The sequence below is a fragment of the Diospyros lotus genome, chromosome 6 (assembly GCF_014633365.1).
Source record: "Diospyros lotus cultivar Yz01 chromosome 6, ASM1463336v1, whole genome shotgun sequence".
Lineage (NCBI taxonomy): Eukaryota > Viridiplantae > Streptophyta > Magnoliopsida > Ericales > Ebenaceae > Diospyros > Diospyros lotus.
The window spans coordinates 19,780,419-19,852,507 of NC_068343.1; the positions used below are offsets into that span (position 1 = coordinate 19,780,419).

Sequence of the window (72,089 nt, forward strand, 5' to 3'; positions counted from 1 at the left end):
TATTTTTTAATACTTATTTAAATAAATATGGTAATTAAGATACTTTGAGGCTAAAGTTGAAGTGACTTATGCAAATTTTGAGGTTGGCACGCAAATCGAGACGATGCACGAATATCGAGGTAGTCCGATAAGCTTGAGAAGATAAGTGGTATTTCCCAACTGAATTTAGCTTTATGAAAAATGCTTGGTTTATAGGTGATTTATGTTCAAATCCCGATTCTCGAGAATGTTTTCATCATATTAACATGCTTTGATATGTATCCATCACGTAGACTACATACATGACATGACTATGAAATGCATATGTACACGTTGATATCATTGATCACGCGCATTGGATCCATTGGGAGTACGAACTGGCACTGCTCTTTACCAAGGGTGCCCCCATACACCCTGCCTTTGAAAGAAGTGGCCGTAAAAATGGTAGGTAGCCTGAAAAATGCAATTGACCCCTACGATGAGTAAGACATTGCATACATGCATGATAAAATATTTTGTACCGTTACTTAGATGATTCATCATTTAATTTGGGCTTTATCTCTAGAATATTCAAACGTTACAGATGGAGATTGTAGCAGATATGAGGATGAATGAGGCATGAAATGACATTTAACAAAGTGCATGATGAATTGAATGATGAATGAAATGTATATAATGTAGTCCATGTATTTAAGTTCTACTACTTTGAATTCTGAACGTTTTGAGGAACAATGATGTATAACCTTATTTAGGGTTAATGTTAGTTTGAGAACTTATGCTTTGTATTAAGTTATATTAAGGAACGATAATGTAAGATCTGAATTTCGATTTATGTTAAGATATCAGGTTCGATCTTTGCTTCCGCAATTTGATGGATATAATAATTCTTTTTCGAGAAAATTGATTGGGAATTCTGGGACGGATTCGAGAAATGATGTGGTTTAGCATTAGTTTGAAAGAAAAAAAAAATTTATTGTCCTAGAATTGTCCCAAGTTATAACGCGCCCGAAAAAGCAGGGCGTTACAATATATCACATTTTTTTTTTTAGGGAAAGGAGTTTGGGAAAGAGCCCACGCTGATTGAACTTTTTGAACGAACTCATTCCAAAAAACTTGAAAGATGAGAGAAGATGTATGTCGATAAACGTTCTACAAACGTCGTTGTAAGTCATTTTTAATTGTAAATAATATTATTTTTATAATTAACATAAATTTTAATATTCGTAATTAACTTATTTTATTTTATTTTTTATTAAATTGTCTTAGGAAACGTCGATGTAGCGACTGTTGGCGAGGGTGAGGCGAGGCGAGGCGAGACGGCCATGGCAGAGAGGCGACAAAGGCGAGGCGAGGAGATGGCAGCAAGGCGCGGCGGCGAGGCGAGATGGCGACTATGGCAGGGGAGACGCACTAGAGCGGGGGGGGGGGAATCCATGGGAGGGGGAGGGAGAAAACAGGGCGTGGGGACAAAATTAATTTTTTGCCACCTTTCGGTAAATCCATCGATAAGCTCGTCGGGCATTTTAGCATTTTTCATTTGATAAACCCCTTACAAGTCTAATGGCTCGAGAATCCATAATTGTTTAAACTATGATATCAATTGCTTGCTATTGTGACCTCTTCGTTTAGGTGGACCATATCTTTCATTTCCATCTATGCGCTCTCTCTCTCTCTCTCTCTCTCTCTCAACCTTTTTTTCTTGCAAATTACATTGTCAATCCCCAAATTGATTTCCCAAATCTCTGTGTCTTGAGTTTGTTGTTGAAATAATCGAAACCCATCTTCAGTGTTTGTTTGTTTTTTTTTTTTTTTTACTTTTTTCCCTTAATGTTTGATAAATTTTTTGAGTTTTAAAATAAGAATGTAACTATCTGAAAAGTTTTTCATGTTATCTCTCATAAGATCATACGTAATCTCACAAAAGCTCACATGCTGTATAACTCTTCCAAATTTGACCAATTTGTTCAATACCCGCTAAATCTCTACAAATTTTCAACTTCTTTATGATTTACAATAGCATAAATAAATAAATATTAGTTATAAATATGATGTAATAATAAATCAAATTCAAATCCATATATTCTGATGTACAAGTACATTATGATATTAGTCTATCTAGTTTTGTAACCCTTTTTTTTTTTTTTTTTTTTTTTGGGGGGGGGGGGGGGGGGGGGGTGTTGTAATTTAACCTACAACTTTGTACTACACCCTAACAATTGTTTTCAAATAGAAACAAGTTTTGTCACATTATGTTGCAAACTTGGCTAATAAACTACCACATTTGACTGATAATACTATATATGCTTTCCTTTTGGTCATCCCATGACCCAACGTCTAAGCCCTAAAATAGAAAGAATTGTCCTACCGGTCCTTGTCATTCAGCTTGGGCTAAGAATGGCCCAGGGCTACTGAAGCCAGCACAGATGGGCTGTGAGGCCGGCTTTGCTCAAGGTTTGGTCAGCCCATTCAGATCAGCAGAGATGGGACCCAGAATGCCGCCCAGCCCAGCGCAAGGATTGATGCTTTCACTTGGATTCTAGTATTAAAATAATTTTATGCATGAATTGGATGATCCAAAAAAGAACCCTTTGTACTCATCGCCGTCTTTGATTAAGAGTCAAACAATGAAGGTTGCAATGCTATGAACTAACAAGGGTTAGCTAGCTAGAAAGGAAATTATCATTCTTAGTAAGATTTTTGACTGATACAATCATGTGTTTTAGCCTGGGTTCCAAAGCCAAGAAGGCAAAGAAGGGTGATAAGAAAAGAAGCGATGGGGAAGAGGAAAGCAAAGGGTTGCTGGCCATGGAAATTGAGAAATGGAAGAAGCAACAGGAGATGGTAGCTTTGGAAAATAATGCAAAAGCAACTTGAATCACAAGGTTTTACCCATACTTAGCAAAGCAGTTTCTAGTGCTTGCTCTTGTGCTTATGAATTTCATTTGATTGTTTGTTTCACTATTGATGATCCTGAGAGATTTGTTCAATAATTAAGCTGGACAGTGTAGTTTCATGCAACTCCCAGTAGATATTCAACTTTGCCCCTTGTAATTCTGGCAAGATGATGACACATATATATACATATTATATATTAGTTTGGTGGACAAATTCAAAAGAATTGGGTTCATAAAATCAATTAATCAAACTATTGCATCCACATGGCAAGTGAATGCTCAGGTAGAATAGAAGAGGGGGCAAGGCTATATCAAATATTGAAAACATGATCAGTGCAGCACAAAATGCAATTCATACATCAGATTTGACACACAATTTTCATCAGGAAACAGGGAATACTTGTTTCTTGGAAGTTATTTTACAGTCTTTTCATGGTCTCTACTTGAATACAGTACTGATTGAGGCCCTTGACTTATTATTCATGGTACCATTACCACAAGTACACATCTTTTCAATCTAAGAAGAAGAATTACTATTTGATTGATTAAACTCTAACAGTAGGTTTGAGAAGGACTAATGCTTTCTTAATCCTCTCCACTGCAGCCCGTAGGGTAGATGGAGATGTCGCATAGGAAATGCGGATGCACCTGTCATCCCCAAATGCTTCGCCCGGGACAAGAGCAACCTGGGAACCAACCATAAGCCTTGAATCCCAGATAACTAAGCAATGATCAATCAAAATCATAAACTTCAGAATCCCACCCCCAGTAGTTTGTGGTAAGAGATGGTAGATCTCGTATCAGAGAGCTTTAGCACTAAAAAGTTATCCATTTGTCCCAGGGGCTTAGGTGTATTGCATTTACTAATGGGAGTTCTTCCTCACCAAATAAGCCCAGTCCCTTAAATGTCAGCCAATTTGTATCCAAATTCTTTCGATTTCAGAGTTAAATGACACCACTTAAAGATTACCTGAGCCTCTTCCAGTAAATAGCGGCATAGCGACTCTGAATTTTTGATCATACCAAATCCTTCAGCCTCTGCTCCGTAGTACGAGCTTAAATCAAGGAAAAGGTAGAAAGCTCCCTGCAAGTAAGAAGAACCAAAACAAGTCAGGCTTCAAATACATGTATACAGGTTCTAAGCACAAAACCCTTGTACATAGAAAAATAAAGCCCATACTTGGGGCTTTGATATTTTAGCACCCTCCAATTCTCCAAAACTCTTGACCAAATAATCTCGACGTTCCTCAAATGCTTTGACCATAGTGGAAACTGCTTCCCCACCAGCATACCCCAGTCCCAAAGCAGCAACACCTGCTTTTTGAGATATACTACTGGCACCAGAAGTCAACTGGAATAATGCATTAAATAATTAGTTGAGTTTGTAGATGGCTTGAAGAGAGAATGATTCAAGCAGTTCACTCAAAATTTAGAATTGCCATGTTACATTAATTATTAGAATGGAGCTCTAGTAAAAATTGGTACAGCAGCCTGCATTGGCCTATGCAGGTCTTATTGACGTGTGTTGATTTATTACCAAAATTTTGACTCAACTATTGATTGAGTCGACAATGCAAATCCAGAGAAGCTGGCCCAGCTTTCTTTGGGGGCTCCATCTTTATGTCAGGTCTGACATGCCAAATACTTTAGAAATATTCATTAAAACATTAAGACATCTATCAGACTATCAAAAGAATTGTGAACTACTCAGGATCATCTTCAATTTCACTTTTATATATTTACATGTCTTGGGATTTAGTGATATAGAACAGTTCACAAGAAGTTAAAACTGAACCTTGCTAATGTTTATATAACATAATAGTCCAAGTTGTAACGGTTGATGAATCTTTCTTACTTTCAAACCTACTGATTTTAAGAAGTTTCAACATCCCCAAATCAAATTTTATAGGGATTGCCTTCAGATTAAGGAAAAGACAACTGGAATATGGACGTAGTATCTCACGGGAATGAATTATAATTTCACTTAAAGTTGTTTGATCAAGGGGAAAGGAAATATAAAAGTGGATGGATTTATAAGTCAAGCACTATTTTGTAAAAGTAACCAAAGGCCGAGGGTTCAATAGTGTAAATCACATTTAAAGAAAGAGAGGAGATTTGAATTATCAATGGGATAACTTTTTTTGGCCTGGAGTGAGGCCAGCCTGATTTCCTTTCTTTTCAGCCCTTTTCCTACAACAACATTTTGGTACTTCTCATTCCAGCACAACGATCATATGTAATAAAAGCAATATTAATTTGCTTGATTTATCAGTGACAAGCTAAATAAAAACTTCAATTTGTTCAAGAGTCATAAAATAGAAGCTACTGCAAACCCCAACTACAATGGTTGTGATTCTAATTAACTGAACGAAAAATCAAAAATCAAATAAAGAAATAAATGAAGGGTAAGGCCTGAATGAGCGGCAAGAATGATTATTTGCTTCTTCAATCCATTCAAAAAGCTCAGCAGCCCTCACCTTCTGTCTTATGCTTTAGGAAACTAACATACTGAAACGTTTTGTTCTGCCTAGTTGTGGCTTTCAGCCTTCTGATCACTATTTGATATTCGCAGGAGAATTTTACAATTTCCATATCATGATGTCCAGAAAATGGTTTCACAACTAGGATTATCAAACTCCTATTTGATCTCTAATTCCTCGATAAGTCCTTCAAGCAAGTATAGCCATAACAAGAAGCCCAAGTATTGAGTTTAGGAACATATAAACCCTTAATCCCACTAGGTGGGGTCAGGTACATGAATTCTAGCTGGCCAACCATTTCAAATTGTGGCCATATCTTTTGTAAGGCCCTTCTAACTCATATTACCACAAAATTTCTCTTGGCTTTCATTTACCTCTTTCATTGAAGATTGATACATTCCATTCATTCTTTTCACAGGAGCCCCTATTGGTCTTCTTCTGAAGACAAGCTGACATTACAATTATTCAACTGATCAAAATCTCATCAGAATGCACTCCCATCAAGGCAAAAAGCATCGGGTGTGTCCACCTCATGTGGGTCGGACAAACATGTTAAATAACTTGTTAGTTTGTCAGAGATTTGGTTGGGATTGCAATAATGCATGATTAAACAAAATAATGTGCAGGCTAGCCAAATCCAATGAACATTGCAGAAGAAATCTTAGCAGGGATTCTTCAGATCTGATTTGTATAATTTAACTCTGCACAAGTAGAGGAAGAAAAGCGCTAATAGGTGTGAAGAGAGGAGACAAAAAAAAATAATAATAATAAGGGAGAAAAAAAAATGAAAAACCACAAACAGACACTGGAGTGCGGGGAAGTGGCTACAGTTTCAGGGGTCTGATTTTGATATTTGACTTTATTGGAGTATTTTTGGGAAGTATCTCAAATCTGTACTATTTTCTTCACTAGAGTGGATTGTTAAGTGAAAATAGGAGTGGATGATGTTGTGATGAGACTTGGAAATCAGGTTATTCCAAGAAAAAATTAGCTCAGATATCTTGGTTCAACTGTTCAAAAAAATGAGACTATTGAACATGTTACTCATAAAATCAAGAGTTTCCAGCATTCTATGCGATTGTAAAAAAAGTTCAAAGTTTTATTAAATGGCTACATGACCAATGAGATGAAGATATTACGATAGATGTGCGACCATAAAAAAAAAAGATTATATGTACTAAGGCTAGACTGGAACCTATTAAAGATAAGATATGCAAATCAAGATAGTTTAAACATGTGAGAAGAAGACAAACAGACATACTTGTGAGGAGAGTGAATGGAATGAAAGTAAGTTTTAGCAAAAATTGAGGAAAACCAGAGAATTTAGTGGAAGTCGTAAGAATGGTATGCAATGGATTAAAAAAAGATATAATCATTAGATAGAGGATGATCAACAAGCTAGAATCTATATAGCCAATCACACATAGTCGGGTTAAACCTTGGTAGTGTTGTAGTAGCTGAATTTCTCTAACTCACCAATAGACAGAGGTAGGTTGTGCTATTTCTATTTTTTCTCTTTAGTGTGCTTCGTTTCTACTGCACCCATGTTATTGTAGTCAAAAGATCTGAACTAGTAGTAACAAAGAGAGTTACTTAGATTTAGATGGGTAAATTAGCCCAGAGATGCATGCACAGAAAAAAAAAGAAAACAATATTTTGGTGAAGATACAATACTATCCCAAGAATTTTGCACTAAAATTCTTCCGTAAAATTCACCAAATTCGACTAGCAAAAATTAAGTTTGATCTAGTGCTATTAAAATACTAACCAGATCTTGAAAAACTAAAATTTCATTTAATATAATGGTCCACCCCACCTGGGATGGACATGCCCAACAGTCGCCCTCTATGACTCGATTCTACCCCATGCCAATGAAATCATGTAATGCTATATTGTCGTATCCACGATCCACACAACTTTATTGGATAACTATTTATCATTTGAGCATCTATATCTGTCCCGTCCAGAACAGACATATATACTTAGAAAGTGCAAGGCAGTCAAAATTACAAGGACAGTGGAGAGAAAGGATCTAAATGAAGGATGCAAGCATCTTGCTTTGGAGATGGGGGCTGGATATTGGCACTTGGATAATGGAGTGTAGGCATGCGGACAATGGGTGCAGCCATCTCAATATGGAGATGCAAGAAAGACATAGGCACTTGAGCAGCAGAATATGGCATCCTAATAAGTGTGTACGTTTAGTGTGAAGATATAAGACAATGAACGAGTATTAAATGACTCCACCCACGAGAGGTGGAAGAGTGACCATCAGGCATGTCCACCCTAAGTGGGTTGGACCACCACAGTCAATGACATATTTGAGACCGTTTGACAAAAAAATCAATTTTCTATCTTCATTTTCATTTTTTTGGGTTCAGTTTTTGTTTCCATTTAAAAAATCAAAACATAACATGTTTCACAACTCTGGTTCATTTTCAGTTTTTTGTTTGATATTTTGTATTTGTTGTTGGCTACATGAGTAGACAGAGGCCACCCATGACTGCCTCAGCAAGTTGCCGAGATGGTCATGACTCCCAATGCCCCTGTGAGTCAGCATGATACTGGAACTGTCTGAAGGGGAGTCCAGTAGTCTCAGTGACTGTCGGAAAGGATCGCTAGCAGTGAAAAGGTGGGGAAGGGTAAGAAAATGAAAATGAAATAACTGTGAAAACACAGTTTTCTTGTTTCACTTGTTTGAAAAGTTTTGAACATTTTTCAATATTTTTTAAAACGAAAACAAGAAACCAAAAACCATTTTCTGTTTTTATTTTCAATAAAAACAAAAACTTAAAAATGAAATGCCTTTCAAACAGCCTCAGTTTTTCAAAAGATTTGGCTGGGATTGTGATAATGCATGATCAAATTAAACGATGCCTAGACAAATCGAATTCAACAAATTCTATGAACAATTTCTAACCAGAATTCTTCAGATTCAATCTGTAGCTTCTACATCTATATAAATAGTAGAACGAAGTGTAGAGAGATGTGTGAAGAGAGGAGATAGAAAACAGTAAGATAAAGGGATGTCAACGGGCCAGATTTGGAGGCTGGGGGCAGCCTTCCCCATCCCTGGCTCCAGTCTCCCTATCCTCAACCTATACCCCGGTGGGTAAGAAAAAATGACAGCCAACCCCATTCCCAATGGAGGACAGGGCAACACAAGGATCCCCATTCCCCAAAAAAATAATTTAAAAATTATTTTATGTTCATTTTTATAATAATAAACAAAAAATTATTAAGAAAAAAAGTTATAATAAACAAAAAATTATGATATTGTGGAACAATGTTGAACAAGATAGAAAAGAGAGAAAACCCTTTTTCGGAATAGAACTCTATATTAGTTCTGTTGAGTTATATGGTTATAGTTTAGGGTTAATCCTAATATAGAGCCCATGGCCCACGGCCCATGGCCCATTGTATTTGTGTATATATATATATAGGTGTATAGTTTATGGATTTGATTAAGTGGTTTTATACATATTAAAAGCTAGGTTTATTTTCTAAGCTTCACATGGTATCAGAGCCAAAACACAAACCCTAGCTTTTAATACAAACCCTAGCAGCCACCATACAAACCCTAGCCGTCGTCGTCGCTGCCGCCCACATCACCGACAAACACCGTTGGTCGCGTCGTCACCGACCGCCACAGCCTGCCGTGCCACCGCCGTCGCCGCCCACTGCGTTTCTACCGCGCGCGCTACTAGTCAGCTGCGGGTCTTCACCGTCCGGCCACCGATCACGCACACCACCACCGTCGTTGCGTTCGTCGGCCTCCGATCTGTTGACCCCTGGAGGATCGTCGTCGTTGCCGCCGCCACGCGCCGCCTCTCTGGCACTGTTCACGGAGACGTTTTTGCTCCGATCTCTCTCACCAGTGCTCTGATCGCAACACCGTCTTCACCATTGGACTCGCCTCCTTCAGTCCATCCAAGCCCAGGTGGTTTCGTCGCCATCCGCTTCCATCCGCAGTCGCCGATGACCGGCATCCGCCATCTGCCGTCGCTCCAGTGTACCTGTTCTCTGTGCTGGATCATCCAACCTGTATTTTTTTGGTTTATTTGATCCTTTGGTTTCAGATCTGTTGATATTGTAGGGCTCTCTTTTATCCAACATGGCTGGTACTAATAAATCTGGCTCCTTTTCTGGTATTTTGTCTCCCTCTCCAGCTATTGCTACTAAAAAGTTGATGGGTAGTTCCAATTATATCCCTTGGTCCAAGGCGGTTGAATTATGGTGTATGGGTCAAGGCTTACAGGATCATCTAACTATCAAGGCCGAGAATGTGACCACAAACAAACCCGAGTGGCAGAGAGTTGATGCTCTGTTGTGCAGTCTCCTGTGGCAGTCAATTGATCCCTCTCTTCATCCGATCTATACTAACTATACCACGTGCTGTGAATTGTGGGCTCAGGCCAAGGCGTTATACACTAATGACATTCAACGCCTGTATTCAGTGGTGTCTAATCTGCTCAGTTTACAACAACAAGGTTTGACTCTTTCTGATTTTCTTGGTCGGATGGCCTCTATTAAAGCTGAATTTAACTCCTTGTTACCTGCTGGTAAGACTGCTGCAAAGGATCTAGCTCAGCGGGATAAGTTCTTTATGGTGTGTACTCTTGCTGCCATTGGTCCTAAGCTTGCTCCTGTTCGTGATCAGATTCTTACTAGTTCTACTGTACCTACTATGGATGAAGTGTATTCTCGTCTTCTTCGGGTTTCATCTGTTCCTATGATGCCTCCCTCTTCTGCAAGTGATCATTCAGTCATGGCTTGTCAGGTTCAGAGTAGTGGCGAACAGGGCGGAGATCGTGGTAATCGAGGCAAACGCCCCAAGTGTAACTATTGTCACAAGTGGGGGCATACTAAGGAACAATGTTATAAGTTGCATGGCCGCCCTCCTCGTGTTAATGTTGCTCATCTTGATGGTTTTCGATCTGAGTCCTTTGATGGTCATCCACCGCAATTTGTCCTTCTCACTGGGGCTGACTATGATGAGTATCTCAAGTATAAGACGTCCCAACAAACCTCATCCACAGTTGCTTCTGTTGCCCATTCTGGTGATTCCACTACCTGTCTCGCTCAGTCATCCTCTTTGGGACCATGGGTCCTGGACTCAGGTGCTTCTAACCATATCTCTGGTAATCCCCATTTGTTCTCTCATTTTACTAATTATATTTCTTTACCTTCTGTAACATTAGCCAATGGGTCCAAAGCGGTTGCTAAAGCTATTGGCACTGCCAAACCCTTACCTTCTCTGCCTTTAGATTCTGTCCTTTATCTTCCTCATTGTCCCTTTAATCTTGTCTCTGTTAGTAAACTTACGCGTGCCTTAAATTGTTCTATCACCTTTGATGATCATTCTGTTACTATCCAGGATCGCGGTACGGGACAGATGATTGGCGTCGGATGTGAGTCGCATGGTCTCTATCATCTCAACCTTCCTGCATCGCCTATTGCTTGCTCGGTGACTGAGTCACCTGCTCTTCTCCACAATCATTTGGGACATCCTAGTTTGGCTAAGTTTTAGAAGATGATCCCCAGTTTATCTAGTTTGTCGTCTTTTCATTGTGAGTCTTGTCAACTTGGAAAGCAGTCTCGCACTTCTTTTCCAAAGCGTGTCAATAATCGAGTTGTGTCCCCGTTTGCTTTAGTTCATTCTGGTGTCTGGGGTCCTAGTCGTGTTGTGTTTGTTTTGGGTTTTCAATATTTTGTAACGTTTATCGACGATTATTCTCGTTGCACATGGTTATATTTAATGAAAAATCGTTCTGAGTTATTCTCAATTTTTGAATCCTTTTGTGCTGAAATCAAAACACAATTTCATACATTTGTCCAACTATTGCGCAGTGACAATGCCCCTGAGTATTTTTCTATTCCCTTTACTACCTTTATGTCTTCTCAGGGGATTTTGCATCAATCATCTTGTGCATATACACCACAGCAGAATAGAGTTGTTGAGCGTAAAAACAGACATTTGATTGAAACTGCTTGCACTCTTATTCTACATCATCATGTCCTTTTTCGCTTTTGGGCTGAAGCTGTCCTTGCTGCTTGCTATCTCATTAATAGGATGCCCTCATCGGTTCTTCAGCATCAGATGCCTCACTCTCTCTCGTTTCCTGATCAACCATATATATTCTTCCTCCATGTGTCTTTGGTTGCATCTGTTTTGTCCATAATCTATCTCCTAGTCATGACAAATTGTCTGCTCGGTCCATCGAGTGCATTTTTCTTGGTTACTCTCGCCTTCAGAAGGGTTATCGGTGTTATTCTCCTGACACTCACTGCTATTTTCTTTCGACAAATGTTACTTTTTTTGAGTCGTCTTCTTTCTACTCTTCGCCTCATTCCGAGTGTCCACCCATTTCTGAGGCCATCCCTCTTCCCGCGAGTCCTCCTGCTCCTATTCTCCCTGTTCCTTCTTTTACCCCATTGCAGGTTTATCATCGGCGTCATCAGCCTCGGTCTCCTCCCGGCAGAGATGTTGCTCCTACGCCTTCTCCCACATCTCCTGTTACTTCAATGACTCCTGCTGCCTCACATCCTGCTTTAGTCTCTCCACCTGCCGTGGTCTTACTTTATGAGGATTTGCTTCCTATTGCCCTTCGGAAAAGTACCCATTCTTCTCGCAATCCTCACCCCATTTATAATTTTCTTAGCTATCATCGTCTCTCATCTCCTTTTTGTGCTTTTGTGTCTTCCTTATCCTCTGTTTCAGTACCTAAGACTGTTAGTGAGGCACTTTCTGATCCAGGGTGGCGACAAGCAATGGTGGATGAGATGACTGCTTTGCATTCCAATGGTACTTGGGATTTGATTCCTTTACCCCTAGGGAAATCTCTTATCGGCTGTCGGTGGATCTATACTGTCAAGGTGGGTCCTAATGGGCAGGTTGATCGCCTCAAGGCTCGTTTGGTTGCCAAAGGGTATACTCAGCTTTATGGCCTTGACTATGGTGACACTTTTTCCCCTGTTGCTAAGATGTCATCTGTGCGTTTGTTTCTCTCTATAGCAGCTATGCGCCACTGGCCGTTATATCAACTGGACATTAAGAATGCCTTCTTACATGGTGAACTTCAGGAGGAGATTTATATGGAGCAATCTCCTGGGTTTGTTGCTCAGGGGGAGTCTAGGCAGGTTTGTAAACTCTGTCGCTCACTATATGGGTTGAATCAGTCTCCTCGAGCCTGGTTTGGTCATTTCAATGCTGTCATTCAAGACTTTGGTATGACTCGTAGTGAGTCTGATCATTCGGTTTTTTATAAACACGCATCACATGGGAGGTGTATATATTTGGTTGTCTATGTGGATGATATTGTTATTACCAGTGATGATCAAGATGGTATTATTCAGTTGAAGAAACATCTTTTCCATCATTTTCAGACTAAGGAATTGGGGTTACTTAAATACTTTCTTAGCATAGAAGTTGCTCAGTCCAGTTCTGGTATTGTTATCTCTCAATAGAAGTATGTGTTAGATATTCTGGAAGAAACTGGGATGCTTGATTGTAAACCTATAGATTCTCCTATGGACCCTAATGTAAAGCTCTTACCAGGATAGGGGGAGCCTCTTGCTGATCCTGGAAGATATCGCAGGCTAGTCGGAAAACTTAATTATCTCACGATCACTCGCCCAGATATTTATTTCTCAGTCAATGTTGTCAGTCAGTTTTTACAGTCTCCTTGTGATAGCCACTAAGATACGGTAGTCCGGATTCTCAGGTACATTAAGGGAGCTCCAGGTAAAAGACTATTGTATGAGGACAGAGGTCATACTCGAGTAGTCGGATATTCTGATGCTGATTGGGCAAGTTCTCCTTCTAACAGACGATCTACTTCAGGATATTGTGTTCTGGTTGGAGGAAACCTAGTATCTTGGAAAAGTAAGAAACAGGAGGTTGTTGCTAGGTCGAGTGCCGAAACAGAATATTGTGCTATGGCCTTGGCAACGTGTGAATTTATCTGGTTAAAACAATTGCTCCAGGAGCTCAAGTTTGGGGAGATATCACAGATGAGATTAATTTGCGACAATCAAGCTGCATTACATATTGCTTTCAATCCAGTCTTTCATGAGAGGACCAAACATATCGAGATAGATTGTCACTTCATTCGAGAGAAGATTTTATCTGGCTGTATTACCATAGATTTTGTCAATTCTAATGACCAATTAGCAGATGTCTTCACTAAGTCTCTCAGGAGTCCTCGAATTGAGTATATTTGTAGCAAACTTGGCGCATATGATATATATGCTCCAGCTTGAGGGGGAGTGTTGAGTTATATAGTTATAGTCTAGGGTTAATCCTAATATAGAGCCCATGGCCCATTGTATTTGTGTATATATATATAGGTGTATAGTCTATGGATTTGATTAAGTGGTTTTATACATATTAAAAGCTAGGTTTATTTCCTAAGCTTCACAAGTTCTAACATTCTTCCATTGAAATTTATAGTAAACTGTACAATAATTAAGGCTACAATGAAGGCCTAAATGATAGCTAATTACATCTAATCACATGCTAATTGACAAATTTTCTTTCCTTGATTTATGGAAAAGATATTTTTCTTGATTTATGGTCTTGATTCACAACACTCTTTTTCAACCTGGTGAATAGACATTATCCATTCCCAGCTTTGTTATAATCTTGTGGAAGGCAAGACTAGGGAGTCCCTTGGTTAGAACATCAGTTAGCTAGGATTCACTTGGTATATAGGGAGTACAAATAAGCCCAATATCTAGTTTTTCTTTAATAAAATATCGGTCAACCTCAATATGTTTTGTTCGGTCATGCTATATAGGATTGTGTGCAATGCTGATAACAGACTTATTATCACAATAGATTTTCATAGGGCAGTCCCACTTGAGTCCCAAGTCTTCAATAATAATTTTCAATCATAACAACTCTCATATACCTTGTGACATTGCTGGAAATTCTAATTCTACACTCAACCTAGCCACAACAGTTTGTTTTTTACTCCTCTAAGTAACTAGATTTCCTCCCAAAAAAGTGCAATACCCTATAGTAGACCTCCTGTCAACCATTGAACTTGCATAATCTGCATCGATATAGGCCTCTAGGGTAAATTTAGCCCTTTTTTTGAACAAAATTCCCTTTCCTAGGGTTCCTTTGAGGTAATGCAAAATTCTATAAACTATTTGCAGGTGAAGCCCCTTGGGTTTGTGCATAAACTGACTTACTATGCTCACTGCATAGGTTATGTCCAGTCTTATGTGAGATAGATCAATCAACTTGCCAAGTAATCTTTGATAGGCTTCTTTGTTGGTATCCTTTTCTCCCTCTGTTTGTCCCAATTTGTGATTAGGATCAATCGGGATGCTGGCTGGTTTGCAAGCCATTTTCCCTGTTTCCCTCAAAAGGTCAAGAACATACTTGTGTTGAGATATGAATATCCCATGCTTGGATCGTGCCACTTCAATACCTAGGAAATATTTTAAATTCCCTAGTTTCTTGATCTCAAAATCCTCAGCCAAACATCTACCCAAGCTCTGCCTCTCCTTTTCATCATTTCCTATCACTATAATGTTATCAACATAAACAATAAGAGCTATGATAAAATCTGAACCTGAGTGTTTTATGAATAGAGTGTGGTCCCCTTGCCTCAATTTGTAACCCATGGCCTGCATTACTTTGGAAAATCTCCTGAACCAAGCTCTAGGTGACTGTTTTAGGCCATATAATTCATTTTTGAGTCTACAAACCTTAGTCCCAGGTCTGCTTTTGTTGAATCCTGGGGGTATGTCCATACAAATTTCCTCATCAAAGTCTTCGTGCAAAAAAACATTCTTCACATCAAACTGTCACAAAGGCCAATCAAAGTTAACTGCTAGGGATAAGAGAATTCTCACTGCGTTCATTTTGGCTACCAAGGCAAAGGTTTCTTGGTAGTCTATTCCATATATTTGGGTATAACCCTTAGCTACCAACCTAGCCTTGTATCTTTCAAGTATCCCATCTGCTTTATACTTGATTGTGAAGACCCATTTGCACCCAACAGGTTTCTTCTCTTTTGGTAAATCCACAATTTCCCATGTATTATTCCTCTCAAGAGCCTGCATTTCAACATTCATGGCTTTCCTCCAATTTTCATAGTTTAAGGTCTCTGATAATGTGGTAGGAATGGATGTCATGTGTATGTTTGTAAGAAAGCTACTATGAGATGGAGAGCATATTTTAAAGGATACAAAGTGAGAGAGTGGATATAAGGGATATTTTGTGCACTCTCTAATTCCTTTCCTTAGTGCTATAGGAAGGTCAATATCACCCATTGAATCAACATTAGAAGATGAGTCAATAGATGTTACCTCATTTCCAGGCATTGAAACTGATGATAGGTGTAGCCTTGGTTCAGATTCTGGATTATTTCTTCTTGAGTAAATCTGGAGAAACCATTTGTCAGTGGTGGTCTCCTCCTCAGCAGTTTGGAGAACAGGTTGGAAGGAGGATTTAGGATGATGAGCTTGTGAGGTAGAGTCAAACGCAGGTTCAATCAATAGATCAAGGGAAGGTTCAAATGCAGGTTGTTCAAGTAGAGGTTTAGGAGTTGGAGTTAGTTGTAGAAAGTTAAGAAGGAGCAGCTCATCCTTATCTTCCACACTTGAGGTCTCCCTCTGAAGAGAAGGGTGAGTAAAATAGGGTTCAGTTTCAACAAAGGTAACATCCGCAAAAAAAAAAAAAAAAAATAGTCAGAGAATGATAGCATTTGTACCATTTTTGTGTAGAAGAATAGCCCACAAAGACACACTTAAGAGCTCTAGGATCCAACTTCCCCCGATGAGGGCTGTGAACATGAACAAATGAAACACACCTAAATACCTTGGGACTAAGTTGATTTGCGGTATGAAGAGCAGGATAGAAGTGGGATAAGACTGTCGTTGGAGTTTGAAAATGCAACACTCAAGAGGGTAACGAGGACAGTTTCACCCCAAAATTGTTTAGGCACATTTTTTGTAAAACAACAATGCCCTAGTAGTATCTAGGAGATGCTTGTTCTTTCATTCTGCAATCCCATTTTGTTAAGGGGTAGAAATACACGAGAATTCATGAATAACCCCCCATTGAAGAAAATAGTGGGAAAGGGTTTGGTTGAAGTAATCTCTTACATTATTTGACCGAAACCGTTTGATTTGTGCCCCAAATTGATTGTGGATCATAGAAAAGAAATCGGGAAGAATATCACTCACATCAGATTTAGATTTAAAAAGAAAGACCCATGTAACCCTTGTGCAATCATCAATGAACGAAACAAACCAGCGTGTCCCAAAAACATTTGGAATAGTTGATGAACCCCAGATATCACTATGAATCAATTCAAAAGGAGTAAGACATCTATTATTACTAGCTGGAAAAATAGCACATCTATGTTTAGCAAACTCACAGACATCACAATGAAACTCTCTAATATTAAGGTTTTGAAACAACAAATGGAACATGATTTTAAGAGTAGAAAAAGCAGAATGTCCCAGCCTGTAATGATGAAGCCAAATAGTATCCTTGTGGGGTATATGTGGTTCTGAAAGAGATGTAAAAGGTTGCTTCCACCTGCCAACAGGTAATTTCTCAGATTTTTCAAGGTAGTATAAGCCATCCCATTCCTTAGCATGTCCAATCATCAATCCCGAGTCCTTGTCCTGAAACCAACAAGACGAAAGAAAAACCACTCTGCAATTAGTGTCATAGGATAGCTAGGATACGGAGATTAGGTTGGTGGACAGTTTAGGCACATGAAGGACATATTTTAGGGTCAAGGAAGGACATATTTTGATCTCTCCTATTCCAGCTATTGTGATCAAAGAACCATTAGCTGTAGCAAGTTTTTGATTGCTAGAACAAGGAGAGTACAACAACAACAACAACAATATATCCAGCCTTTATCCCACTATGTGGGGTCGACTACATGAATTCTAGACTTCCATGTATTTCTATCTTTTGTCATATCTTCATTGAGATCCATACACTTCATATCAAACTTTAATGTCTCCTTTAAAGTCTTCTTAGGTTTGCCTCTACCTCTTTTTTTGATTAATTGTTCCATTTCATCAACTCTCCTCACAGGAGCGTCTCTTGGTCTCCTTCTCACATGACCAAACTATCTTAGTCTAGTCTCTCTCATCTTGTCCTCTATTAGCACTACTCCTATCTTATTACAAATAACTTCATTTCTAATTTTATCTTTTCTTGTATGGCCGCACATCCATCTTAACATCCTCATCTCCGTTACACTCGTCTTTTGCTCATGTTGGTATTTGACTGCCCAACATTCTGAGCCGTACAACAAAACTGGTCTTATAGCTGTCCTATAGAATTTTCCTTTCAATTTTAATGGGATTTTACCATCACATAACACCCCCGATGCATTTCTCCATTTTAGCCAACCTGCCTTAATTCTATGTGTGACATCCTCGTGAATTTCTCCATCTTTTTGAATCAAGATAAAAAACTGGAAGGAGTCATATAGTCTGTGGTTCTGGAGTCAATAATCCATGAGTCTTTAAGAGATGTATCAAAGGCATTTAAAGCATGTGAAATTGGGGTTTTACTTGATTGTTGTAGTGAGCATGGTGCCTCAAGGGTACTTAAAATGTATCGCAACCTTTCAATCTCCTCCTTGTTGAATTCTTTTGGTTCATGGGACTATTTTTCCTCTTGTGGAGTTGCCATATTAACTTACCCTTGGCTCCTATGCTGATGTTGTCTACCTCTATTTCCCCATTCCTTGCTTGGTGGCTTTCCATGCAGCTTCTAGCATATCTCCCTAGTATGCCGTGGTTTCTTACAGAAAGTACACCACATATTCTCACGGTTGTCATTGCCCATGGATTTGAGACATGTTTTTCCATTTTCTCCCGGCAGTTGGTCCTTCTTAAACCCATGATTTCCTCCTCCTTTTGCCACCATTGCTGAGACCTCAACTAGTTTGGGATCCAACATGACACCCCTCCTGCTTTCCTCAACTATAATAATTGAAATCACTTCATTAAGTAAAGGTAAGTCATCATTGCCTAGGATTTGAACTCTCACCTGATCATACTCCACATTTAGGCCTGCAAGAAAATCATAGGTGCGATCTTTGTCTATAAAAGCTTTCAAGGTGGCTGCATCATCACCGTTCTTCATCTCAATTATCTTGTAGTAATCCATTTCTTGCCATAGTCCCTTTAGGAAATTGGCATACTCGGTAACAGTTCTATTATCTTGCTTTGCTACAGCTATTTTGGTCAACTCGTAGATCTGGGCTGCATCCTTCACCTTCAAGTAGGTTTGTTGGATAGACTCCCAAACCTCCTTTGTTGTTGACAAAACCATGCAGGTATCACTGATTTCGGGAGCCATGGGACTCCACAACCATGCAATGATCATGGAATCTTCTTCATCCCATGCCGCATAGGCTAGATCTCCTTTCTTTGGTCTGGTTCTTATAATATGGTTAATCTTCCCTTTTCCTTTCAAAATGGTTCGAATCAACTATGACCCTTTAAGATAATTCCTTGTCACGAACCTAGGGTTCGTGATGGGTTAGAAGAGGAATTGGGGAAGAACAAAGAAGAATTGGAGGGGGAGATTGAAGAGAATTAGGGAGAAAATTAAGAGGGATATTTGGACAGAAATGGGAGGAAGATGTAGAGAGAAATGAGGGAGAGAAGTAGAGAGAAAATGAGAGAGAATCAAATATTCATTTAATCAATTTCAGCATACCATCCCCTCCATTTACATCAGCCTTATATAGGCATATTTGTCCCCTAACAGCCTTGCACATGCAGCCATGTGCACCTAACTAATTGCTAGAATATCCCTAACAAACTATTCTACCCTATTACAATAATACCCTTTTATTACTCATAGGGTCATGACAATTCCCCCCTCCAAAAGAGAGTTCTTGTCCCTAAGAACTTGCCGCAAGTAGCCATTGCTCTTCATCCAATTCCAACCTTCTCTATGTGGATAATCCTCCTTTCTTTCTTTCTACTTCTAGGTCTCTTCTTCTTTATTCTTAGGTTTTCAAGATCAATTCCAAGTATGAATTGGCCCAGAATTTCAATAGGGAAAACTTCATTACCATCCAAAACAAGTAAGAAGGGCAGCTCTTCAGCCATTGTTGCTGTTACTCTATCCCCATTCAACCCACAGCCATGTTTTGTTGCAGAAATATCAACAGCAGCCTCAAAATGCAGCAATGGAGGTTTGTATTCTTTCCTTGAATACTCATACCAAGGCTGTTTGTGAGCATTAACATTAGGAGATGCTGCAACTTCACTTCCAGCCAACGATTGCTCAATAATTGACACCTGGCCAAGTGTCTTAGCACTAGTAAGAGTGCTTGAGAGGCTGCCAATTGATTGATTGCCTTCCTCCAATTCCTTTTTCTCACTTTTTTCTTCCTTCGGCTTCTCCCTTTTAAGAAACTCCTCTTTGTTGAAACTTCCATGATAGTCATCAAAATATTCGGCGGAAAAACTGTAATGATACTCCTTAGATAGTATCATTGCAAACTCTTGCAACTTCTCGTGAAACATTCGACCGAATTCCTTGCACTCTTCATGAATCCCACTGTTTGTTCCCTTGTCCCTTCGCCTAGACTCATTCTCAAACTTCTCTCCCCATGTTTGATTCTTTTGGCTACACTGCTGCTTATTCTTGTTGCTGTCCACTGAAAATGCAGCCTTCTTTGGCTGCCACTGAAACTCCATTCCAGCTGAAAATGAAGCATTCTTGAGTTGCAATTGAGACTCCATAGAACTCCTTCGTGCACTACTCCTCCTGGCCAAAATCTCACTGGCTGGAAAAGCAATAGGCCAAGAAACAGCAGTTCTTTCCATCCTAATTACCTTCTGTAACTGCCTCACCCAATCACCTCTAAAATTGATCCAATAAGTGGCAAATTGCAGCCACTGTTATGCTTCAAGACCAAATCTATTGTAGCAGCAGAAAAAATTGCACACTTACAGCAACTTGATCAGCCTTCTAAAGTCCCCTAGGCCTACCAATTCTCTTGACTCGCCTGCTACAATGATTCCCTATACCTGCTGGAATTCCCGTCGGACTCGCCTTATCCAAGCACTCGATTGCACTTTCCAAAATCCAAGCTCAACCATTAAGAATTTGTCGAGAGTCAAGTACTCCTTCTGCTCGTCGGAATTCCCCAGATCGCTGGAATTGCCTGGGTTGCTCGCCTCCCTTGTTCAATTGTGCTGCAACTAACAGAATTCTCCAGAATTGAGAATTTGATGGTTGCAGTATTTTACGAATTGGCTTCCAATTCCGCCAAATCTGCTTCGGCTTGCTGACCCACACAGCCCAGCCTCGGAAATAGCCGCAATCCACCAGCTCTTCTACTTCACAACAGTCGCCCAAGACTAGCAATCACCTCACCATAGTTAGCAATCTTCAATTCTCCAGCAAACTGAACAGCTGATAAGTGAACAGCTGAACAGCAAACTCAACAACAGATCCGATTCCGCCTTCTATCACCTTTGCAAATCAGCTACTTCGCCTTCCTTGTTTGACAACCATGTCGGCAACAATATCCCCAAAACCGATCAGAATTCTCTTAGCTCAATTACTGTCGAAGTCCTCCTCCCAAACTCCGAGCCTAATTGTTGTCCAGCAGACACCTTCTGAATCAAATCGGAAGCTCGATTTGTCCGCCGTCAATCTAGATTTGCGACGGCCGCGACCCACCCAATCACCGTCCACTGGTCGCGACCACTGGCTCGATCTTGTAATTTACCGAAATTGCTTCACCTTCGAAATTCAATCTGAGAGAGGCTCACCCATTCCGAATTTGCTATTGGATGTACTTTGCCTAACAACCAACGTGTACTTGCTTGGGCCACCGGAATTGGTTTCACCTTCACTTGCTAGTCCCAGCCAATCGCGGAAATCACAGCCGATCACTATAGATCAACAACCTCCGGATTTGATCACTCACTCCGTGTTGCCTGCAAGTTGAAACGATATGTGATCGTCAGACCCTGCGCCTTCTTCGTTTGGCTCCGTTACCGTCCTTCAAAATCGTCTCAATCAATTCTGAGGAACACCTCACTTAGTGACGATCCGTCCTTGGTTCCTTAGGAATTAGATCAGACTTGTTGGCCGATCGATTCTTTTGAAGCTCCTCGACAGACGCTCGTATCGCTGGAATCGCCGAATGCTGCAACTCATTCACTTCCGCTAAGAGTCGCTTGGATTCGCTTTTAATGACCGTCTTGCTCTGCTTCGAATCTAGCTTGCTTACTTCAAATCTGATCGGACAGTATTAATTTTCCAAAATCACAGCCAAGGAATGACTGCTTTGATACCAATTTGTCACGAACCTAGGGTTCGTGATGGGTTAGAAGAGGAATTGGGGAAGAACAAAGAAGAATTGGAGGGGGAGATTGAAGAGAATTAGGGAGAAAATTAAGAGGGATATTTGGACATAAATGGGAGAAAGATGTAGAGAGAAATGAGGGAGAGAAGTAGAGAGAAAATGAGAGAGAATCAGATATTCATTTAATCAATTTCAACATACCATCCCCTCCATTTACATCAGCCTTATATAGGCATATTTGTCCCCTAACAGCCTTGCACATGCAGCCATGTGCACCGAACTAATTGCTAGAATATCCCTAACAAACTATTCTACCCTATTACAATAATACCCTTTTATTACTCATAGGGTCATGACATTCCTTCCATCCAACCGATAGGCAACATTGATTGGCTGCAGTTCTCCCGACGACTCAAGCATCATGCGTGCCGGTGTTTCCCTTGTATCATGGGAACTAGCTTCATCAATGGTGGTCGACATCTCTAGTTAATGGGAAGGGCCAAGGGAATAATGGGAAATAACGCACTATTGCAGCAATGAAGGCTGCTCGTGATGGTTGTCAGTAGCAGCAGAGGAGTAGTCGGCGATGAAGGCTCAGAAAGAAGAGTCCTAGGGTTTCTTAGGCTCTGATACCATGTGGAAAAGAGAGAAAAACAATGTTGAACAAGATAGAAAAAAGAGAAAACCCTTTTTAGGAGTAGAACTCTATATTAGGTCTAGCATTCTTCCATTGAAATTTATAGTAAGTTGTACAATAATTAAGGCTACAATTAAGACCTAAATAATAGCTAATTACATCTAATCACATGCTAATTGATAAATCTTCTTTCCTTGATTCATGGCAAAGATACTTTCCTTGATTCATGGCAAAGATACTTTCCTTGATTTATGGAAAATCTTTCTTCCTTGATTTATGGCAAATCTTCTTTCCTTGATTTATAACAAAGATACTTTCCTTGATTTATGGTCTTGATTCACGACAGATATTATTAAGCAAATGCTTGCAAGACCCACCAAAGATTTTTCAGATTAATCAAGGACAACAAAATATGCAAAATCCCCCAATTAGAACTACAATAATTGAAGGAGAGATAAGAATAAATTACTCAAAATAAAATCAAAATCCTCAAGGTTCAAACCACCACAAAAGCATTTTGAACCATGCTTCCTCCATAAGGACCATGGCTTCAGCTCAACTTTATTTATGTATCCATAATACATTATAGAACATGGAAAAAATAATTTATATAAATATAGGTTAATTTTTTATATATACATATGGCAGGACAAGGCAAGATAGGATGAGGTCAAGGCAGGGACTAAACATCCCATCCTTACCCCATCCCCAGCAAGGGAAGTTGGAGAATGGCCTCACCCCACCCCAAACCTTGGACAAAGGGTGTTGACCTCGCCCCAATAGGGGTGAAAGCCCACGGGGATGGGTTATTTATCGTTAGACACCAGAGAGCAGAGAAATTGTTACAACTTTAGGGCTCTAATTTTGGTGTGAGAATTTATTGGGATATCTATGAGAAATGTCCCAAACATATAATATTTCCTTCATTGTAGTGGACTTTTCTCTTACACATGGATGCAGGCAGGCTGTGCTTAACCATAAAAATATGCCATAAAGAAGCCCTCAGTATTGAGGTTAATATTGTGCAATTAATAGGAAATGTGAAAATGTTGGTGTCTACCTTCTAGGACCTATTAAGGAACTGGCATTAGGCCCCAGGTCTAAATGTTAAAAGCGTAACCATATAATTTGGTCCATAAGAAAGACTTGGCATATACCATGTAAATAACTCAGACTAACTGTGAAGTCCTCAAAACAACAGCCATTAGGAACATGCTTGCTTCTATCTTGAGCCAAGGTTAGTACAATTTGCAGCAAATAATTAGGTCTGCAAGATATTCTCAAGACACACTCACCTTACAACTACAAAATTGTTCAAAATCTCAACAGAACCCATCTCTATCAAAGTGAAAAGAACAAGAGAAACATTCTATCATCTGCCATGTCTTCAGAAGGCCAGAACTTGCACAATTTATGAGAGAACAATTTAGTACATCATTAGAACTTCAAGCATATTCAAGAATCTGGATTCCCCATAAACTAGATATCAAGAGACATACTGATAAAGGCCAGTTGTGATGGATGAGGAGTGGGAAAGAAATGCGTACCTGGCTTTGAATCTTTCCACATGCCGCAATAAAGTGTTTAGGACCAGCAAGATATCCAAGTCTCCAACCAGTCATGGCAAAGGCCTAAGAACATCCAAAAATTTGTAGCAGTTCAAGACTTCTTAGTTAGGATGATATTAGAGATGTCACATTCCATGAAGACAAAAATAAAGAGGAATCAAGTTCAGGCACCTTAGAAAATCCGTTGACAGTCAGAGTCCTCTCCCACATGCCTGGCAAGGATGCGAAACTTGTGTGAGTGGCTGGTGCATAAATAATGTGCTCATATATTTCATCAGACAGGACCTGAAGAACCACAAAAAATTGTCCAAAATCTAAGTTTTTGAGCAGAAAAGGTTCCAAGGTGCCAAAAGTTACATGTAACATTACCAGAAGCCGAGGATGCTTTGCCACAATCCGAGCGATCTCTTCAAGCAACTTCCTAGGATATACAGACCCAGTAGGGTTAGATGGAGAACAAAGAATCAAGAGTCTCGACTTCTCACTGAGTTTGGATTCAAGAAGCTTTGGATCTAAGAGAAAATCTTTGGAGATGTCAGTTGGAATAATCACAGGTGTTGCATCAGCCAGCCTTGCCATTTCTGGATAGCTCACCCAATATGGAGCTAGAATTATAACCTAAAGAATAGAACTACCTCATAAGTGTCTATCAATTGCATGAATAGAGAAACATCTTTAAACATTTATAATACAGGCACCTATGAGCTTCATAGCAAACATGAATTACTTCAACTTTTCACATATTGCCATCCTTCATGACACATATTTGAAAGTGGAAAAAAATATCACTGAAACCAAGCTACTGTTACTTTTTTATTTTCCTCTTCCTCCCCTTTTCAAGGAAGGGGACATCAGGATACATGGAAGGGAGATAACCAGATGAAACTTATTGTGAAAAGAGGTAAAACTAGTGACCAATGCTATCAACATGCCACTGAACTTCAACTCTGCAATGTAATCCACTATTGTCTAATATGTTCTTGCTGCTTTTCCTTTATTTTTATTTTTCTTTTCAGAAATATTATTCCGTCATTCTATCATTGTCCACAAGTCAAAGTTATTTTTAGATATGCAAGATTTGTTTAATAAAACCAACACAGTTACTATTTTTTAGATGTCTGGGGACTGCCGATGAGTGACCACAGGCTCTTTCTTTTACTTAGTAACCTGGGCTGACACTAGATGTCACAAGTCATACTGATCTCAGCTACTTATAATGGAGGTCACTCATTGAGGGCAGAGATTTCCAAAAGAATGTAGGACTTCCTAGAGATATCTAGAGAATTCTAGATCAGTCTACAAATCTCTAGAGTATTCTAGAAAATCTAGAAGATTCTAGAATCTTTGATATTACTAGGTTTCTCTAGAAGATTCTAGAGAAGTGTAGTGATATTGTAGATACTTTCAAAATTCTCTGGGAGGTTGTGTAAATACCTTAAGATGTTTCATTGGATCATTGACATGTGGCACAATACTAGCCACACATTCTCTACATGGGTGCCTATAGATAGGGGAGCACCTCATTTGTTAGTGCATCCAGGTTAGTGTAGCATTTTGTTAGTGCAATACAAAGAGCCCTTTCAAAACACTCTTGAGTGTTTTCTTTTCCATTATCTTCATTATACTCTTAATCTAACTTAGCCTAAAGTTAGGCTTTCTCTAGCAATGGACCTGGGAAGCTTAAGAACCACATGGGTGCTTAAGGGTTAAGATTAAGGGGTAGTTGCAAAGAATCCTCAATGCTTGCATGGACACCTTTAAGGAATTCCAAGCCAAACTGGATTGAATTTTGGCCAAAGTTGTTGCTCTCTAAGAAGAAATGAAGGTCAAATGAGAGAATTGGACCTTTGCAAGACAACAGTTGCAAACAGGGCAATGAATGCTCTTACTAAGGAAGTATTGCGGATAGACCTACCCAAGCCCAAGCCCTACATGGGTCAGAGAGATGCAGAAGAACTAGATAATTTCTTATTTAAAATGAAGCAATATTTTGACATCCTTTTTGGAGGATGAAACCATGACGCTGAAGGCAGCCACACTTTCTCATGAATTCAACATCAATGTAGTGGCAACAGCAGCATAGCAACATCCAAGCATGTAGATTTTTACCCTTTGATACATGGGAAGCTTTTAAGAAGTATATTAAGATACACTTCAACCCCAAGGATGTTTGTTATGAAGCAAAAGTTAATCTAAGGAGACTAGAGCATACGGGACTGTTTAGGATTATGTTAACCAATACACTAATCTATTATTTTAAATCTCAGGCATATCTGAAGAGGACAAACTGATCTACTTTATAGATGGTCTGCAACCTTAGGCTAAGCAAGAATTGCAATGCTGTGGAGTGCAATCTCTTGTTGCGACCATAACACTGTGGAGTCATTCACAGAGTTCAAGAAATGCAGCTCTAAATATAAGGGGCAGAGAAGTAATCATATTAATGGTAGGGGAGAAAAGGAAGAAAACAAAAGGTTCTTTAAGGGAAAACCTAGTAATGACAAGATTAATGATGGAACCAAGAGCAAAGGGAAATCCAAGGTTGAGATGAAATGTTATTTGTGTAATTGTCCTCACCTCATTCATGACTGCACAAAGATGAAAACCAATAATGCCATAGCCGCTAAGGAGGAGCCCATTCAGCAGGAAACCAAGATGGGGTCCCTTTGCCTTCCAAACTTTGTGAAGGCTAGGAAGGAAAGGACCACTTCTAAGAGAGTAACGTATATTGATGCTAAAATTGGCCTATACACCTCCCAAGCGTTGATGGATACTAGGGCAATTAATAATTTTACATCCTTCGAAGAAGCCAAGAGACTAGGGTTGAAGGTTTATGGCAAAAAGGTTCAGCTTAAGGCGTTGAATTTGGAAGCTAAACCAATCCATGGTATAGCTCATGGAATGAAGCTACTAATTGGTGAATGGAAGGAACTGTAGACCTATCAGTCATTCCCATGGATGACTACTCATTCGTCCTTGGAATGGAATTCTTAGACATAGCCAAACACTCTCAAGTATTCTAGAGAAAAAAGGGAAAGCCAAAATATCATTTTGAAAAATATCAAACTCTCCTTTTGGTGTAGATATGTGACTCAACATACCAATTAGAAATTGGTTTTCCATCCTGATGACAATAAAATGATATATAAGTTTCATCCCTTGATCCCCAAAGTTAAAGCTTCATGTCATTTGGCAGAAATAGTGCAGTCAAATAAAAATTTAGTTTCAAAATCTTATGTGATTCACATGCAGTCATAGTTGAAGATAAAGTGTCACTAGATACTGCACAGCTCATGAACTCTAGATGATAGTGAATAAAAATTACAAATCTAGATTAATATTATAAATATAGTGTTGATTCAGAAAATGTGGAGTGTACCTCATCTCCAGGAGAACAAACTGCTAGAACTGATTGGAGAATGCTCTGCTTTGCTCCATTGCTTACCAAAATCTGATCAGGCGTATAAGAGATCCCATTCTCCTCTGCCATGAATAAAAGAAAAAAATACAAATATAGTCGGCATTCTTTTATCAAAAACTAAAAACAAAAATTAGTTTAGTAAAAGATAAAAGTTTCAGTAAACAGGAAACCAGCTAACCTTTCAACTTGTGGCAAATTGCTGAACGCAGTTCCAAGGTTCCTGCATTAGGAGTGTACCTAGTGTAACCTTCACGAATTGCATTAATGCCAGCCTGATTTAATAAGATCACAAAATAGAAAATTGATTAAAAACTAGGAAAGTTAAACAGCCTTACAGAGATAGAAGACTAATCAAAGAACAGTCAGAGATCACCTCTGCTATTACAGCTGGGGTATCGAAGTCAGGTTCTCCAGCTGCTAATGCAATAACAGGCACTCCAGCTTGCACAAGAGCTACTGCCTTATCAGTTATGGCCACTGTCTTTGAGGGGTTTACCGAATTTACCCTGGGACTTAGGGAGATATCAACCTCAGTTTGCTCAAAGTTGCTTATGGATCTAATAACTGCATTTACCCTGTGCATCTGTACCAATTTTGTTCGCTCCAACGACCTAATTGTAAATAGAATAGAATAAGATAACTTAAGATGTTTCCAAAGCAATGAAAAGAAAGGAAGAATAGCATCTTTAGAATTAAAGTCTTGCAGGATTGGCTTCGCTTGATATGCTATAACATGTCCTCATATACAGCTTTACAGGATGGACAATGCTTAAATAGGTTTAAACATTTTTTTTTTTTTTTTTTGTGCTAGATAGTTTAAACATTTTCTCATCTAAAACTATTTGAATCTGATTCCAAACAGAATAACCAGAATTTCTCTTTTTCCTCAAAAGCAAGTAAAGTGAAAAGGCAATGTATTAAATTCAGCGATAAGAAGATATTAAATAAGATTGGGTGGTGGCAATGATATTTTCACTTTAATTCCAGTAAAAGTCCCTTCTTAGAGGCAGAAAAGCTTACATTTACTAACTTCACTTACTTTCTCAACATATCTAAACAGCACTATTCAGAAAAGGAAAAAGAAATCTAACTATTAATTGAACTTGTAAGAGAATGGAATGAACTTCAACACATCAATTTTACAGGACAAGTTTTGCGTGAATGTCTAAATTTTGTGAAACCAAAAGAAAAAGTTTACTGGGAAACTTTTGCATAACATGAATATGAGGTAAAGTTACACCAATATTTTAAGGATTTATTACAAGTGAACTAATAGTTCCCCTAGAATCTTGCATAAATATTATAAAAGTTCAATCCTGTTGTGCATTGTTATTGATGTACCATACCAGTACAAAAAATTTCTAGGTTCCCTTGTCACAACCCAAGGGGTAATGGAGAGGCAATATTGTAATTGGGCTACAATTGTTTGTTAGGAGATATTTTGTAATTCTGTTTGAGGCACATGAGTGCTGATATTGAAGAACATGCTTTCAGTTGGCAGCCAGCTGATGCCTAAAATACTGGTCAGATGCCATACCAGCTGGTAAGTGGTACCGGTGGCAGTAGTTATCGCCATTACCAACAGCCACGACCCTCTTAAATTTGAAAGGGATGAGACTTTGACCTGTCCATTTGCAAGGAGATAAAAATAATAATTTTGACAAATCTATATATATTTAAAGTTTTAGATTTATATTCTTCTATGCTATATCATTAATGAAATTATTCTGTATTTTTTACTTTTTATCATTTGTCATATAATTATTAATTACTAATCTACAATACAAAATAATAGAGATATTTAGAGGTGTTGTTGCATTGTTATGTTAAATCTTTTGTTTAGGCAATGCTCTTGACAATAGAAATGATTTTATATGCTTCTATAATTTTATTTTGTATAAAAATTTAACCATAGTTATACACATATTTTTATAATTTATATTCCTATATATCTGAAACGGTATCTGGTATTGTTGGTACCATACTGTACTGTAACAATGAAAAATCTGATACGGTGTTGATAGCTATGTTGTTGCAGATTGCAAGAAATTGTATTAAGGCTGCAAGTTTCCAATGGATTAAGTATATGAGCTTTATTTTCCAGAATACTCATCTATCAATTTTAATTGACTGATATATAAAAATTTGAGAAACCAAAATTTAGAAAGCACAAGATTACATGGAAATCATACTGAGATATGTGATCAAAAAAATACGTAGGATAGACCTTTTCCTTTTGACATGAAAATATCGTGTTGCTCATGTCATGTGCCAGGTTTGTCAATAGTTGTATGACAAAAGATGTAACTCTCTGTAATCTAGTTAGAATGGATGCCCAAATACTAGGATTAAGCTTTGTGCTGATGTGTGGTTGATTCAAAAAACTGGCATCCTGGGTGTGTCGTACAAATTGAAAAAATCAAATTAATCGACAAAATAGAGTGAATCAAATAAAAAAATAAAGAGTTTCGAACTTTCCCATTTCGAAAGAAGGGAGAAATTATTTGGATCGAATGGCCTCATTCCAAACTAGTTCTAGTTTACTCCTTTGAACACAAACTGGAAGCGATATCGAAACCCAGAAAAAATGTGAAAGAGAGGCATAACAAGAACATAAAAAAGGGCGCTTACTTGAGGGAGGGATTGGTGAGACGAGAGGAGAAGGAGAGTGAGCCGATGCCATCTGAACATGATGAAACATCAAATCCCGGAGAATGGTATCTGGAAGCAATGCTTATCCGGCTGTGTATGGAAGAAGCAGCCATTTTCTGGTATCAACGCTGTTACTTGGAAGAACGTATGGGGCGGGGGAGAGAAAGAGAGAGAGAGAGAGAGAGAGAGATTGGGTAGTTGGGTGGGAGGGTTGGTGAGAGAGGAAAAGGAAGAGGAAGGTGGTTGGATTGTTGCTTGAGGGCTTATTTGAGGGAGAAGGAGTTGGAGATGGTGATCGGAAAATATTGCCCCCACCAACCCCCGCGATGGAGAAGGTGGCGGGCGGTTGTTCCTAGTCCGCTGACCCTACCTACCAGACTCACTGTCCCCCTTTTCCATCATCAATTTGGGGGAGCAAAGACGTGTGAATAAATTGCAGCTTCACATCCTCTGGTTTCACCTTTTTGCAAAGGCACTTCTTTTTGTCTAAGAAAGTTTTTCAACATTTTTGTTATTTATTTATTTATATTTTATTTTAAAAACATTTTAAAACTAAAATAAATTTTACACCATTTTTGAAATTTAATAAAAAGTATCAATTTCCTACTTATTTAAAATAAACACACACACACACTTATCTCCCATACTATTAATCAATCATTAAAATTGAACATTTTACTCTTATTTAATCATTTTTCTTTCTCTTTTTATTTATTGTTTCTCTCTAGATATATACATTCTAAAAATAAGTTCCTTAAACTTATAAATTTTATCTTCCTCTCTCATTTTATTTATCTCTTTCAAAGAGACATACATCTTAAAAATAGTTTCTTAAACTTATATTTTATGGCAAATCTCAATTCTCTATTGGGAATAACCCCAAAACTTTGGGCTCATTGGCCAAATTTTTTGAGTTCCTTGAAGGAGCCCAAACTCAGGCAATGGTGGTGATTGACCATGCACCAGCCACACTTGTAATTTTTTAGTATTATTATTAACTTTTTGTATTTATAATAGAGACAATTTCTCTATTTTTTTATTTTTATTTATAGTGGAAAAAGAAAATTAATGATATTTTAGAAATTTATAAAAAATTAATAATTATTTATTAATATTAGGGAGAAAATGATATTATGAAACTTAAAGGATGTGAGTGCTATTTTTAAAAATATATGGGGGCGATTAGTGTTTTTTAACAAATCTTTGTGTGAAATTTATATTTTGAACTAGTATTTGAAAAAATAAATAAATGAGTTTTTTATTTTTTAAAATTATTTTAAAACATAATTCAAAAAATAAAACTCGAATAGAAATAATTCACAAACTAAAACTTTACATGAAATCAATATCTTTGCGTAAGATTGTTGTGGGCCGACAAAATAACTCAAAAAAATCATAAAGGTATTTTAAAAATAGGAAAGACAATTTTAGCATAAACTATTGAAATCACATATACTCTCGTGCAAATGACTAAAATAATATAGAATTGATTGTAATTTACTCAAAAAATAAAAAGAAATTCAAATAAATAAGTCAAATAAATTTTGATAATGCTTAGGACCAAACACCACGAGGCAACTTTAGGTCAAATACCTATAAAAAGAGATAAGGTTGGATCCCCCAATTTAGACTCCAGACTCTCAAGTCATTCAACCAAAAGGTGAATATATAAAATACTAGATGAATGAATGCCTTTACCTACTAGAGATTGAAGCTTTTATATAGGTTTGGTTGAGCGAGATACCCAGGGTTAATAATTGAGATTTTTAGGGCTCAACCATAATACAACATGATGGAAGATCTCTTGGGTCGATCTCGAATTTCCTAGGATCTAGATATAGTAATTTTCTTTAATATAGACCAAGCAGGGGGCATGTGTCCCTTCCTTACTAGTCTCTAGTGATGACATATGTTGGGCAAAGATCGGGCTTCCTTGAGGGTAAATGGGTAACTCTACATCTTTTGAGTACTGATCAGTTGCTCTCTATCCTCAAGTTGAGTTATATGTTTGATTCAAATAGTAGCTAAAGTAGTCATTTATGCCTTTCATGTAATGGTTCAACTCTTTCTCTCTCGGAAAGGAAGGATCATACTTAGGGTTATGTGGGTAGTATTTTGGCAACTTGTGCTCTGCATGATGTTTTTTCAATTCACTTCGATTCATTAAGAAGGGTGCCCAAAACCCTAAGCGCAATGGTAGCCATTCCCTTACTTTATAAACCATCATCTTACCCTTAATGTAGTTCACTTGCATCCAAGAAAAATGTTGAGGAGTGCCTAAACAACTCAGTTTGCTCAATCACAAGGCTTGCCTTTCCAACTCAGCTTTTCCATTTTTGGTCTTTAGTTCATCTTTTTCATTTCTTATGGTCAATTTTTTTCCTTTCTCCTTACTTTCTTTTTTTGTATTTTGATTAACCTCTTAGCATGTCTTTTAACAATTCTCAAAACACGAGGTCTAGCTTGGTAGGTAATGGGAGCTTGAACACTTAGTTTAGCTCATATTCACGATTTTTTTCCTTTCTCGATTTCTTTAGTGACCCCTTCAATAGATCTTTAAAGAAATCGAGAATATGAGACACAAAGGTAGAGATATCTTCACTCCCTACCTAGCATGGGGTTATGACCCTTTGGGCTTGAAGAGTTTGGTCGATTTAAGGAGGAAGAAATAGATATTGAGTCTAAGGTGCTTCTAGAAAACCTTATAAAGGATAACATAGTTTTGAACAAGAAAGACTTTCAAGCCTTAGTCAAAAGGTTCTTTCTTCCTCTTAAAGGGTATTGGTGTAGTATTCCCGAAGGGTCAAAGGCTCACCAAGTGTCGTCAAGTAGTCTGGTTGTAACGCCCGTATATGGTAATTAAATTAATTTTGGGGTAATTGGATTTAAAAGAATTATTAAAATAAGTTGTTGGGATTAAATAAAAATTTAATTATATGATTTTATGGAAATAAGAAATTAAGATAATTAATTTTGTTATTTGGGAATTTCTGGAAAGAGAAAAAAATTAAAATAAATTAATTTGTGTGATTTTTAGAAAGTTCAGGCATTTCTGTAATTATTATTAGGGGGTGATTGTGTGATTAATGGAAGTTGTGGGGTGCTGGCGTGAATCGCGGAAGAGGGAAAAAGTCACCTTAAATATAATATAAGTTATATATAGGTTAAGTGAAGCTTGCGGTCGCGCGCGAGACTACCAACGGGGAGACGCGGGTTCGAGCCCCGCGGGTGCGCGCGCTGTGAAGAAATTTTGGCTGATTTTCAGCCAAAATCCTTGCCGTTTTGGGCAAGGCGGTGGCAGCCATGCGCAACTGCTGGGCGCGCCACGTGGCGTGCTGTGGGCCGCCCCTTTTGCCTCTTTTAAAGCCCGAATTCGGGCACTTCTTTTGCTCAAACAGTGAGCAAATTTTTACAGAAAATTCAGCAGCGTGCGCGAAGTAAATTTGAGATTTTGGGGCTTCAAAAATCGGATTAAACTCCGTTTAATCCATGATTTAATTATCTAGGTATGTGCCTAATCTAGTAATTAATATTTTCTGCGGTTGAAATTTCATTTGGGGCCCAATTTTATTAATTTTGTCAATAAATGGAATATTGCAGTTTGTATAACTTTGACCGTGTTTGGTCAAATTGAGCTTAAGGCTATCTCCGGAAAGGCAAGTTCTATATACCCTCATTGTCGATTCTTTCGATGTCAATTTATTTGGCCTCACTTCGTTAGATTTGGCTGTTAATAAATTATGGAATTTAAACGGTGTGTTTAATAATTTAATTTATTAACCTGGTTTCGAGGGTATTAATCGTTGGTTGCCTACGGGGGTTTGTATCACCCCCAATCCTATGGGAATGATGTTGTACTCACCCGAGGCTAGGTTCTTAGCTGTCGAGTATTATTATGGATTTTCGGTTATTTATTGGTTAGAGCGGATGGGCAGTGGGGGCAAGGGTTAGCCGTTCGGTGACGGTGAAACTGTTGTATGGTCTATTTTAGGCCGTCAGATGGTCTCTCCTAGTCACTAACCGCTGACCGGTGTCAGGCACTGCTAACCTACTCTACCATTATGTGATTATAGCATGCCTGATTATTTCATTTTTGTTGCATGGTTTGGTATGCACATGGGTTCGGGCTGCATGATGGGATCATCATGATTTGGTTATGCTTGATCACGGACATTTTAGATTGGTCAGGTTGCATCCAGCACGGGCATATGCATCGCGTGTGATTTACTACGTGGGCGGAGCATGGCTTGATGCCTGGATGTATGGGCGCCTTGTATCACGTTGGTACTCATTACGCCTTGCATTTTATATGCATTGCATGGTTACTGGTAGTTATTAGTTCTCGGACGGGAGTACCGTTCCGAGGGAGCCTTTGGCTCGGCTGTCGGGAGTACCGACAGGGATACGGGTGACGGGAGTACTGACCCGGGACGGTGCGCACAGGTTTGTGGTGATTTATGTTGCCTTTCAGGGCAGCGGCAGGTTGGTATGGGACTTGGGTGCCAGGTGTTCTATGTGGGCCCCAATGACCGGTATATGTTTTATTATGTGGCACTGTTGCGTTGTTGCGTCACATGACTTGTGTGTACATGTGGGTTTATATTTGGGGTGATCTTCTCTTCTGTTTCGTTTACAGCCTTCCTTATTATATAAACTTGCTGAGTCTTGCGACTCACCTTGCTTTCCATCATTCCAGGTAAGGGTAAGGCTAAAGTCGAGGGCGAGGACCGTGCCACCTAGCAGCCAGCCGTGTCGGTAGGGTGTACAGTTAGCTGCCCCCGTTTTCTCTGATGTTTTGTTAAGAGTTCTGACTCTCATTTTTGACTGTGCCCGGTTGTTCCTTGTATCTTTTATCGTTGGCACAGGTGTCTATATATTTTTATATACTCATTGACTACTATTCCAGCAGGGCACTTGTAGGCGTGCATGTCTATTGTTTTGCTTCCGCTGTTGTATTTTTTATATGTATGCATGCCAGGGTATTTTTGTCTTGTGTTTGTTTCTCTTCTCTTATGTAGGCGCTCTCGTTCGGATAGACCGGGCGGTTGGGATATCCGGGCGGGGGTGCTTACACTGGTTGTGTATGACCACGTGCTTGAGGTAAGTCTTTGATTCCCCTTAGTCGAGCCTATACTTGAAGTATTTTTCCCTGCTTAACATATGCCCTACGTAACGCACCCCAAATGGTTGGAGGAACTTTGTTTTCTTCATCATCTTTTATTGAGCTAAGGCTATTACCTTAGATGCTTGACTCTTCTTGAAAATGTTTTGAGTGTCTATGATTTAAAAGGTCGAGTCTAGCTAGGTACTCTTTCATGGCCCTTTTCCAAATGAGGTTTATTGCAAATAGCCCACATCTTCTTTGAAAATGTGGAAAAATAGGTTCTTCATGGGGCTTAAGAGGCAACAACTTAGCGTCATTAGAGCTTGATGTCGATCCAAGGCTTCAACCATTAGTTGTTTAGCTCAAAGAAAAGGTATATGGATGTGCTAAAGGGGTTGGAGCATATTAGGGCCATCAAGTTTATCTTTAACCAAGTGTTGTTCTTAAGCGAATTGTCCAACTACTCTCCTCAAGCCTTCCCTTGCTCTAGGTCATCAGCTTGATTCTTAGTTATTTTTCTCAATTTTATTTCCTTTTATCTTATGCCAAATTGTTGATTTTTTTTTTTTTTTTGGTGTAAAGAACATGGTGAATGAGGCCCAACTATTTGGTTTCAAGAAGGTCAACCAAAAGAAGGCAAAGAATAAGTGTCATTGAGTTCAACATAATTATAAAAATGTGTCGTTGCTTGCTAAGAAGCTATAGGCCCTTGGTAATTCTCCATCCAAGAAGACCCAACAATTAAGTCATCCTAAGGGATAAGTATTAAGGTATTACTGAATTCCCTGACTCTTGTAGCTAAGCTAACCCCTCCCCCAATTAATGTCCTTCAATGGAGGGTTAAGGTGGACCGCCTAAGCATCAAGAGGAGGGTGGCTTGGGAGTTAATGCATGGTCTTCCCACGCCTACCCACTATTGAGCCATGGTCAAGTTACCCTCTGAAACAGTCGAAACCACCTTATCAAAAACCTAGTTCATGTATGCTTGTTTAGTTTTCTTTCTTTCTTTATAGCTTTTGGGTCTCTCTAATGCTTGGTTACTAGCACACCAAATTTCCTATTATAAGGGATTACTATCTTCTAGGAGCTATCCTACCAAATGTTCAACAACTCAAAGTGATTGCTAGACCTAGATACCCAACTAAGCTGTTAAAGTGAAATCCTCAAAGTAAGAAAGATAAGTTGGTTGTGCTCAAGGCTAAGGCATATCTCGGCTCCTACTTACCAAGCTAGAGCACTTAAAGAAACATGCCACTTTGCTAGAGGTGGATCTTGGTCTTACTCAGGTATAGGTCACTAAGTTGAAGGAATCGAGCAGCTTAGCTTAACGGAAAGTCAACGAACTTAAAGCTTAGCTAACAAACCCTATTTCTTTTCTAGTGGTTAAGGACTAGCACCAAGACAAACTACAAAAGGAGTGGAAGAAAAGGTTTAGTTTCCATTAAGCTAAGGTAACTCAAATGCTTCCCGATCTTGACTTCTCAATCATTCACTCTATAAAATTTTGTTAGTTCAAGAAGGGGGTGAATTAAGTTTTTTCACCCTTTAAAAGAAAACTTAAAGCAACAAGTAACAAAATAAAGAAATATAGCACACAATGATATATAATGGTTCGGCTATACCTACTCCACTACCTTGTCTCCTCATAAAAAATTTAGTCAATCTAACTTACTTGAGTAGCTTTCAAAAACAGACTTACCTACAAACCTTTACAATCAATGTTTTTTTTAAGGATCAGCCACAACCAATGCCTTTTTTAGGTTCAAGCTTAACCTTTACAAATTCACCAGGAATATGTGAATAGAAAATGCAAGAGAAGGAATAGATGATACACAATGATAGCTTCTTCTCTTGACTATACAAAAATATAAATGAATGAAAATTATTAGCTCTATCTTTTTTTCTTTTAATGGATGTATATAGTGAGCACTCTTGAAGACTTTTGAAATCTCAAGAGTTTCCTTCCCTTTTCAAGTTCACAACATTCTATTCTTCATCAGACATCCATATCCTTTTGTAGTGTTCTGCTATTCAATGCTTCTACTGAGTTGTCTTTTAAGAAAGAGAATGTTCTTTCTGTGTCCTAACTGCCATATTTTATCTCTACAACATCTCAAAATTCAGTTAGAATATGAAAACTTGTGTACAATTTGTTTAAAGATCATTTAATTTTCTGAAAAGTAGAAACAAATTGCATTTAATGAGTTGTAATGGCTATAAATTTCAAATTCAAAAAGATATTACTTGAGTACAAATTTTTGTTTAATCGACTAAGTTTGATCTTTACTTGATTATATAAGTTTCATAATCGACTATTTTTATAGCTTACTCAAGTACAAACTACCTTTTACTCGATTAAAATTTTGACACAAAAAATTTTAATACATACTCGATTATAAGGCTTTATTTACTTGAGTACACAAGGATCTTTACTTGATTACAAATGTAATCGATTAATTTTATGGTCTAGAGACTTGGCATATTTTAGACATATATTTACTCGATTACAAAAACTATCTACTCGAGTACATATGATACATTACTCGATTAATATTTTAAGTACTCAAATAGAAAGATAATCTAGAGACTAACAAGTTTTTGAAGGATATATACTCGATTATAAAATCTATTCACTCGAGTACATATGAATCATTACTTGATTATAAAAACTAAATACTCAATTACTTTTGAATTGCCAAAAAATTGCATTATTTACTCGAATACAAAAGCTTATTTAGTGAGTGCATTGGATATTTACTCAAATGTACTTATATTTGTAATCAATTGCCTATTAATAGCTAATACTTACTCGATTACAAACAAAGTGCACTCGATTATAAAAACCTACTTACTTTGAATTTTAACTTCAGGCTTTTTTGATACAAGAATTACTCAAGTATATAAAGTATTTTACTCAAATACAAGAATTGAATCACACATTTACTTGATTATATGGAGCTTGTTACTCGATTAACAAAACCTATTAATCAACTTGATTTATGAATCAACTTTGACTAACTCAATTACTTTATGTATCATTCTTGATTATATGAACATTGTTTTGTTCATCATCATTTAACATAAATTTACTTATTTCCTCATCAAATCAAAACTAACACATAACTTAACACACTTCTTAGAGAATGTCATTATCGAGGTAGAGCAAAAGCTAGATAATGTAAGGCAGTCAAAGGGATGGATTTAGAGGTAGAGGATGCTCCATCTCAACCCATGGATGATTGGGTTATTTCTAGCTAAGGCTTTGACTTTTTTTTTTTTTTCCTTTATAACATCACTTTGTATCACTTTTTTTGAATAAATGAACAAAGTTTTGCATTCATTTATATTTAGCTCAACCCTTTCTTTTCTTTTCCTTTATAACCCATCCTATCTCCCTGGTAGCTCAATTTGAAGTTGAAAGTAGGAAACTAAGGCATGCCACTTGGGAAGGTCGACAAAAAGGGTTCATGATCAACTCAAAATTTTGAGGGGTTAGCTCATCTGAGAAGGCCGACCTCCTCGAGCTTCCAAGTATCCTTTACTTGAGCTAATAAAGATGGTCTTAGGAAATGTTGATAAATAAGGTCGATGACTAGCCTAAAATTTTGAGGGGTTAGCTCAATTGAGCAAGTGGGCCTCCCTAAGTTTCTAAGTACCCCTTACCTATGATGATAAGGGTGGTCCCTTAATTACCTAGTTAGCCTCCCATTGTCTTGGGGGTTTTCCATTAGGTGATTGTGGTAGCACCCAAATCTCTCAATCTACATCTCCAAGAAGTAAGAAAAGTATTGAACAAAACTTCATTAAAAATGGAGATATTACATTTAGAGTTGGGTGATCTCCTTCCCCATTACTAGTGAAACTTTTGCAAGTTTTAAACATTCCAAGTGCCTTGGCAACTTGGTAGGGTCCCTCCTAGTTTAGTACTAGCTTATTGGAAGGGTCCCTCCCAAGACAAGGTCCCCCAAGCAAGAAATTCCTTATAGTATTGGATGATCCATTGATTATAGGTCATTTTCTAAACTATGCTCAGGCTCACAGTTAATCCAACAAATTAAAGTTGCCTTGTAGTTTATGCTTGTTGGCTTCTGACTCATAATGATCCACCCTATAGCTTAATTTCCCTATCTCCATTGGTAGAAGAACTTCCAATCCATAACATAAGCTGAAATAGGGGTTTCCCCTATTGCTACTCGAGGTGTGGTACAATAGGACCATAGAATGCTAGGTAATTCCTCTACCAAAGCTCAAAGCCCTTGGAAGAGGGTCTTGTTGGTGAGTTTAACTTGGTCATTGGCCTAAGGATGACCTATAAAGGTAAAGCATTGCCTAACCGCGAGCTCCTTACATTATGCCAACTGTGTAATCCTCGAATTACATTATGTTGTATGTGACAATAACTTTAGGGATCCTAAGTCAATAGACTTTGACCTATTATGGTAGTTGTTAGCTCTGCTTTAACCCATTTTTATAACTTTAACCTATTTTATAAAGTAGTCAATTGCTACAATTAGCAATTTCTTCTTCTCAGTCTCAAAAGGGAAATGTCCTAAGATGTCTATCCCCCACTAAGCAAAAGGGCAGGGTTGAGCAAGTAGGGTAAGGATAGTCTTTGGAGCATGGACAAGGTTGGAAGTGTTTTGACACCACTTGCAAGTGCACACAAGCTATCAACATCATTTTACATAGTCAACCAATTGTGCCTTTGACAATGATCTATCCCCAATGTGACTTCCATATATTCCTTCATGAATTTCCCTCAAGTTGTGTTTGGTATGTGGAATGGAACTCACATTCCCAAGAATTTAATCAGGGAGTAATTCCCACATTTGATATATTAAATTCTTGGGAATGTGGTTTCCCATGAAAATCATATTCCCATGTTTTGTGGGAATCACTTTTCCACCATTAGACTTTGGAAAGTTATTTTCTCAAGTGATAGGAATGTGATATATTCTTTTTCAAACAAATTTACCCTTAACAAATAATATAAAACCTTTACCTCAAAAAAACCCTAACTTTATTTTCTCTCAATCTATTGTCGCAAACTACAAGTATCATTCTCTTCTTCATCTTTTCTCTTCTATAATGGTTTCTTCACTTTCTCTTTTTCTCTCCATTTGTTTCTCCAATGTCCGATCTCCTCTTTCAATCTTTTTTTCAATATATACACACATTATAAACATATTTACATAATATGCTTATGCAACATAATTAGCAAACAATCATCATGCCCAAATCTTAGAATTTCATGTTTTATACTCAAGAAAATTAACTAACCTTGATCCATGTTAATTGGAAAAAATTGGCAAAGATTGATTTCTCTCCATTAAACCCTTGCTTGATGATGGAAAAAGCATACTCATTTATGAGAACCTTAAGTATGTACTTTTGTTTTAGTGTTGGTTGCACAGAGGACCAAACTTCATATTTATAATGCATCGAACATAACCTCCCATCAAGGCATATATAGAGACATGACTTTTCACAGAAGTCATGACTCTTCATTGGCCAAAAAAAATTAAGCATTTATTATCTTACTAAGACCTTTAATTATTTTATCAAATAATTACAATTATGTTTGACAAAATAAGCATTAATATTCTATGGGCCACTAAAATTCTTACACACATAATACGTTTTGTATATTTTGTGATCTTTTTATATAAATAATGCTTTGTGTAGATATGTATATAATATGTTTTATATATATGTAATGTTTTGTCTTTACATGAGAATATATATAATTTTTGGTATTATTAAAAAATATATATAATTACATTGTTTTGAATTTTTGTTATTACATTATTTTGTTACAAATTTATTTAAATACAATATTTTAAATTCTTAATACTTATTGTCTTTTATGCACACAATTTGTATCATATATAAGTCAAAAGTTTTTTTTTTTTTTTTAATTTTAGTACTTTCTCAATAAAGTACTGTCGACGTTCGATTTCGGCCGACCGTGATTCGTTTTGGGCCGCGGTGAGTCAATCCAAAAATACCGAGAAGGAAGGAAATCCCCCCCCCCCAAAATTTCAAGCGTGTACACCAGAATCTTTTACGTGGTTCGGCCAGAACGATGCCTAGTCCACGACCGCCGTCTGATTATTCTCTCAGAGTGGCGGTATCTGATTATTCTTTTCGTCCTTGCCCCTCATGGTCTCTTTGATTCCCATTTATATTGAGGGGCTTTTACAATTTAGATAATATATAAAAATACAGTGATTGTGTAATGGGGGACAAACAGTTCTTATCGTCTTCAGTGGGATTCTCATTACGAGGGGCATGAGCTGTTACAGATAAAGTGATCGGACCCTACCTCTGACTTCTCAGCAGCTTTGCCACTCATGCGAGCTGGAGGTTTTAGGCCAGCGACCTGGATGGTCCAGCGATCTGGAGGATATTTCAGGAGCTCGTTAGTCGATTGCTTGGAGCTCGTTGGGGGATTACCGGGAGCTCGCCATATGCTCGCTTTACGAGTTCCAGATCTTTGGTGAAGGCTGGACTTTCCTTGACGAGGTCGTCCGGGCCTTCTTGGCCTTGGGTGATTGGGCCGGTCTATCGGACCGAGTCTGGCCCATGCGGGGTGATGCGAAAAATACATATAACAAGTACTTAAAATATGAAACACTTCAATGCTAATTCTCTAGGATTTTAATCCATACTTTAGCATATACACCAAACACATTAATATTAAATTCCTAAGAAGAATAACATTCTTAGGATTTTGATTACTGGAAAGGCACCAAACGCAACCTTATGATGTAATCTACCTCAAAAGGTTGAACACACTTCAAAAGATGCTACGAGAAAGATTTCTTAAGAGCTTGATGCCTATGAGGATGAACTCCACCACTTTCTACTTGAGCTTCCAAGCCTACTACTCATCCTCGGGGAGCTATCAATTAGGAAGGCGGCGATCAGGTTTATCCAACTTAGCTCTAAGCCAAGGTAGAGATGCTCAATCATTTTTTTAATGCTCTTATGAGGCAAAGATTATCACTTGGGAGTTTGTCAAAAATAAAAACGAAGCAATCTTTTAGAGTGCGTTTGGTACTACATTCTAGGCCCAGGGAATGTGCCATCGCATTCTAGGCTCAAAATTGAGTTATCAATTCTTTAACCATGATTGGGTATTGGGCCTTGCTCTCTTTTCGAGCCTCAAACTCGCCAGTGACCTATTAAACAACAAGATTAAAATCAGAGTGTATCTTCAGCCTTTTTACCCCATATGTTTAGCTAGCTTCATTCCAACAATGAGCTCTTCTCATATTTGGACTTATTATTGGAGGTTCTAAATTCAAAGTGCAAGGCCTATGACAAAGTTTGCCATCGAGACTTTACAGTATCAAACTTACTCCACAATCCCCCAAGTTTGAGCTTTTATCAATTGATAACATTCAAGTTTTCTCAACTCTGTTTTGCTCCTCCTTAGCCCAAGTCCCTTGGCTATGAAGTCAACCAAAGCCTGGGCTTTGACTATGGGCTTGGGTCAATACTCTATATCAAGACTACTCAACTCAACAAACCACTTTAACATCCTTCCTGAGAGCTCAAGATTATTGAGAACTGGCCTTAAAGGTTAGTTAGTCAACATTATGATTTGGTGGGCTTGGAAATATGCCTTTAACTTTCAAGTCGAGATAACTAAGGCATAAGCAAGCTTCTCCATATGAGTATATTGTACTTCGAGCCTCATCAACTTTTTATTTGCTTAATAAATGGATTTTTGCTACTTATTCTCTTATCGAATCAAAATTAAACTAACAACTTCATCAATCATTACCAAGTAAGCATAGAGTGACTAATCTGGTTGAGACTTAGTTAAGATGGGTAAGAATATGAGATACAACTTGAGTTTCTTGAATGCTACTTAACACTCATTAGTCTAGGAAAAGTTCTAAATATGGATGAGTGCTTAGAAGAATGGGAGACCTTTCTCAACAAAGAGAGCAAGAAACCTCTCGAAGGTTGCCATCCAACCCAATAGTCTCTATACTTATTTAATATGTCGTGGTGGAGCCATCTTCTAGATGGCCATTACTTTCTCAGGGTGAGCTTTAATTCCCCAGTGATGTATGATAAATCTGAGGAACTTCTTGATTGTAACCTCAAAGGCACATTTCATGAGGTTGAGCTTCATGCAAAACTTTTGCCAGTATCTAAAAGTATTTCTAGGGAGATTTGTTGGGTGACTCTTAACTCGAGTGCTCTTGACGAGCATGTCATGTCTATATGCCTCCATTTTTTGCCTGAGTTGGTCTTTAGAGAGCTTGTTCACCAACCACTGGTAGGTTGCTCCTACATTTTTTAGCCCAAATGACATCACCATATAGTAGTAGGTGGCTTTGTCAATGATAAAGGTTGTCTTCTATTGATTCTTTTGGATAAAGTAGGATCTTCTAGGTGTGCCCTTCCAAGGTAGCTGAGAAGGCACTCACTAGGGAAATCCACATGGTTAGTGGGATCTGAGGTTCCATTTAGGGTATAATTGATGGACTGTAGAATAGCTTGGGAGGAAACTCGATCATGATAGCTTAGCTTAAAAGTTAGCTCAAGCTTGAAGCTCGAGGCTCTTCCTTACCTTTCTTTAGCTCAATCTCCATTTCTAGAAGATAGAGTCACATTTCTTGGAGAGTCATACCTTCTCAAGTGGGGGATGAGGTAGACTTCTCCCCTTCCAAGTGGTGTTGCTCCCATTATTCCTTATGATGGGAGTGATCTTCTTGTTAGAAGAGGCTACACTTGTTACACTAGGATGGATGATAGTCTTGTGGATTGTGCTCATGTTGGTACCGATGGTGCTTACCCTGCTGGAAAATAAACTCTATCAGTAGCTCAATGAGATGTTTCACCTGTGCTTCCAACTATGTAAGATGATCAAGGAGTGGAAATGAGTTCTCTAGGTTATTTTGGCTCTAATTGTTAAGATCGCATTTAGAACTTAATCATTGAGATTTCCCACCAAATTTTTTGGGGCTCAACCCATTGTATGGGGTGTCTTGGGTCGATCCCAATTCCCCTAGGGATCTAGATCTATTAATTTTCTCTAATAAAGACTAGGTAAGTGACATGTCTCTTCTTCGCTAGTCTCCGATCGGGACACATATCTAATAGAGACTCAACTTCCTTGAGGGTAAATTGGTAATTTCACATACTTTGAATACTCCCACATCAAAATTAATTATCATTTATCTCTAAAACTATAATATTTTGAAACAATCCCAGAAAACAATTCTAAAATTAGTTCAATAAACATGTCTTCCAAATTTATTCGATTTCAAAATTAGTGGTAGGTTGTCCCAAGTAAAACTAAAAGAGAAAAAAAAAAAAAAAAAACCCCTCTATTTATTGGTTGATCTTTCTATTATAAAGAAGAGAAAGAAAAATAAAATCTAATATGTATATACAATCGTTATACTTTTTTTTTTCTCTTTTGTTTTTGAAAAAGAATTGCTTCGTTAATATTATTATCGGTAACCAAAGGATGTATGAGATTTTTTAGATAGTATTATTTTAATAAAATATTATTAAAATAAGATACAATTGAAATTATTTACTAAGTTAAAATTCACCATGCCATGGCATATGTCATGTGACATGATGTAAGAGAGATTATAATGCATTTCTAATTAACATCTCATGACTAATTAACTTGAAGTTATGATTCCAACCTTAGTGTGGATATTTTATATTGTTTTTCATGAATAAAAAAATCATGTTAGGTGCAAAAAAAATTATAATGCTTGTTAAATCCATAAAATGAGAAAATTAATAATAAACCAACCCTAGCACAAACATGGGTTTGAGTGTTCATGAAGAGACTAGGGTTTTGCAAAGGATCAATGGCCAGAGGTGACACTACCCCTGGGCTTAGTTAATTTTATTCTCATAACTTCCTGATCAGTACTGATGAAAAGTTATGAGTTTTTAATTTTTTTTTACGGTAGATGAGAATTTGCAAAGTGAATTAAATGTTAGTGAAGGTTAATAATATAATGAAATATATATATTTCTCAAATCAAATTCTATTACATAACTATATATAGAGTCTAACTGAACCAGGCAATAAAAAAGTCTCAACCGAATGTCACCAAATGAGAGGCTTAGGTCAAATAAAGAGAGCTTGGCTTAACAATGAGATTTTATGGATTTAGATGGTTACAATCTAGGGTCTAATATTAAGTTAGAAATGATGAAATTGCAAGGGAAGATATTCAAATAGTATTTTATTGTATTTTGTTATATATATCTTGAATGCATACAATGGGTACATGTATAATTTTGTAGCTAACTTAAACAGGTAATCAATAATTATGGAAAGCTTATAAGAAACATACAAAAGGATATGAAAGATATAAAATGTATTTTGAAAGAAACTTTAATGGGCATTTGGTATTGGAAAAGTTTTTAAATTTTTTGGATTGATGATTTCTAAGAATGCTTTTGAGAATGTTTGATTTTCATGATTTATGCAATTATATGTTTGGTTAGTTTTAAATATTTTTAGGAATATTGTGTATTCTTTTCTATAAATTTTACATTCTTATATTTGGTTTAAATGTAACATTCTCGAAAATTTATGTTATTTTTTTAAAATTACTCTTATTTAATTTTTTGTTTAAAAATGATAAATTCTTTTTAGTGTATAAAATATTAAGATTCACAACCTCTTTAGGAAGTCAAAAAAGTCATTTTTTTACAAATTATATATATGTGTGTGTATATATATATATATAATGGTGAAAGTGCTATGGTGAAAAAAGTTATGGCAAAGATAATCATGAACCGACTATTGAATTATAAGAGGATAAGGGGTGTTTTAATCTTTTCAGTTGTTAAAAACTTTTCCTAAGATTTTCAACTCTCGGGAAAATCTTTTTATAAAAAATTGATTAAAAATAAATCTTGAGAATACTATTTTTTCAAAATTCTTTTTAAAAAAAGTTGTATTAAACATGAAAATATAGATTTTTAACCTAATATTTTCATAAATCTAAAAATTTCTTTTGTAACAAACACTGAGAGAGAGAGAGAGAGAGAGAGCAACATTCAAAAGATGAAGAAATGTACTTTCTATAGTAAAGAATTATGAAGGCATTAGAAGGAACATGCTAGTCCTGGGCAGACGGAATTCAACCTCTTGCATATATGACTCCTAAAATCATACCATAATACACTTGGCAAGTGAATGCTCAGGCAGAAGAGGCCAAGGCTACCAAATGCTCAAAACAAGAGCAGTGCTGTGCAGCAGAATATGCGGTTCAAACTTCTAGTCTCTGATTGATATGCAATTTTCATCAGGTTTACGAACCAGGGCATACTTGGAGTTGTTTCTTGGATGTTACTTTACAGTCTTTCCATGGTCTCTGCTTGAATACAATAGATATGAAAGCGACGCCAGTGGACTGGTTGAGACCCTTGACTTTTATTCATGGTACAATTACACATCTTTCCGATCTAAGAAGAAAAATTACTTGGAAATAACACTATTTAATTAAACTCGAACAGTAGGTTTGAGAAGAACTAGTGCTTTCTTAATCCTCCCCACTGCAGCCTGCAAGGTTGGCAGAGATGATGAATAGGAAATGCGGATGCACCTGTCATCCCCAAATGCTTCGCCTGGAACAAGGGCCACCTGAGAACCGACCATAAGCCTTGAATCCCAGAAACAAAGCAATGAACAATCAAAATCAAGAACTTTGTGGAGTCCTATTGATTAGTCTGCTTATGGATCAGTCTAACAACGACCTGCTTGTGGACACTTCCAGAATTCAGCCCCAATAAACTGTGGTAAGAGACAAAAAGTGCAATTGAATTTTCCAGTAGTCGACACAAGAAGATTCCCACCATTCTAAACTTTGCTATGATAGATCTTGAATCACAGAGCCTTTATTACTAGAAAGGGTATCCATTTCCAATCTGGACCATTTGTCCCGGGGCCTTAGGTGTATTGCACGTACGGATGTGAGATTTTCCTCACCAAATAAGTCCATACCCTTAAACATGTCACCCAATTTATATAAGCGGCGATATTCCCACACTTGAAATTGTTGCTTACACACCAAATGTAAGCAAAAGACACAAATACGCCGTTTAACAGGAAGAGGAGGAGGAGGAGGAGAGTAAAGGGTATTTGTGGCTTTTTGCTTGTGTCTGGTATGTAAGTAACAACTTTAGGTTTGCGATTACATTCTTCCTACTTCTTTCTCATATTTAACTGTTAAAAAGCGACCCTTTAGATTACCTGAGCCTCTTGCAGTAAATACCGGCATAGGGACTCTGAATTTTTAATCGTACCAAAGCCTTCAGCTTCTGCCCCATAGTAGGAGCTGAAATCAAGGAAAAGGTAGAAAGCTCCCTGCAAACGAGAAGCAACGGCTCGAGCTTGAAAGAGAGCATGTATATAGATTCTAAGCACCAAATCTCTATACATAGAAAAACAAAGCCTATACCTGAGGTTTTGAAATTTTGACACCCGCCAATTCTCCAAAACTCTGAACCAAATAATCGCGACGTTCCTTGAATGCTTTGACCATGGTGGAAACTGTTTCCCCACCAGCATACCCGAGTCCCAAAGCGGCGACACCTGCTTTTTGAGCTATACCACTCGCACCAGAAGTGAACTGGAATAATGCATTAAATAATTAGATTGAGTTTGCTAATGACTTGACAAGAGGGTGATTCAAGTAGTTCACTCAAAATTTAGAATATCTAAGTTAGTAATTAGAATCGAGCTCTAGTGAATGTCAACGCACTGCAGCCTGCAATAGCTCATGCAGTTCTTATTGAACATGTGTTCATGTATTACCAAAGGTTCGGGTCAACAATGCAATTCTAGACAAGCTGGTCCAGCTTTCTCTCAGAGCTCCATCTTTATCTCATTTCTATTGGCATGCCTAATACTTCAGAAATATTTATTACAACATCAATACATCTCTCAGACCATCAAAAGAAATGTGAATTACTCAGGATTTTCTTCAATCGCACCTTTATAATGCATGATCAAACTTAATGATGTGTAGACAAATCAAATTTGATGAATTCTACAGAGTTTCAGGACAGAATTCTTCAGATTCAATTTGTATCATCCACGTGTATATAAATGGATGACAAAGTGTAGAGAGATGTGTGAATAGAGGAGAGGGAAAAAAAATAGTAAGAAGAGATAAAAGTAACAATATCATCAGACAGCAAAGAGCAGGAAAGTTGATACAACTTCAGGGCTCTAATGTTGGTTTCAGAATTTATTTGGGATATTTTTGAGAAATTTCCTTCACCATAGTGGAATTATCTCTCTTACCCATGGGCGTAGGAAGATTGTGCCAAACCACATAAATATCTTGTCCATTTTTTTCTTTGCTTTGACTGTTTGACATGTGCATGCAGTTATTTTTCTGTACTCATTTCTGTTGCAGTCTTGGGAGTGTCATAGAAAAGTCCCCACTCCATAAGTCCTTCAGCCAATCATAACCATAAAGAAGCCAACAGTATTGAGGTTAATATTGCGCAATTAATAGGAAATGTGAAAATGTTGGTATCTCCCTTCTTGGACATACTGAAGAACTGGCTTTAGGCCCCAGGTCTAAACATTAGAAGTGTAAACCATATCTATTAGGTCATATGAAAGAGTTGGCATAACTACCCATGTAATAACTTCTGACTAACAGGTAACTCCTCGAAACAACAGCCATAAAGAGAATGCTTGCTTGAAATCTTGACCCAAGATTAGAAACAATTGCAGCAAATAATTAGGTGTGCAAGCAATTCTCAAGACACACTGACGTTACAACTATCAAATTGATCAAAATTTCAACAGAATCCATGGTCATCATGACAAAAAGAACATTCTATCATCTGCCAGATCTTTAGAAGGCCAGAACTTTCCAAAATTTATGAGAGAACAAGTTAGTACATCAACAAAACTTCAAGAATCAGGATTCCCTGTATACTAGATATTAACAGACATATTGATAGAGGTCAGTTGTGCAGACTGTTCGGTAAAGATGATGGCTGTGGAGCAGGAAAGAAAGGAATACCTGGCTTTGAATCCTTCCACATCCTGCAACGAAGTGCTCAGGACCGGCAAGATATCCAACTCTCCAACCAGTCATGGCAAAGGCCTATGTATATCCAAAAACTTGAGATTCCAGACTTATTATTTATGACGATACTAGAGAAGTGACATCATTCCAAGAAGACAAAAATAAAAAATAAGAGGAATCGAGTTCAGGCACCTTAGAAAATCCATTGACAGTCAGAGTCCTCTCCCACATGCCTGGCAAGGATGCAAAACTTGTATGAGTGGCTGGTGCAAAAATAATGTGTTCATATACTTCATCAGACAGGACCTGAATAGAACCACCAAAGATTTGTACAAAACCTATTGTTTAGCTGGGCAGAAAAGGATCCAAGGTACCACAAGTTACAGGTAACATTACCAGAAGACGGGGATGCTTTGCCACAATCTGAGCAATCTCTTCAAGCAATTTCCTTGGATATACACACCCAGTTGGGTTAGATGGAGAACAAAGAATCAGCAATCTTGACTTCTGACTGAGTTTGGATTCAAAAAGCCCTGGATCTAAGAGAAAATCTTCAGAGATGTTGGTTGGAATAATCACAGGTGTTGCATCAGCAAGCCTTGCCATTTCTGGGTAGCTCACCCAATATGGAGCTGGAATTATAACCTGAAGAATAGAACTACACCGTAAGTGTCTATCAGTTGCATTAATAGAGCAATATCTTTAAACATCTATGGTGCAGGCGCCATAGAAAATCTTCCGACATTGTCAGCCTTCAAAACACATTTGAAAATGGAAGCTACTGTTACTTTTGTGTTTCCTCTTCCTCCCCTTTTCATGGAAGGGAAGATTGGAATTTATCCAAGGGAGATAGCCAGCTGAAACTTATTGGGGGGCAAATTAAGGGATAAATGTTGGCTTTGAAGCATACAACGACACCGTTTTTCCTTCAAGGACCCGGGCAGAAGGGTCAGCTGCAACCATTGCCACGTGGCAATGGAGGGCAGCATGGCAACCGCCCGGGCATCCTTTATCACTATCGTGCTAATTGTCTCATCCTTGTGAAATCTAGACCGTCGATGCCACCTTTTATCTGGTGCAATCCAAGCCTTTCAAATGCATTGTGCGACCCCTATTTATTTACTGTGCATTGGGATGTGTAATTGATAGATACGAGAGAGAGAGAAAGGGTGTAGACGCTTAGGGCTTGAGGGGTCTTTCCCATTCTTGATTTCAGACTCTCTCTGGCTCCTTCTTGGTCTTCTCTCTGGTTCGAATAGGGTAAGCCTTTAATCTACTTTTTTTTATGGTTTTGAGGCGATTTTGATAGAAAACCAGTCTTTGTAAATAAGAGTGATCGTGAGGCCTGTATTCAGTGAGTTTTGTAAACCCTATTTTTATCTCTGATAGTGTAGTGAGCTCTCTTTTGTCGGAGCTCAACGTGGACGTAGCCCTTTCGGGTGAACCACGGTAAATCTCTCGTGTTATTTTTGTTTTCCATCATTTTTTATTCGTATCTGTTTGCTGTGTATGTTGGCTTTCCGATTTCGACTCTGTTGAATGTTATAAAAGGTATTTCAGTGATTCAAAGTGTGTGTATGTGTATGAGTCGCTCTCTGTTTGCGCAACAAGTGGTATCAGAGCCATTTCTTTGATACACACTGTGTGAGTCATTGATTATTTTATTCCACTCAGAGTCAGTCTAGGATTGTTTATCGCCTAGTTAGTCCTATTTTTGAGCCTTTAGGGTTTTCTGAAAAGTCATGGTCAGTGGGTGTTTACCGTGTGTCTTTGTCAGTGTCTAGGGTTTCATTAGGATACCTTCGTGCAAGGCGAAGATGACAACAACCCGATTTGAAATCGAAACATTTGATGGAAAAGGGGATTTCGGAAGTTGAAAAAAGAAGATGAGAGTATTACTCTCTCATCACAAAGTGCTCATTGCACTTGAACCAGATGACAGAAAATGGTCCACTGAGCAATCAGCAAGGACCGATGAGATAAGGGAGGAGGCATTCAACCTTATATTTCTCTATTTGGGGGATACTGTTATCAGAAAGGTAGACGGTATGACTAACCCCCTTGATTTATGGAATAGGCTTGAATCTTTGTATGCTGTTGTTTCTGCTCCTAACTTAGTTTATTTGAAAGGTATGCTATTCAATTTTAAAATGAATGCATCGAAATCTATGGATGATAATATAGATGAATTTACTAAACTTACATTAATGTTAAGAGGAACTGACCAAGCCTTAGGTGATACTAGTGAGGCAATGATATTATTAAACTCATTACCTGATGATTACAATGTAGTTAAACATGCTTTACAGTATACTAGTATTGTGCTTACATTAGAACTTGTAATTTCTGGTATCAAGGCTAGGGAATTAGAACTTCACACTTATAAAAAACCTGGTAACAACTTATTTGTAAAGGGAAAATTTGAAAAGGGTCAAAGTAGCTTTAGCAATAATCAAAATGGGGGTACAGGACATAAGGGAAAACAAAATGGAAAGAAGGGAAAACAAAAACAATTTAAATGGAAATGCTACCATTGTGGGAAAGAGGGTCATATCAAAAACTACTGCTATAATTTTATTAAAAAACAGAAACAGGGTGGGAATGTGACAGTAGCTGCCAGTAACTCAAATTCTCTAGCTGAAGTTTTAAATATCTCTTGTACATCTACTGTAAATGAATGGATTATGGATTTTGGATGCTCTTTTCACATGTGTCCAAATATAGATTGTTTCAAAACTTTAGCACTAAAGAGACTGTGACTGTTTTTATGGGAAATAATCATTCATGCAAAATTAAAGGTATAGGTGACATCTCTCTGAAACTACATGATAACAAAATTAGAATGTTAACTGATGTGAGATATGTACCTGGATTAAAATGAAACTTGATTTCTCTTGGCACCTTAGATGAATTAGGGTTTTCATATAAAGCTGAAAATGGTTTTCTGCATGTGTTTAAGAATGATGACCTTATTCTCTCTGGAACAAAGAAACATGGTTTATATGTGTTGAATGGTTATTGTCATATTCCATCTGCATGCATGGTTAAATCTGATAGAACAAATTTGTGGCACTTGAGACTTGGCCATATGAGCCAGAAAGGGCTACAGGTACTGTCCAACCAAGGGTACCTTGGTCCAGTGTCTGCAGATGCCTTAGGCTTCTGTGAGCTATGTACACTAGGCAAGCAACACATGTTGAGTTTCCCAAAGGGAACTCACCTGGCGAAGGTATGCCTAGAGTATTTGCATGCAGACCTTTGGGGTCCCTCCCAAGTTTTCTCACATGGTGGTAACAGGTATTTCTTGTCCATAATTGATGATTTTTCTAGAAAGGTATGGATATTTTTAATGAAATCTAAGGATCAAACTCTAGAAAAATTTAGATCATGGAAAACTTTGGTTGAAAATCAAACTGATAGAAAGATCAAAACTCTAAGAACTGATAATGGATTGGAATTTTGTAATAGAGATTTTGATGAATTATGTAAAACCCATGGTATCCTTAGGCATAGAACAGTAAGAAACACCCCTCAGCAAAATGGAGTTGCTGAGAGGATGAATAGAACCCTCTTAGAGAAGGTTAGATGCCTTTTGTTTACTGCTGGAATGCCTAAAACTTTTTTGGGGTGAAGCCCTATCTACAGCTGCTCACCTAGTGAATATGAGCCCTCTTACTGTTATAAATTTTAAGTGTCCTGAAGAGCAATGGACTGGGAGAAAATTGAACTTAGACTATCTAAGAGTGTTTGGTTGCGAGGCCTATGCCCATCAATCAGTAGGAAAATTAGATCCCAGGGCTATTAAATGTGTCTTTGTTGGATATCAAGAGGGAACCAAGGGTTATAGTATGGGACAAAACTTTAGGTGGAGTAAAAATCATTATTAGCCAAGATGTAAAATTTAATGAATCAATTTTCCCATGCAAATCTGATAATAATCAAGATAACTCAATACCTAGCAGCCCCAGTGATCTTATATTAGGTGGAAGTACCCAAATTGAGGTGGAGCAACAAGACTTTCTTGCTACTCCACCCTTTAATAACCCTCACACCCTTGATGAGCCCTTAACCCAAGAAGAGACCTTTGATCAAGAAAGTGATCATGAGGTTCAACCAGATGACCCAGAGGTTGAGGAGTATGACTCTCCTCAACAAGACCTAAGTAATTATCAACTCTCCAGAGACCGAGTGAAGAGGTCAATTAGGCCTCTTGTTAGATATGCATATTCTGACTTGGTATTATGTGCCTTAGTTGCCAGAATGGAAATGAGGAGTAGTGAGCCTACTTGCTATGAGGAGGCTATCAGCTCCCATGACAACATTAAGTGGAAACAGGTTATGGATGATGAAATGACCTCTTTAAAGGTCAATGAGACTTGGAAACTAGTTCCAAGACCTGATAAGCAGAAGTTAATTAAATGTAAATGGTTGTTTAAACTTAAAGAAGGGATGTCTCCATTTGATCCTCTAAGATTTAAAGCAAGACTTGTAGCTAAAGGTTTTTCTCAAAGAGAATGAATAGACTACACTGAAATCTTTTCACCAGTAGTTAAATTTAAAACCATACGTATGATGCTTGCTGTTATAGTGCAATTTGACTTAGAACTTGAACAAATGGATGTCAAAACTGTATTTTTACATGGAGACATAGATGAGATAATTTACATGGAACAACCTGCTTGGTACATTGACAAAAATCATCTTGATCATGTCTGCTTACTCAAAAAATCATTGTATGGATTAAAACAATCTCCTAGACAATGGTATAAAAAGTTTGATAATTTTGCTGTCGAGATTGGTTTTAATCGAAGTAAATATGATAGTTGCTTTTACTACATACTATCTGATATCCCTATTTATCTTTTACTATATGTTGATGATATCTTGATTATTAGCAAGTCCAAGTCAAAAATTTGTGAGTTAAAGTCACTGTTAAACACTAACTTTGACATGAAAGACTTAGGACCAGCTAAGAAAACCCTAGGGATGATAGTAGAAAGAGATAGAAGTAAAAGCAAACTGAAAATACACCAGCATGATTACCTTCTTAAAACGGTTCAAAAATTTGGTATGGCTGAGTGTAAAACTATTAATGTTCCCTTAGCTAGACATTTTATATTGTCTAAAACTCAGTGTCCATCGTCTAAATCAAAAACTCTTAAAATGAAAAATATACCATATGCAAATGTAATAGGAACCATAATGTATTCCATGATAAGCACTAGGCCAGACCTAGCATATTCAATATCCCTACTGAGTAGGTTTATGTCCAATCCTAGAAGAATTCATTGGGAAGCTTTAAAATATGTATTAAAATACATTAATGGTTCATTACATGTTGGCTTAAACTTTGAGAAAAGAAATGATACACTTGACCTAGTAGGATATGTAGACTCAGATTTTGCAGGAGATAGGGACTCCCATAAGTCCACTACAACATATTTCTTCACATTGGGTGGCAACTGCTTTAGTTGGAAGTCTCAGCTGCAGCCTTTGGTTGCTTTGTCTTCCATTGAAGCTGAGTATGTGGCAGTCACTGATGCTTTCAAGGAAGCTATCTAGCTTCAAGGTCTCTTGCGAGAAATCAATCTTCTACAAGGTAAGGTCAAGGTATTTTCTGATAGCCAAAGTGCAATTCATTTATGTAAGAATCATGTTTATCATGAAAGAACTAAACATGTTGATGTAAAGTATCATTTTGTGAGAAATCTGGTAAGTAATGGAACTGTTGTAATCCTCAAAGTGTGTACAGAGGATAATCCAGCTAATATTGGGACAAAGGTAGTAACTGTAGCTAAGTTCAAGCACTGCTTGGGCTTATTGCATGTTGAAGTTGGTTAATCCAAACCAACCAGAGCAATGAAGGTAAGGATAGAAGTTTACTGCACTTATTGGTGTTTGATCTCTTGTATTGTTGATGTTTCAAGGTGGAGATTGTTGGCTGTGAAGCACACAACGACATTGTTTTTCCTTTGAGGACCCGAGCAAGAGGGTCAGTTGCAACCATTGCCACGTGGCAGTAGAGGGCAGCATGGCAACCGCTCGGGCGTCCTTTATCACAATCATGCTAATTGTCTCGTCCTTGTGCAATCTGTACCATCAATGCCGCATTTTATCTGGTGCAATCCAAGCCTTTCAAATGCATCGTGCAACCCCTATTTATTTATTGTGCATCGGGATGTGTAATTGATAGATACGAGAGAGAGAGAAAGGGTGTAGACACTTAGGGCTTGAGAGGTCTTTCTCATTCTTGATTTCAGACTCTCTCTGGCTCCTTCTCGATCTTCTCTCTCGTTCGAATAGGGTAAGCCTTTGATCTACTTCTTTTTATAGTTTTGAGGCAATTTTGATAGAGAACCAGTCTCTGTAAATAAGAGTGATCGTGAGGCCTGTATTCAGTGAGTTTTGTAAACCCTATTTTTATCTCCGATAGTGCAGTGAGCTCTCATTTGCTGGAGCTCAACGTGGACGTAGCCTTTGCAGGTGAATCACGGTAAATCTCTCGTGTTATTTTTGTTTTCCATCATTTTTTATTTGTATCTGTTTGCTGTGTATGTTGGCTTTCCAATTTCGGCTCTGTTGAATGTTATAAAAGGTATTTCAGTGATTCAAAGTGTGTGTATGTGTATGAGTTGCTCTCTGTTTGCGCAACAATAAAACTAGTGGCCAGTGGTATCAACAATTAATATCACTGAACTCCAACTAGGCATTCTAATAGACTATTTGTCTAACATTTTCTTGCTGCGTTGTATTAAAATTTTTGTAATACTATTCCATTTTTCTATAGTAAACACAAAGTCAAAGTTATTCTTAAATATGCAAGATTTGGTTGATAAAACCAAACAAAGTTACTATCATTTAGATGTCTGATACTACTAACAAGTGACTGCAGGATCTTTCTTTTACATATTAAGCTGGCTTGGGCTGCCACTTTGACATAGCACAAACACTCTCAATTATTTTATAGAGAAAAGGGAAAGAAAAATATCAAACTCTGTTTTTGGTCTAGACACATGACTCACGAAACGAATCAGAAATAAGTTTTTCATCCTGATGGCAGTGAAATGATATATCGGTTTCCTTCCCATGATCCCTGAAGTTAAAGCTTTATGTCATTTTTGGCAGAAATAGTAGAGTCAACTGAAATGTAGTTTCAAAACCTTATGTGATTCACATGTGGTCATGGTTGCAAACAGAGTTTGACTAGACATTGCATACTAGCCAATTAGAACTATATATCTACTTACCCATCTCATAGCTCATGAAACCCAGATTAATATTATAAATGTAGGGTTGGTTGTCAAAGTGTGGATTGTACCTCATCTCCAGGAGAACAAACTGTTATAACTGATTGGAGGATGGCCTGCTTTGCTCCATTACTTACCAAAATCTGATCCGGCGTATAAGAGATCCCATTCTCCTCTGCCATTAAAATACATTGAAGGAAAAATGCAAAAAAGAGTCGGCATCCCTTTAATGGCCCAAAGACAAAATTAGTTTAGAAAAAGAAAAGTTTGTCTCAAACAGCAAATCTTGCACCTTTCAACTTGTGACAAATTGCTGATCGTAGTTCCAGTGCTCCTGCATTTGGAAAATACTTGGTGTAACCGTCTCGGATAGCATTGATGCCAGCCTGATTTTACAAGAAGATCACAAAACAGAAGAACAATTAAGAACTAGGAAGTTACACAAGTGTACAGATAAAAGACTCATCAGATAACAGCCAGAAATCACCTCTGCTATTACACTTGGGGTATTGAAGTCAGGCTCTCCAGCTGATAATCTGATAACTGGCACTCCAGCTTGTGTAAGTGCTAATGCCTGATCAGTTATGGCCACTGTTTTTGAGAGCTTTACCGAATTTACTCTGGGGCTTGGGGAGATATCAACCTCAGTTTGCTCAAAGCTGCTTACTGTTCTAATAACTGCATTTATCCTGTGCATCTGTCGCAGTTTTGTTCTCTGCAAATATCTAATTGCAAAGAGAAATTAAGATGTTTCCAAAGCAATGAAGAGAAAAAGAAGAATATATGAAGAAAATGTTATAAATTCCTGGTTTAATTACATGTTTTAAGGTTAGGATATATATCAAACAGAATTATATTTTATGGTTTATAAAATGACTTGCTCAAGCAAAAAATGATTAATAGAATTCAAGCACAGATTATCACAAGTCAACCGATACTTCACCCCAAGAATTCTACTTACGAATATTATGCGTAGAAGTTCAACCCTGTTGTGGATTGTAATAGGGAATGCAAAATTTCTAATGAATTTTAAGTATATGAGCCTCAGTTTCCAGAATACGCATCCGTCGGCAAGAAATTTGGAAAGCACAAGATTACGTAGAAATCCTACCAAGTTATGTTTGACGTAGTTTGATCGAATAAATGTAGAGGATAAACATTTTGCTTTTAACATGAACAATATATAACATTGTCGCCCATATGTCTGGTTGGTTGCTAGTTGTATGACAAAAGATATTAACATTCTGGGCGTCACACATACAAATTGAAAAGTTAAAGTTATTTGGATCAACATCGAGTGGCATTCATTATTAATTATTTTAGTTCCTGACTAGATATGGTTTAAGCCATTTGAGTAAACACAACTTGAAGCAGTCAGACTCATCTTTTCTATATTGAGGAATAAATGATAATGTTGGTATTTGGATTGGAGCGCCCATGACGGGTTGACCTGGACCCGGATCTGTTTTGTTAAAAATAAAAAATTATATATATATATATATATAATATTAGATAAGCTAAAATTGTTGAAAACGTTTGCACCATTTCGAATTATTTAGACAGTTAAACGTTGCTCATTTAATGTTTCTAAAGGCAACTATATATATATGACCATGCGAAGGTGATAAAATATACAAGAACCAATGCACAAAGACTCCCATTAAAAAGGTCCACTTTCTGCAAATTGAAACAAAAACTGATAATAAATAGAATTGTGATTAATAGTGTATTTCAATTAGTGATTTACGCTAAGGCTTAGCATTAAATCAATTACTATTCTTGTGGAATCATCAGGTAAATGTTCTAACTTGGTTTTATTTTATATTTCCGCATTTTAACATTGTAATGTAAATTTCGTTGCTCTTGAAAGATGGCATGTGTAAGTTGATTTTTCATATATGAAAATCTTGGTTAGGGCAGCAACTTTAAAATTTGGAAACTACAATTAACATGCTTTAAAATGGTATAAAGAACATATTATTTGGACATTTGTAGAGAAAGTTATGGGTTTCCAAAGTTGAGAATTTGCTTGAATGAAATCTGAAAAAATTCTGCATTTAGGGTTTCTTAAGGTTGAAGATGATATTGAGTTACAGTCTGGGAATCTTTGTGGGTAATTCAAACACATTGATAGAGGCCTTCAAATTGAAAAATATGGGACATTTTTCAGAAAATATGTTTTAGGGGGTTGAGGTCCAGTAGGAGGAAATTTATTCTTCTACCCATGAAAATTAATTTTTGACACATTTTGAAAATTGGAAAATACAATATTAATTGATTTTTGCTTGGAAAAATCATAATAATTTGTTTTATGGATTTGTATTTCATGTTCTTTTGTTGTAAGCATGTTATGGGTTTTTGACATGTAACGAACACATTATATATTATGAAGTTTGTTTATTTCATATGATTGTGTGACTAATATAGGTAATCTATTGGTAGAATTCAAGAAGAATTCTCATCTAGAATTAAAGTGACGCAATAACATAAATTTAGAGAAAATTTAACATACGAACATAGGTGATGATTGGAATGTAGTGAACTTTTGAATCTATTTCATATGGAGAATTTTTCAATCATTTAATTTCAAATTTCGACTAGTGATGTGTATAATAAACATGAATAGATGTTGCATTTGATGTCTCTTTGTAGTTTGTGACTAACAATGGCTTCTAAGAACATCATAGCTTACTTAAGTAAGGGTGAGAAGCTTAATGCTTGAATCCTTCTTCCACTTAATGCTTGAATCCTTCTTTCATCAAAATTTTGTGTATGTCAATTGATGGATTTATTCCTTTAATGTTAGCAACTCTCAATCCAATCCTTTTCTTTTGCTCTCTAAACACCTTTATCAACTTTTCCTTTTCATAACTTGGTGGCTTGACTTTTGAAGAAGAAAAAACATCGAAAGGCAATAATTTGTCTTTTTTGGATGGACAATCTTTTTGCTTTTCTCCCAAATAGCCCATGGTCACGACCTTATTCTTAGCATCTAAAATTTGTTCATATTCATTAAAAAAGTTAGCAATGCAATTTTTTATAGGCTCATCTAATCTCTCTACCAAATCATCAATGTCATTTATCATTAAGATTTTTTTTTTTCATTGCCATTAGAATGTTTCATAGCCTCAAAACACATTAAAAGTAACTGTCTCATCATAAATAAACTAAGTGTTTCTTGATGAACATTAATCAAAGCTCTCACTGTGGCAAGAAAATGTCTTTCTAAAATTAGGGACATATCATAATCTTCTTCCATGTCTATAACAATGAAGTTAACATGAAAAATAAATTTATCTACTTTTATCAAAACATCTTCCACTACTCCCTTTGAATATTTGATACTTCTATTAGCCAATTAAAGAGAAACAGTAGTGGGTGTTGGTTTTTTTAATCCAAGCTTCCAAAAAATAGAAAAGGGCATCAAATTAATGCTTGCACCGAGATCAAATAAAACTTTATCAAAATTAATTTTATCAATAGTGTAAGAAATAGAAAAACTCCCTGGATCCTTGATTTTTAGAGGCAATTTGTTTTGTAGAATTGCAGAGAATTCTTTACTAAGTTTCACCAACTCAAATTCCTCCAACTTTCTTTTGTTTGCAATTATTTCTTTCAAAAATTTGGCATAAGTTGGCATTTAAAAATAACATCAAGAAGAGGGATGTTAATATGGAGACAACTATAACATATGGCACTTGAAAATGCACTATGTTCTTGAGGAGCAAGAGGCTTTGGAGGCTATTAACATTGTCATGGACAAGCCTCAATTTTTTAAGGGAAATGTCAATAATGCGCAATATAGGCGCCACATGGCTACATACAATGCTTGGAAGAAGAAAGATTCCACTGCGAGAGGAATCTTAATTAGTTCCATGAACGACGACCTAGTGTATGAGTACTAGCAATAATAGACTGCCAATGCCATGTGGGTCGCTCTAGGAGAAGTTTACTGTAGTCTCTAAACTCAAATAGTTGACCATCAAGTTTGACACTTTTAAATAGGTCCCTAACAAGTCCATGAAACAACATTTGAGGGGCATGTCAAATACGATATGGATCTGAAGTCAGTTGGACACAATCTCACAAACAAATAGCAAGTTCAAGTTGTCATCCGGATTCTTCCTAATAGTTGAGAGCACATGAAAGATGAATATGAACCATAATGAGAAAAATCAGGACCTTTGTTGATATTGCACACCATGTGGAACTGGAAAATGAGCACCTTGAGGCGCAACTAAGCCTAATGCTCATGCATATTGGTGGAATCTAGTTCCAAAAAGGCTTTTAGATATAAGTGGAAGAGGAACGATGGCCATGGTAAGGGCAAAGGCAAAGCCAAAGAGACTGGTCAGGGACAAATTAAATAAAGGAAACAAGTATCATAAGTGCAAAAGAGGAAAGCTAGGTGGTACAAAGGATAAGACTAAAGTGACCTATTACAATTGTGGTAACCTGGGTAATTATACTCATGAATGCACTGAGCTTAAGAAGGTAATGTCTTATCTTACCTCTTCTAATAGAAGTTATGTTTCTGAAATTTTTGTTTCTACTATTGTATTGCTTACTGAAGCTCATCCTGTGTACATAATAGACTCAAGAGCGATGGACTATGTAGCTAAAGACATAAATGAATTTGTGGAGTATCATTGAATCCGAAGTGGAATAAAGTGGATATATGTAAACCATAATGCCAGAGCAGAATGGTAAAAGGAATTAGCATATGCAAATTGGATTTGCAAGAAGACCGGGTCCTATACCTACATGACATCCTTTATGCTCTCTACATTTGACAAAATTTGGTCTCTATACTTGCTCTATTGAAATTAGGATATAGTCTGTATTTTCATGATGAATTTGTTAAGATTTCCTTTGGTACTACTTATTATGGTTGTGGAGTTATAATAGATGGTTTCATGGTGTTGAACACTAATTATTGTAATAATAATAATTGTGGTGTTTGTTTTTCCTTATTCACTGAATCTAGTAATGATGATATGGATGTGAATTTGTGGCTTGCTAGATTAGGGCACATTGGGTAAGATAGAATGGATAGACTTGCTCGTGATGGTCTGTTAGGATCAAATACAAAATTTGAGTTGCCCACTAGAAAACTATTTAGACAGGGCACAAGAGCTAAATTTCCTTTACAATTTATACACTTTGACATTTGTGGACCAATGAGCATTACTTTTATAGATTACTACACCTGATATGGTCATATCTATTTGATCACCAACAAATCTAAAGCATTGGATTACTTTAAACAATATTTGAATGAAGTTGAAAATCGATTAGACAAGAAAGTAAAAGCATTACAGACCGATCTAGGGAAAGAGGATTTATCTGAATAGTTTAAAGAATTGTGTAATGAACGGGGTATTATGAGACAACTAACGACTCTTAGAATTCCACAACAAAATGGTGTTTTAGAACGAAGGAATAGAACCTTGCTAGAAATGGTTAGGTCTATGATGGCACAAGCTAACCTCCAAATACAATATTAGGGTGATGCTTTGTTGACTACTACCTACATACTTAATTAATTGTGTATCTTCTAAGTCATTTTTCTATACACCTTATGAGTTGTGGTTAGGTAGAAAACCTTAATTGAATAAGTTTCATCCAGTGGCGAATTTAGCGTGGAGGCGGCAGCTGCCCCCCTCCCCAAGCAAAATTGCATTGTACATCACTATACAGTGCACTATTTTTGCCCCCTGCCCCCATCCCCTCCACGTCCTGCCCCCCTCCCCTCTCCCTAACCATTTTCCCCCCCTGTTCACATTTCCTGGCTCCGCCCCTGGTTGCATCCCTGGGGGTTTGCAACATACATTCATGATCGCTCCCACAAATTTGGAAAATTAGGACCAAGAACGAGCATATGTGTTTTTATTAGATATTTTGAACACTCAAAAGGTTATGTATTTGTTGGTGAGGATTTTGATGGAAGGGTAACTGAAATTGAGTCTTATGATGTCATTTTTCTTGAAGATCAATTCCTTAATAAGGATAATATAGATAAAAGTTTTCTTCTATATGAGATGAAAAGGAAATGACAGGTACAAATCAACAAATGGTTGAAACTCAAAAAGTTGTACCTAACCCTACTCTTGATAGTGGGAGAACACAAAGTTTGCTTCAACTATCTCAATCAAGTGGGAGGGTTGAGGTTGAGTCTAAGCCAATTCAAGTGGTGGAAGCAATGATCCTTAATTGAGTAGGAGTATATATTCAAAAACTCCTCAAAAGCGTTTTCAAATTGAAAATGAGGCTTATATCGTCACTCCCCACGATGATGAGGAACCTAACACAGTCAAAGAGACACTAGTGTGTCCTTCCAAGGAAAAGTGGAAACTTGCATTAGAAGATGAAATGGGATCCATGAAGATAAATCAAGTTTAGAGCTTAATTGATTTACTGCCAGGATGTAAATCCATTGGGAATAAATGGATTCTCAAAATAAAACATAAGGCGGATAGTTCCATTGATAAATACAAAGCTCATATAATAAAGAAGGATTATACCCAACAAAAGGGTATAAACTATGAGAAAAAACTTTCACCGATTGTGGCGCATTTAAACTTAAAATTGTATTAAATGGATGTCAAAATAGTTTTTCTCAATAGAGAGCTAGATGAAGAAATCTACATGGAATAGCCTGTAGGTTTTGTTGTTAAAGGCCAAAAATGCAAAGTTTGCAAGCTTCAAAGATCAATATCTGGCCTAAAGTACTTATCCAAACAATGGTGCCTTAGGATCCACAAAGCCATATTGACCTATGATTTCAAAATGACAGATGAGGACCATTATATCTATATTAAAAGGTATGATGATATATTTGCAATTCTATCTCTTTATGTCGATGATATTTTGATAGTTGGCAATGACAAAGAGTATGTCATGGCCATCAAATGATGGTTGTCCAAATTTTGACATGAAAAACATAGGTAAAGCTGACTACATATTGGGAGTTAAAATTAAAAGAGACCAGTCAAAGAAACTTTTGGCTCTGTCACAAGAGAATTATATTCAAAAGATCCTAGAATGTTTCCATAAAAGTAGTTGCAAGCTATGGACACTCTTGCGTTAAAGGGTAAGGCTTTGAATCCTTACATGTGTTATAATAACTCACAAGAACAAAAAGAAATGTCCACTATGCCATATGCAAGTGTTGTTGCAAGTCTTATGTATGTTATGATATGTACTCGCCCAAACATATGTTTTGTTGTAGGGCTAGTTAGTCAGTACCAATCGAATCTTGGATGAGAGAATTGGAAAGCTATGAAAAGAATTCTAAGGTATCTTTAAGGCACTATAGATTATTGTTTATGTTATCAAGGGTCAGACTTGTCAAGATTGGCTATTCTAACGCTAATTGGGCAGGAGATCTTAATCAACACAAATACACCTCTAGTTATGCATTTTTACTCAATAAAGGCACCATCTCTTAGAGTAGTAAGAAGCAAACATGTATAGCCTTCTCAACCATGAAGGCTGAATTTATTACCTATTCAATTGTTGTGCAAGAAGCTATTTAATTAGGGAGGTTCTTTACGAATTTGGGATTTCAAATTGACTCTAAAAGAGCCATTACAATCTATTGTGATAATCAAGTAGTAATTGACTTTACAAAAGATCCCAAATATCATAGTAGAATCAAACACATTGATACCAAGTAAAACTACGTTAAAGATATTGTTGCCAAACTAGAAATAATTGTATAATATATCTCTATGCATCATAGGGGCAACCCACAATCACATTTATTTTTTTAGGGTAAAAAAAATTATTTTTAATAATAGCCCAGCCCAACCCACCCCATTTATAGCTTCCAGCCCAACCCATTTATAACTTCAAAAAATAATATTAATCTCCCAACCTAGCTTCCTGATTCCTCCCTTAGAAATTAGAATCGTCCCTTCTGGTTTCTGCCTTCTCTTGTTTGAACCCTAGAAATATTTTCCCACATAATCTCCCCATCTAGATCCCCTCATTCCTAAATCCCTATTGTTGTTCACCTAAACTCCCCCTCATTTTCCTCTTCCTCAATTTCTTAGCCGACCGACTTACTGCTCGCCTTCTCTTCAATAGGTACGTCCTTATCCCCTCTCCCTTACAGCTCTCCCTCATTTTTTTTTAATTTTCTATATGAATGAATGATGGTGAATGGCAGCTCTCGATTTTTCTTGTTTGTCCCTAAATTATCAATTGATTTTGTGTATAAATTTCAATATTTGTGATCCCTGTGTTATTATTATTATTTTTGGAAATAACTTCTTTGTTTTTCTTTTGTTTCTCCAAATTATCAATTGATTTTGTGTTCATTTCAATATCTATGAAGCCTTTGGTGATCTTAAGGGAATTGTATTTAATAGATTATGGGATTCCTTTGATTTCTTTTTTAGGCAGTTGGAATTGAACATAGGGTGCTTGCTGTTTTGAATTACAATATTTTGGTCAATTGGAATTGGACATAGGGAATTGTGTTCAATCTTGAGTTGAATATTTTAATTCTTCGATTATTGAATTGTGCTATTTTTTATTTGTGTATCTTAGAATTTAGAATGGAACAACAACCTTCTACGAAGAAAAGAAAAATATTGCTATCCTTTTTCAAAAAGAGAGATTATCAAACTAGTGAAAATACTTGAATTCCTAGTGTGCAAAATCAATCTAATGAATTTACATCAATTGCTTTTATGCAACTTCCTTCAATTTCATCTTTTGGAATTCAAGCTTCTCCATCTTCAAATCCTAAATTTCAATGATTTTCTTGTATTGAGCAAGATCCGAGGAAAAGAAAACAAATTTGTGAATATCACGTTAATGCACAGGATGAGATTATATGAGCATATCTATTAGTTGGGGCCATACCAACCATCTCTTTTGAATTACAAAAAGACCACTTTTGGAAATCAACGTTGCAATTTTAAAAAAAATGGTTCAATCAATTTATGTGGTTGGAATATTCACCTTTAGAAGATAAGGCATATTGTTTCTACTATTTTCTATTTCTGAATTATGATAATTCATCAAATATTTCGATGCTGGCTACTGTGGGATTGGACAATTGGAAAAGGGTTAACCAAGGAAATAAATGTGCTTTTCTTACTCCTGTTGGTTCTGTACCTTCATCACCCCACTTGAATTGTGTGAGAATTGATGAAGATTTAATGAATCCGTCTCAACATATTGAAAGGATAATTTGTGCACAAACAAAAGAGGAATATTAAAAAATTGTTTGCGCCTGAGGGCTTCAGTTATAGTTGTTTGATTGCTAACACTTCAAGGTTGTGCCTTTAGAGGTCACAATGAATCTTCATTGAATCGTAGGAATTTTATTCAAATGTTGAAGACTTTTGCACAATTGAGTATAGAAATTGATAAACTTGTATTAGATAATGCCCAAAAAAATGCTCGATACATTGCTCCAAATATTCAAAAGGATATTTTGCACATTATGACCAATAGAGTACGACAGATGGTTCGTGAGGATATTGGAGATGAATGCTTTTGTATTTTGTAAATGAAGCAAAAGATAAATCTAATTGAGAGCAATTGGACATTATTTTGAGGTTTGTGAATAGTCGTAGTATTTTGACATAACGTTTTTTTACAATCAAAAGCAGTAGCACCACGTTATTGAACCTAAAAAATGAAATATCTGATGTTCTTGTTCAGCATGATCTAATATGCATGGTATTTGAAATGGATTTCAAGCATTATTTTTTAGAGATTATCCATATGCATATTATGTTCATTGCTTTGCTCACAGGTTACAATTGGCATTGATTTCTACAACTAAGGATGCTAATGTTATTTGAGAATTTTTTTCTCATTTGGATAATGTTATCAATATTATTAATTCTTCTTTTCAACACATTAGTGAGTTGCAAAGTGCTCAAAGAAAATGAGTTGAGCATATGTTGAGTATTAGAGAACATGAGTTTGGAAGTGAAGCTAATCAAATAGGTAATTTGCAATGCGCTGGAGCAACACGTTGGAGTTTTCATTATGATTTTGTAAAAAGCATGATAGACAAGTACTTTGCAGCTTGCAAGGTGCTTGAATATCTTAAAATCCATCGTCTAAAAGTAAGTTCTTGAGCTGAAGCTGGTGACAGACACTTTGCATATTTTGAATTTTTGCTCAAATTACTTTTAATACACAGAATTATGAGAATAATTAACTTATGTTCTTTGTCAAACTCTTCAGAAAAAATTACTAGACATTTTGGCTACCATGATATATGTTTCTACTGCAAAACTTATTGTAACGACCCGTTAATGGGTCCGGGTGCTATATTTTGCAATGAGGCATCTATGATATGAGAATGATAAGTTTTGGTGATTATCATGTGTAATTGTAGGTTATTTCCAAGAAAATATGGAAAAGTCAAATGTTTCACTTTGGTGAAGTGGGACCCACTATATTCCAAGGCATGGGTCGGATTATCTCTTTACGACTCGTGGTGCTTAGTTCATGTCTAATTTACCCTTTCATATTAAGGAGTTAGCTTATTAAATGACAAAAGGGCATTTTGATAAATTAATAAAAAGGGTATATATATATATATAGAGAGAGAGAGAGAAGGGCTTTATTTTGCCCTAAGTAAAGAAAGAAATTGGAGAAGGAAGAGAGAGACGAACGGGAGAGAGGGAGAGAAGTGCCAAGGCGAGTAGGTTCTTTCTCTTCCATTCTTTCTTGAATTTGAAGCCTCTAAGAGTGATTAATCAAGTTAAGATTGCTTCTCTTCCCCTTTTCTCTCATTTTTCTTCCATTTTGAGTGTAGGATCAAGTATATTGAAGAGAAAATCATCTCAAGAAAGTCTTGCAAGGAGGAGGAGTTCTAAAGGCAAGCTCTTCTCCTCTCAATCTCTTCTACACTCTTTAATCTTGGTATTTTGAGAATATGAGTTGAATACCTCCATGATTTGCAAAACCCAAACCCATGTGGATACCTATGTAGAAATGATTATAAATCTCCCTCAACCCTTAGTTGTTTCCCTTGAAGTGTCTTGGAACTTCAAATAGGGTCTCTTCCACCCTATAATCCATGGGGGTTGTGGTGGGATTTGAAGGAGGGTGGTTTATATGGGTGATTTTGAGTATTTGGCATGCATTTGGGGATGTTTTGGGAGTTTTCCTTGATATTGGTCGACCAATTGTCTATAATCGGTCGACAGATAAGGTGTAGAGGGTTTTGTTGGTCGACCAAGGGCTTAATCGGTTGACCAATTGGGTGTCCAGGTCACTGTTGGTCGACCGATCCTTTCCATCGGTTGATCGATTTTTCACGTTTTTAGCCTGCGCATGCTCCAGTGTTCCGAGCATAATTTTTAGTAGAAAACTCTGATTGATGAACCGTTTGAAGCGTTGTAAACTAGACTTGATAGGCTTCGTTTTGGTATATAATTAAACCCATTTGGATAATATTTGATCAGTCCATTATTGTGAGATTTGAAGGGCTTGATTCTCCATTCAAATTATTGCGGGAATGAAGCTAGGTTCCTAAGTTCTTGTTAGAGGTTGTTGTGGATGAGAGTCGAGCATGTGAATACCTTTATTTTCAGTATAATTCTAGTTCTTTCTTACGCATGTAAAGGCTTGAGATATGCATTGGGGGTTCCATTTGGCTTGAGTGCTTGTCACACGACCATGCTATTTATTTGATAGTTGTTAAGCACAAGCATTTGCATTTGGCGTGTGATTTACTAGTTGGGCGAGGCTTGGCGGGATTCTTGGCTTATGGGGGCTTTGTATCCTGTCCAGTCTACTACACCACCCCTTATGTGTTACATTTGCACGAGTCTTGGCACTGATTTTGAGATACAGTTGTACGGTGTCGGGCTTTCCCGGACCGAGTTATTAAGGATGCCTCGGCGTGCCTAGCTTTTTATTTTGGACGCTATGCGTGCCAGCGAGTGTGGTCGCTCCCACTTGAGCGAGCTTTAGCTCGTAGTTCAGAGACAGTCTGCCTTTAGGGCAGTAGCAGGTTTGTTATCAGGACTTGGGTACCAGTGCATTTCCTTATTTGGGCCCCAAGATCCAGTATGGGAGCATTGTTACTTTTCAGTTGATACCTGCTTCAATTTATGAGCCTACATGACATGTTATGCATGAGTTTTAGTTTGTTATGTACTTGAGAGGCAAGTGTATTCTTAGTACCTATTCTTGTGCCTTCCTTTCTTATGAGCTTGCTGAGTCATTTGGACTCACCTTGTTTCTCTTCATTCCATGTAAAGGCAAGGACCCGGTCATGGGCGAGTCTAGCGGTTCCCGACTTCTGGGTTAGACAGTGTACAGGGCTATGCAGATCTAGTAGTTGTCAGCCTGGGAGTTTCTTTTTGTCCATTTTGTTACTTCCAGTCTGTAGTTTTCTTCAGTTTATTTGGGTCTGTATGGATTCTGTTTATTTTTGTGGCTGGTGTGCCAGTGATGTATGTTATGCATGCCTGGGCTATGTAAGCCTAGAGATCAGTTGTTGTATAGCAGATTGAGGTTTTGATATGTATGCTAGGATGGCAAGTTTCTCTTACCAGTTTTCTCTTGATATTTATCAATGGCATGCATGACAAGTCCTTTGAGATCAGGTTGGCTCTATTTTAGTAGGGCACCCGCTCTAGTTCTTTGGGAACCTGGGTGGGGGCCTTACACTTATCCTTCAAGAATTGAGAGAAGAAGATTGGGAATTTCTTCAAGAAGTAAAAGGTTTTTGTTCAACACATAACATTCGCATACCAAACCTAGATTTCTTCATATCTGATTGGTCATTGTAGTGATGAGACTACGGTTGAGCACTATTATCACTTCGATGTTTTCAGTGAAACAATAGATTTCGTATTGATAGATTTAATTACATGATTTAATGATAAATCAATAAAACTCTTTTCTCTCAGTATGGATTTGAATCCCAAAAAGTCATTTGAATCATTCAATAGTGATGATATTTGTATGATTACAAAGAAGTTCTATCCTAAATATTTTAGCCGTCAAGATATTTGTGTTTTAGAATATGAGTTGCGATATTTATGCTTTAGATAATATGAGTTTCAAGTATCTACACTTGCTGAATTGTGCAGGAGTTGACCTAGAGTGGAAGATTAAATATATACATTATGATAACTAGATTGATTCGTCTTGTATTGACATTATCTATTTCTATTGCAACTACTGATCGAGCATTTTCAGTAATGACACTTTTGAAAATGACACTTCGTAACAAAATAAAAGATGACTTTCTTATTGATTGTATGATACTCTACATTAAAAGATAACTTGTTCTCATAATAGATGTAGATTCCGTTGTAGATAAATTTTTTGTTTCAAAATCTTGTCAAGCATAAATTTAGTGAAAATTTGTTGTACTGACTTTTTGGTCATATAAGAATTTTATTACATTAACTTTTTAAAATTCTAGCCTCTCCCAAGATAAATTCCTAGATCCACCCCTGATGCATTATATGGTAGATGATTCCTTGACTAAACCAATTCCAAGAGATGTTTATGTTGAGCATCTGAATTCTCTTGGACTATGTAAAATATAGAAAGTTTATAATCAAACATCATTGAGCTTATATATTGTATTATTTAAACAAATGCATATAACTATTATGTTCTTAACCATTGTCTCCATGTTCATGGCATATATAAATCACATGTTTTCTTAAGGCTCAACAAAGAGATGTCACACAAGTTTTAGATTGGCTTGCTCACACAAGCAATCACCTCTAGCGCAAAATAGCAAATAGAGATGAGACATAGGGTTAGGATTGTCACCTTAATAAGAGAATGAGATGAGATTGAACATATATATAACAACTGATTTGAATTTCCTACATCCAAATAACCTGTGAAACCTAGATGTGAGGTCTTAATAATTACCTACTAATTGATAGTATTTGAAGAACATAGGTTAGACGCTAATAAGAAGCGACTGAAATTAGATTTGTATAGTGTTTTATTAAACATCAAAGGAATGATAAATATTGTAACATGTGATTCATACCATGTGTGCTTGTGTGACCAAAAAGGTACTGGAAGAATGGATCCCTGATTCTCCACTATGTGAGGCCTTTTGAGGATAAAACTAACCTCATATTGGTACCCTCATACTTTTTATTGCTATTTGAAATTTATGCCTAGTGTTTTGCTATCTTACCGTATTACCTATGGTTATGGATGATTTAATCTATGGAGTATGTCTAGAAAAGTAGCCAAGTATGAATTGCAAACTTTGAATGAAAAAGAAAAGACTTTGTCTAGTGTGTTCATTGGCTAGCCAATATTATTGCTTAAGAGAAGTAAGACTCAATTATGAATACATAATTGAAATAATTTAAGGGATTAAAAATGTTGCAATGATGATAAAAAGAGACAAATCTAGGACATTGTGAGTTCAAATAATTAACTTTTGATTATTTTACTTAGGGTTGAAGCTGCTATGTTATTCCTAATAGATACATAATGAAGCTCCCAAGTGTAGGTTTGCTTACTAGGTTGCACGATCTATTTACTAGTATGAAAGTGTTGTTTGTGTTTCGATTACCAAGAATCTCGCAATGGGCATCTTACTTGTCATGTGTTAGTGGGAAATGTTGGTATTTGGATCGGGTCGTGCGCCCATGATGGATTGACACAGACTAAAATCCGTTTTGTTAAAATTAATATATATATATATATATATATTAGATAAAATGTTACTGTTGAATATGGTTGCATCATTTTGAATCATTTGGACAATTACAAAACGTTACTCATTTAATATTTCCAAAGACAACTACATATATATGGGCATGCAAAGATGATAACATATACAAGAATCAATATTGCACAAAGACTCTATATTAAAAAGGTCTATTCTCTGCAAATTAAAACAAAAATTGATAGTAAATAGGATTATGATTTACTCTACGACTTAGCATTAAATCGAACACTATTCTTATGGAATCATCAAGGTAAGTGTTCTAACTTGGTTTTGTTCTATATTTCCACATTTTAACAGATGATAATAAAACATACAAGTAGTCGAAGAAGCAAGAAATTAACAAAGAAACCCAGAGAGAATGGAAAAGAGAGGCATAAAAGGGGTTTGCTTACCTGAGGCGAGAGGAGATGGAGAGCACGCCGAAGCCATCTGATTGTGATGAAATATCAAATTCAAAACCCCCAAGTCTGGAACTTGAAGCTATGCATATTATTCTGCTGTTTATTAACATGGAAACTGCAGCTGCCATTAACCTTCTTGAGAAATTAAGAAGGCTGGACTGAAGAGTTTCTGCCTACTTTATATATTATAATAAATCCATCAGCGTTGATTGATATGCAATTATGAAGTTGGAGTTGAAGATAGGAAAATTTTGGCCCACATGTTGTCAAGGTGGCGCCTGCATGTGTTACTTTGAAATCTCAGTCCTCCCGTCTTACCAACAATCACGAGTGTTGGCTCACACCACCAATCAAATAGTTAGATTGTGATAAATTAAGATTTGTATCAATAGATGTGAATTCGATTCTGTATTTTATACAGTGAATTAAAAGTCTTCACTTACGATTTATTTTACTTGTCGAAATCAATGACACGAACAACAAAAGACCGTGCAACGACAGTAATTCCAAGAACTAAAAATAACCTGTTAATTAAATTTTTATCTTTTAATTAAAAATAAAAGGTTAAAATTTAATTTATCATTAAAATATATTTTCTTAATAGAGTTTAGAATTTAATC

At 37.0% G+C, this 72,089-nt stretch overlaps 2 protein-coding genes across 4 annotated transcripts; both read right to left on the reverse strand.

Moving 5' to 3' along the window:
• Nucleotides 1-3,157: 3,157 nt before the first annotated feature.
• On the reverse strand, nt 3,158-30,395 carry LOC127803831 (bifunctional aspartate aminotransferase and glutamate/aspartate-prephenate aminotransferase-like). 2 transcript variants are annotated; one of them, XM_052340375.1, is made up of 10 exons: nt 29,939-30,392; nt 27,681-27,918; nt 27,486-27,579; nt 27,266-27,369; nt 24,256-24,504; nt 24,058-24,171; nt 23,866-23,949; nt 4,054-4,224; nt 3,844-3,957; nt 3,158-3,559 (listed from the first exon to the last, which is right to left on the reverse strand). In XM_052340375.1, the coding sequence occupies exons 1-10, from the start codon at nt 30,070-30,072 to the stop codon at nt 3,419-3,421; spliced, it is 1,443 nt and encodes a 480-aa protein (XP_052196335.1). In that variant the 5' UTR covers nt 30,073-30,392; the 3' UTR covers nt 3,158-3,418. The 2 variants fall into 2 exon arrangements, with proteins under 2 accessions (XP_052196335.1, XP_052196334.1); XM_052340374.1 differs by having other exon boundaries at nt 24,058-24,504; nt 29,939-30,395.
• A 15,761-nt stretch (nt 30,396-46,156) lies between these two features.
• Nucleotides 46,157-71,691, reverse strand: LOC127803832 (bifunctional aspartate aminotransferase and glutamate/aspartate-prephenate aminotransferase-like). 2 transcript variants are annotated; one of them, XM_052340376.1, is made up of 10 exons: nt 71,461-71,684; nt 56,849-57,086; nt 56,654-56,747; nt 56,433-56,536; nt 49,511-49,759; nt 49,307-49,420; nt 49,109-49,192; nt 47,525-47,695; nt 47,317-47,430; nt 46,157-46,707 (listed from the first exon to the last, which is right to left on the reverse strand). In XM_052340376.1, the coding sequence occupies exons 1-10, from the start codon at nt 71,595-71,597 to the stop codon at nt 46,567-46,569; spliced, it is 1,446 nt and encodes a 481-aa protein (XP_052196336.1). In that variant the 5' UTR covers nt 71,598-71,684; the 3' UTR covers nt 46,157-46,566. The 2 variants fall into 2 exon arrangements, with proteins under 2 accessions (XP_052196336.1, XP_052196337.1); XM_052340377.1 differs by lacking the exon at nt 46,157-46,707 and adding an exon at nt 46,714-46,857 and having other exon boundaries at nt 71,461-71,691.
• Nucleotides 71,692-72,089: the final 398 nt, after the last annotated feature.

Bases quoted from the DNA above. Each gene is read 5' to 3' on its own strand.
- LOC127803831 (XM_052340374.1), bottom strand. From the start codon at position 30,072: ATGGCTGCTTCTTCCATACACAGCCGGATAAGCATTGCTTCCAGATAC. The intron at 27,370-27,485 runs GTTAGCTGGTTT...TATTCATGGCAG, and splicing joins AATTTGCCACAAGTTGAAAG to AGGAGAATGGGATCTCTTAT. The intron at 4,225-23,865 runs GTACGCATTTCT...GCATTATTCCAG, and splicing joins GTGGAAAGATTCAAAGCCAG to TTGACTTCTGGTGCCAGTAG.
- LOC127803832 (XM_052340376.1), bottom strand. From the start codon at position 71,597: ATGGCAGCTGCAGTTTCCATGTTAATAAACAGCAGAATAATATGCATA. The intron at 56,537-56,653 runs GTGCAAGATTTG...TTTTAATGGCAG, and splicing joins AATTTGTCACAAGTTGAAAG to AGGAGAATGGGATCTCTTAT. The intron at 49,760-56,432 runs GTACAATCCACA...TCTATTCTTCAG, and splicing joins TTTGTTCTCCTGGAGATGAG to GTTATAATTCCAGCTCCATA.